The sequence below is a fragment of the Arachis stenosperma genome, chromosome 6, assembly GCF_014773155.1.
Source record: "Arachis stenosperma cultivar V10309 chromosome 6, arast.V10309.gnm1.PFL2, whole genome shotgun sequence".
NCBI classification, from domain to species: domain Eukaryota; kingdom Viridiplantae; phylum Streptophyta; class Magnoliopsida; order Fabales; family Fabaceae; genus Arachis; species Arachis stenosperma.
The window spans coordinates 13284731-13354687 of NC_080382.1; the positions used below are offsets into that span (position 1 = coordinate 13284731).

A 69957-nucleotide genomic window follows, 5' to 3' on the forward strand; every position below is an offset into this window, starting at 1 on the left:
TTCTGTAATTATTATACTAAAAAAAAGGAGGTAGTAATTAAAAAGTAGTTGTTATTAGCGATATTGATTAAGAATGAATTTTCTTTATATTTTTTGCTTAATAAAATAATGAAGAATTCAAACATAAAAAGTTATTGTATTATTGTGAGAGAGTAGATTTATGTCGAGTTAAGTCCACTTTATATTTTGAAATTGACGAATTGTATTGATTTAATTTTTAAGATCTTAATTATTATAAAATGCACTATATTAATTTTATACTAATTTTTCATCTCCGAAATTTAATGCTGTGAATAACGTGGTCTAATTTTTTATCACGTTAGATATTTTAGTGACTGGCTGAGTTAGCAAATAATTGCAATTACACCGATTTAGTTCTTTTTTCTTCTTTAATAGCCTAAACTTGAGTTTTTCCTTTTTTTTGTACATCGTTGCAGTTCTCGAATCATCATTACAAATGGAAGCTAAAGTTCTATATGATCAACCACTAGGACTCCAAATTGAAGCAGAGCTTCGAGAGTATTAGAATAATGTGGTTGTGGCTGTCGTCTTGTTCTTCGTTGGTCAACGATAAAGTAAAATTCTAACAAGCTATTTTTTGGATGTACAAATTATAATGTAAAAAAATGTACTTAATTATTTCAGTTTTGTTCAAACTAACAAATCATTCTCAGCAGCATATATCATAATCTCATTCCTCTAAAAAATTTCTAGTGATGACATTTTATACTAAAAAAATATAAATATCAATGAAGTAATCATTATTTTAAATCATAAAGTACGTCTCACTTAAATCATTGTCAAAATTCATAACCCCTTAAACTAATATCGATCTAAACTCTATACAGAAACATAACACCAGCATTCTTCAATCTTATCATACTCAAATTCTTTATAATAATTTGACATAAAATACATTCAATGTATTCTCATCAAGGTCATCATCACATATCTTATTATCAAGTGAATAAATTATAGTCTAATTCTCATCTTTTTAAAATTTTTTCGCGTGATGGAACATAATGTGCATCAACGAACACAGAGACAATCATACACACACAATTCATAGCATATTTGCAATAAACTAACAACCCAAACAAACAAAAAGACATAAAGCTCTGTTCATTATTAGGCTATCCATAAACCTCCAAGAAATATTCCATTCATCAAGTGTTGAAAATAGATGATAAATAAAAATTCTTGTTCTAGTAATATAAGAAACAAAACAAATCATAAAAGAGAGTCAAAGTAAACAAAATAAAGAAAGATCATCTAAGAACATATATATATTGTCAAAAATTATAATTTTTTTCGTCACTAACCTCTAACCTCTGTGAACAAACACAAAATTCTTATGCCTATTTTTAACATCTATGCCTATACACATTTTGTAATAATCAAAATGTAACCACAAACCCTTTTTTTTACAACAACTTCTAATTTGTTTTACTAAGAAAGAGAGAATTTTTGTTTGTTTAAAATTTAGTGAAAAAAAAGAAGACAAAGAATAATTAAAATAGGGGAAAAGTAACATTTTATTATCCTAAAATTCTCAAATCATGTCGTTTCAAGTCTTATTTTAGCACCAAAATACATATGACCTTATTTTGTTACCTCTAGTGTAGCAAGAATTTAGTAATGTCACTCGTGGTACTGAGTTCTAATGATGAAAAATACTATACTGAGTTCTAATGATGAAAAATACGATTTTGTTAGATAAATAATGATTTTTGTAAACGATGTGAATAATGAGTTTTAGAATTGATTTAATAAAATAAAAAAATATTCCATCTCTAAATTACTTCATAAATCTTAACATTAGGATAACCATCTGCACATTTAGTGAATTGAATATCTAACTATTGTCAACTGTGTATGAACAAATCGAATAAAAAAAATAACTATCCAATTAAAAATAATGAACATAATCATCTGTATACCTATTAATTGAACATCTGATATATTTATTGTTCACATTATTTAATATTTTTATTATCTACCTATAATTTTCTAAAAGAGTAACGTGGGTAGAATTAAAGTGATATACTTTTTTAAATTTAAAAAACTAATTAAATTATAGCAATTAATATTTTAAAAACTCAATTAGTATAATTTACCAATTTTAAAAACTAAAGTGAGGGTTATCTCGAATTATGTCATATACTGAATTGAAAGAATTGGAGTATGTTAGTGGAAAGCGTGACTTTTACTGTTGAAAATAATTATGAAAAGGAAAAAGCCACTAATAATATATATGTAAATAAATAATGAGCGTATATATCCAAAATACAATGTAGAAAAAGAGGAGGTACATACGTAGTAGGAGTGCAACATTGAAGACATGAGGTCCCAAAGAGCCCGTATTGAATTATTTATGGAATTTTGTCTCTATTTGTAAACACTTGATTTCAATAATTGATTAACAAGTATGTAACGAATAAAGTCTAAAATCTCTGGTTCTTTATCCACAAATCATTTTCAAACTCTTTTTAACGCCATATACTTACTCCTCTCTTTCTCTTCGTCTCCGTCTAACTACTACGACTCTGTATACGTATCCGTAGACAACAAACCGTATAAAAATTTATCTAATTTAATTTTAAGAATATTTTATAAGCTCCGTTCTTTAACCCTTGAGCCGCCCAGAATAGCCACCCAAATTGCGATCTCTCTCTTCTCTCTCTCTCTCTCTCTCTCTCTCGTCAAAAAATATCTACGGAAACACCAACACAAAAACTTTCTATAATCTCCAACAACACCAGCCATCATGCCCCTCCATTCATCACTATTCCCATAAACACCAGCAACCTTACCTTCTTCCTCCTCAAGCTTCCGATCATCAACCCTAAAGAAAGCAGCAAAAGAAAGCTAAGCATGTCTTCTACACTTGAGGAATCTCTAAGATCTCTATCGTTGGATTACCTCAACCTGCTCATCAACGGTCAGGCCTTCAGCGACGTCACCTTCAGCGTCGAGGGGCGTCTAGTACACGCGCACCGCTGTATCCTGGCGGCAAGAAGTCTATTCTTCAGGAAATTCTTCTGCGGGCCCGACCCTCCTTCGCCATCTGGCCTGGATCCTCCAGGGCAGAGGATGAACTCGGGGTCGGGCTGCAGAACCCCTACAGGGGTAATACCCGTGAACTCCGTGGGGTACGAGGTGTTCCTGCTCATGCTGCAGTTTCTGTACAGCGGGCAGGTATCCATCGTCCCCCAGAAGCACGAGCCACGGCCCAATTGCGGCGAGAGGGGCTGCTGGCACACGCATTGCTCCTCCGCCGTCGATCTTGCTCTAGACACACTCGCCGCCGCTAGATACTTCGGCGTTGAGCAGCTCGCATTGCTAACTCAGGTGCTCTTTTAATTTCTTGGTAGCTGCTACTGCTACTACTATTCACTCACTATCATAATTCACAACCGCTACTACCACTGTTGTTTTTCCCTTTTTTTTTCTTTTCTTTTGTGTATGTTTTGTGATTAGTGTGACCAGTCGTATGTTTCTGTGTGTCTTGGGAATTTGGACAAATTACTGTAACCGGCCTAGTCTAGTCTCGTTTTTGGGAACTGCGAACAGCTTCTATTTAAAAAATATAATTATTTTTATTTTGAAAAAAAAAGGGGATTTTGGAGTGGTTTGTTTCTTGTTTTGGGCAATTGTAGTGCGGTGGATGGTGATGGCGAGTAGTGTGGAGTGGGAAGTTGGGAGTTCCAAAATTGTGGTGTGAATCAAATTCCACGAGAGAGGAGTAGAAAGCTGTTGGTTCTATTTCTATGATTTCATGAGACAAACACGATTCATAGTGGTGAATCAATGAGTGCCTCTACTCTCTCTACTCCTCACTTTGTTGCTTCAATTCTAGCTTTCCTCTTAACTCTTCAATCAACCTATTTCTTTCTCCTTTTCTTACATTTCATGTTGTATCTACACCTTTTTGGTTCTCTTTTCTCGATTTGGCGTTCCTATCAGCTATCACCATACACATACCAGTTTTCTAAATTTAGATGCTTCCACTCGGGTCTTGTCTCCCATTAACATTCACTTTCCCCATTTGTGTTCCCAAATCCAAAAAAGTATTCTTATCACTTATCATAATCATCATCTTCTACTCTTTCGTTTCAATTCTCTGACTTGCCTTACATGGAACTCTATGTCCACCGGTTATGTCTGCTTTTTTTTTTTTAAATTTAATTTCCAACTTATCCAAATTATGCGTCTACTTTAATTATTTCACTGTGATGAATGATATAGAAATAGTAAGACATAATTATTGATGTACAAACACTATTTGAACTCATGTAGTTTAGCTTATTTGTATTGAACAACAGAAACAACTAGCAAGCATGGTGGAGAAAGCTTCCATTGAAGATGTGATGAAGGTCTTGGTAGCTTCAAGAAAGCAAGACATGCACCAACTGTGGACCACATGCTCCCACCTTGTAGCCAAGTCCGGTCTCCCACCGGAGGTTCTCGCCAAGCACCTCCCCATCGACATCGTCGCCAAAATCGAAGACCTCCGTCTAAAATCCTCCCTCGCCCGCCGTACCGCCGCCTTCCTCCCCCACCACCACCACCCGGACCTCTCAGCCGCGGCAGACCTCGAGGACCAAAAGATCCGCCGGATGAGGCGAGCGCTAGACTCATCCGACGTGGAGCTCGTAAAGCTAATGGTAATGGGAGAAGGGCTCAATCTCGACGACGCATTAGCTTTGCATTACGCGGTCGAGAATTGTAGCCGCGAGGTGGTGAAAGCCCTGCTGGAACTCGGGGCAGCCGATGTCAACTACCCCGCAGGTCCAGCAGGAAAAACACCACTTCATATCGCGGCGGAAATGGTTTCGCCCGATATGGTGGCGGTCCTGCTGGACCACCACGCTGACCCAAACGTGAGAACCATCGATAACGTGACGCCATTGGACACACTAAGAACCCTAACCTCCGATTTTCTGTTCAAAGGCGCAGTCCCTGGCCTCACTCACATTGAACCAAACAAATTAAGGCTGTGTTTGGAGCTTGTTCAATCGGCGGCACTTGTTTTGTCTCGTGAAGAAGGTAACGCCAATAACAACAATGTTGCTTCTTCTACAACTCCACATCATCATCATATTTATCCTCCTTCCATGAACGAAGATCATCATAGCAGTTCAAGCAGTGGCGGCAATAATAACAATAACACCAACATTAACTTGGATTCCAGGTTGGTGTATCTTAACCTTGGTGCCACCTTAGGTGGTGGTGGTGGTGGTGGCGGCGCCTCCGGTCAAATGAGTTCAAGGTTGGATGGTGATGATGATAACCGTCATGGTGAAGCAGCAATGTACCATCATCACCACCACCATCATCACCATTCTCATCATGACTTCTAGAACCTCTCTTTCTCTACCTAGCTATAGCTATAGGTGCAGTAATTTATTTCTCTTCTTCTTCATTATATAAATTAATTACTGATTTTATTTATAATTTTAGTGGGTTGATTTTTAATTTAGTGTTTTAATTCTAATTGAATTGGCATGGAAAAAAATGGGGGAAATTAAAAGGAACGGGAGATCGAGGAGAGAAGACTTTGTTTCTTGCTGTGTCAGATGGAATAGACTAGTAATAGTGTTTACTAATTAGTTAGTTAATTAATTAATTAATTCATCACTAGCCTTCTATTTATTTTTTTTAAAAATTGTATATTTGGTTTGAAGGAAAGAGGGGGCATGGAAGAGACGCAGGTCAATCTTTTCAAACCTCTCTTGATGTGTCAACTCCTCCTTAATTTGTTGTATTCACTCATCCGCAGCTAATTTCACGGCATATTAAATTAGATAGTTTCATCATCATCATCATCATCACTTTCTATAATCCCAATACATTTCTTCTTCTTCCACTCTTGGAGAATTCAACTTCCTTATTGGGATTTTCAATTTCTTAATTACTCTAAAGTACTATGTTTTCTACATTGTAAATAGGAATAGTAATAGTAATACTATGTTACTCTTACTACTATGTAAATTAAGTTTTAAAATCTATTACAACATAAACAATGTTAGACCATGCTGCAAAAATTAAAATAGTACTATTTGTTTGCTCACCTTTTTCACGTAATTTACTGGGTTATTAATATATGGGTTACATTCAATGTATGTATTTTAGAAAATGAATCATCTTAATTTATTTTAAAGTAATATTGTCAATTTGATTTTTTTTATTGTATGATGTTTCTAATATATTTTATTTTATTTCATTTCATTTATGCCTTAATATATTGTGTACTTTTCCTTCTAACGTTATGTAGAGGATTAATTGGCTATTTGCATTGAGATTTATTATTTAAAATTAAAAAAAAAACCATGTGAATGTGGATAAATTGATTGGTTGTCTTGCATGAATGCAACAACGAGTGTGACCACACATGTGAAGTTAAAAAATTGGCACCATCATCTTCCATGTAATCCTCTTCCTGTCCCCCTTGCTTTTTTTTTTTTGACCTCTTCAGACCAGCAAAACAAAACAAAAGCTAAATTATTAATACTAACTTATAGCTAAAACTCTAATATTTTTAATCATTAATCATTCTTGTCTAAATTCATCGGATGTTGGTTAGAGAAGATTCTTGTATATTACTCACTAATAATTTCCTCCTATCTGTGGTCTTAATTAGCTGCGGCTGCATGTTACTTAATAACAATAAAAAAATACCATTTTTATGCTAAAATCAAACATTAAAATAAATTATTATATATTTTTATATAAATATATATAATTTAATTTATTTTTTAATATATATTTTATATTTTAATATATATTTTACATTAGTATTTAATTTTAATAGTTGTATTTTATATTTTGCATGGTTAATAATAATAATAATAATAATAATAACCCAATTGAGAAATCCCCCCTATTTATAATTATTGGAATAGTCAAAACATATCAAGACCTATATATATATAATATGCATTCCATAACCTTACAAATTACATTACACATCCAGTTTTATTTTTCTTAATTATAAACGAATTGTCTGGCTATATGTAGTAAAAATGGTTCTTAAAATACTTATTTTATTATGCATTTATTATTGGGTTAATACTTAACATAGTTTCTAAAAAAATCAGGTATGCTTCAATTTATTCTCTCAAAAATAGGTAGGACTTAGCTTGTTTTAGTTTTGTCCCTAAAAAACAAGTGTAAATTACATTATTATTTTTTTCTGTTATTTCCTCTATGTAGCACATAGATTAAACTTAGAATAAATAATTTATTTATAAAGAAAAATTTGATTATTTAACTGCGAGCTTGTACAAGTCCCTTCTCTTCCAAAAGATGCACCATATTAAATGCTATATATATATAGCTTTTAAGTTCCTACTCCCTCTATGTTTCGTTCTATTATCGTTGGTCAAATTTATACAAGTTATCTTCTTTGCAAATTTCTTCCACTATGTATCAACCCAGTGATATTTTCGTGCAACGTACACTAATAAATGACTTGTACAACAACCCTCTACCAATTAATAATAAAACGTTTTGTATTTTATTTGTAGGAAAAGTAATACTAGAAAAATAATAATTAAAATAAAATTATTTTATTTAACTTAATATTTATAATTACATACTTGTTATATCTAATATTATGTATTTATTCTAACGATAATTAATGAATACAAAATATGATAACTTTAGATTAATTTAAATTGGTTTCTATTGTTTTTCAAATATATTTTTTTTTAAGAATATGTACATAGAGAGCTGTTCATAAATAATTAATTACCTTATCATTATTACATGTACGTTTCTAACCAAGAAAATGATTAAATTCAGCAAGATAAACACGGTGCATGTATCATGCAATTATAATCAAGATAATAACAGTTAATTACATCGTTGATATATGCAAATATATCTTAAAATCTATATTAATTTTATTAGATTATCTTAGTAACATGGTACACTAAATTTATGTTGGTAGACACAATAACATTGTTGTTCTAACCAAAACCAAGTTGGGCCTATTTAGCATTAAATTTGTTTCTCATATAAACAGTACTCTTAATAAGGAGTTAACTATTCATTCATAAATGTAGTGTGCCATTGCTATATTAAGAGTAGTGAATGAGCCCAAGTGTGAGATCCAAAATGTAAAGAAATTAACCCCATTTGATATGTATTGTGAAATAATTTTGAAGAACACTTTTATACCGTGTGATGAAACTCATGGATCAATGGTATAGGAAGAGATTCTAAATTATATTGTTGCTCTTCATTCTAAGATATGCATGTCTTTTTCACCCTTTTATTTTATTTATACATATAGTGCATTGTAATAATGTCCAGTGTGTCCATACAAATTGTGAACTGCACCTGGCCTCTCTCTGTATATATATATATACACATTTGTTCTTGTATACTTGATTGGAAACTTGACCCTTTTTTCTTTGAGAGGGACTTCATATATATTATCCCCATATTCAACCAAGTCATGATTCACTTTAACCATCTACATCTCTATTAGGGTGCATTTGATTTAGGGTTTCATTTTTAGTATTATATTTTTAAAATTTGAAAAGTTTGGAACAATGATTAAGTTATTTTTGTGACTTTAACTTATGAGTTCAAGTCGTGTAATTAGTTACTGGTTAAGTTACTTTCATTAACTATTTGGTTGCAGCCATTTTTTCCATTTTTTTTCATTTTTAAAATTTCGTAAAGAAAAGAGAGAAAATATGAGATGAAAATAAAAAAATATTAGTTTTACTTTTTTTCTTTTCACTTTTTAAAATTCTAAAAATAAAAAATTAAAACGCAAAGTAAATTCATTCTTAACTTGCTAGGTTGCATAATTAGCATTACTATTGATCCATATTCAAACCGTGCAGTCTAACGTTATACCTCGAAACTACTAGGTCAAAGTCGGTTTAATCAGACTAAAAAAAATATCCGTGATCAATTTCGGATAAATACCAAACGCAAACGACCTATATGAACACAACATACAAGTCACTAAATAGATCCCTTCGAATTTAAATTTTATAATTTCGAGATCGTAAATTGAGTTAAGCATCGGAGTCATTTTTTTGTAGGGTTTTTAAATTATTCGGACAAAAAAGAAACGCGTTGTGCTGCACATAAGATGACGACGTTATTAGTGCTCTTTCTTCTGCGGACGACATATACCTCGGAGTTCACTTCTAGACGGAACAACTATATTTAAATTTCATTTTCTTTTTTGGTACGCATAATATTAGATAATTACTCAATGACCTAAAATCATATTGACTTTTAATGTAAATACAATTCAAATAGTGGCTCCATGTTGTATTCAATAAAATATAAGTTGATTTAATTTCATGGTGGATCTTTAATTTGGTTTAGCGACAAGTTGTTGTGGATGGTTACCCAAAGTAGAAGCACACAAGTTGAAAGCATATAATCAAAATGTCTTGAAATACAAAGTATGATATACATCCTCTCTTTTTTTCCAACTCGGCAAAGCAAAATATGTGGTTTTGGCACTTCCACAACATCTCTTTTTAAATAATAATCTTTTGGTAGAAAAATATTTGGACATTTTAATTTTAATTGGGATCATCAATCCATTCACGTATGTTGACGTGTAAATGCAACCAATGCCATGGTGGTGCATAATTCTAATTCTCATTGGTAATATATTATTATCGTGTTAGCATTAGCCTTGCCCTAAATTGGTGGTGTATATGGAAGTTACTTTTAATTTCCTTTTCGATCCTACGCATATATTTATGTATCTTGACGAAATTTAGCTTATTTTATTCATTGATGGGTTTTTTCTAGGGCACATTATTAGGAAAATGATGTATCTATATAAAGTCACTTACAATGTTATTATTGCATCGTTTAAAATGGAAGTTACAATTTATGTGTGTGTTTCATTTTCACATACATTATTCTTGTTTCAATGTATCTTCTTTTTAAATTATTAACATTTGAGAATCAATTTTATAATATTTTGGTTTCTACCTTGTGCATGCAGTAATTCATTGACCAGCGGTAAATTTTTAAATAGAGTTCAGTATCGCGACGAATTAGCCATTGACCTGCCGGGTTGGAGGATACCGTGGGAAAAAAAAAAGTTTTCTTCTTGTACCGTTATATCGGTTTCTAAACGTGAAATAATGATGAGTTAGAAGCTTGTAGGGGCCGGGGCATATATATAATTTGTAATTATAAAGATTATATTACTTAATGAATAACCATTAACTAACACATGCACATGGCCACACACAAGTATATATAATTGTTATGCATTCATGTAACAATAATAATAGAAAAATTATTTATTTTAATTTCATAAGTGATCAAATTTGTTTTTGTTATTATCACTCAAATTTTAAGGAAAATAAATAATGATTTATTCATTGAGTGATGTTATGTTACTTAATTTTTCATTTTGTCTCATTTAAAAATTAAACCAAAAATTAAGCAAATATACTACCTATGAAGCATGGACATTTTGCTAAGTTGCAGTGTCTGTGTGTTAGACACATTTCGGACACAACATTCACCGACACTCGTCTGACACGCATGTCTCCTATGTCTAACTGTGTCTTAATAAAAAATAAAATTTTCTCCGAATACGCCTGGACACACCTAAATACCATCACGTGTCAATGTGTCAAATATTATTCATAACATATATTCTTAAATAAATTTAGATATAATATATATTATTATTTATTAAAACAAAAAATATTTTAAATACTTGATATAAGTAAAATAAGACATTAAAAATAATTAAAAATTTTAATTTATATTTTAATATCAATAAAATATCATCACGATTTATCTAAAAAATACTTTATATTTTATATATATGTGCATGTTCCGTGTCATGTAAAATTTTAAAATTCGCGTGTCGGCAAATTCTAGATCGTGTCGTATTTCATGTCCATGTAAATGTCCGTGCATCTCATAGTATACTACTATTGTTCTTTAATTTATATATGAATGGGGGGCGGATCTTCCTATACACAAACAACTTTTTGAACCAATTACGAATTATTTTTGCATAGTACTTTATTGATTAAGCAATTTGCATCTAGCTAGCCTTGCACTTGGAGATAAGATTTTACAGAAATGGTAAAGGTGTTATATGGAGATAGACAATTTCATGTTTTTAGTTAGGGATTGATGGAATATTGATCCATGCGTGCGGGAAAAAGAAGGGCAATTGTGAGTGTGACTCAATTATTGTAATGTGTCTGTTTCTCAAAAACAAAATGTTATATAGTAGGATTGAGTTTGTTTAGTTTGAGTTCTTTGATATGACTATTCATATGAATATGAATGTACGATTGAAATTAAAAAAATTTTGAATGATCATATAATTATTTTAAAACTTCATATAATTTTAATTTTAACATTCATATAAGAACCATTTTTAAGTGTTCCGAGAGTAAGGTAGTACTTTTGTTGTGATAAATTAATTATTTTTTACATCAACATTACAGGTCTACTATTATTTTTAATTTAGATTTTGAAACATGAATAAAATAGAAATTAACTTCAAATTGACAACATAAAGAAAACTAAGCAAAACAAAATATTTTTTTCTAAAAATTTATATATACTTATTGAAGTAGATTAGTGAAGTAACCGCTAAACTATTCTAAGTTTTTTTTTTCACGGTATTCTTTAGTCCTATAGGCTAAGGGTTTGTCGCTGATCAATGAATTTCTACATGGACAAGACGGGATTCAAACACCAATATTTATTTAAGCGGACTAGTGAATTAACCACTAAACTAACCCAAATTGATTAAACTATTCTAAGTTGGTTTGCATATATTTTACTTTTTTTTTATTATCAATTACTGTTTAGTTTATTTGGGCCCAACTCAAAGGATGGTATAGATCTGGATCATTTGAAAAGAAACTGAATCCAACCAAATCGAGTCCAAATCCAAATCAAAAGACGAACCTCAAATTGACAACAACAAAAAAACAAACACTAAAAAAAAGAAGTTTGAATAAAGTTTGTTGGAGTTGGTTTTATGCAAACGTGTGCTTCTTAGATTTTCCCTAATCCCTATAGATGATGTTACATCATCCTAATCCAAAAATCCATTCAATTCCATAACACACTTGTACCAATTAAATCTAAACACCATGCCTCAACTATTAATCTTAATTTCCCCACATAGAAACTAATTAATCACTCTTAGTCTTCGGATTTATAAAGAATATATTCCCATACACGCTTTCATAATATTGTTATATTAAAAATATTATATTGACACTAAAAATCATCTAATTTGTTGTCACGAATAAACTTTATATTATTCTTGCAACATGGTAGTCTTCGTTGTTTTTTTTTTTTTTTCTTAATACCCTCCGAACTAAGGAAAGGATCCAAATAAAAGGAATAAAAGAATAAAGCTTTGTGTAGTTAAGTTAAAATCTTGGTTGGCTATCAATTTAATATGAACAACAATATGCTTCCACACTTTGTTTATAACACAAGGAATCAGGAAAGATGTGGAAAAGTTTGAATAGAAAAGCTCAAACCGGGTAAGACTTAAGAGTATAATTTGAAATTGGCATTTAAAAAATTGATAAAGTAAAAAGAATAATAATTCATCAAAAGTAATTATGAATAATTTGTATTATTCGAGTGGTTAATTTATTTATTTTTTAAATAAATATCGATAATTTAAATTCTATTTTGTGTATGTAACAATCAATTAACTAACGATAAATTTTTAAATAGAGTTCAAATTCACGACAAATTAATCATTAATATATTAAGTCAAAAAATACCGTGAATAATAAAAAAAATAATTCATCAAAGGTAAGTTCACAAGAAGCCGTGTGGATGGATTAGCAAAACCGACCTCCCAAAAAAGGATGAAGGCATATCCTTAAGCCAACAATGATATTTCAAACAGAGTGTCAGAAAATTATTATTTTAACTGTCAGGTAATACGTGTGATGTTATCTTATGTATATATATACACACAGACAAAGTAGAAGATCAACATTACAGTATATATATCATAGGTTATACAGACACATACTCTTTCTTGCACAGAAGAAAGTTCAATAAGGTATTTTACATCGACACTTGCTTATTGAGAATCTAAAACTGTTGGATTTTTTCATTCATCAAGATGCAGAAGCCAGAGACACAGGGAAACCAAGCTCCTCCACCACCAGGTTCATCTCTTTTTTTTTTTTTTTTCTTTCAAACAAAACCTATTTGATTATTTGAAGACCCTGATAACAAAAATAATTTTTTTGCATGATTTTCAGGATACCCAACTGATCAGGATCCTCCCACCAAGAAAGGGTTTATGTCTAGGACTAAGAAGAAAGGAGAGAGGGGCTTCATTGAGGGATGGTAAGCATTAAGTAAATTAAAGTTTTTCTTTTTTATAGTCCTCCTCCTCCTAACTATAATAAAATTTCTAGTTTAAGTTATGTAATGAAATTGAAAAAAAAAAAATAGTTAATTTCTGATACAACTGTTATGATTGATGCAGCCTCTTTGCTCTGTGCTGCTGTTGGATCTGCGAGATGTGTTGCTGAGCTAATCAAATTCAGAAAGGATTGTACAATATTTGCATATTATTGATATTAGCAACGATTGCATAAGTTTGAGAATTTTATGTTCAGTAGTTTTAACATGCATACGTTTGTTTTGTTTTTGTGTTTCTATTTTGTAATTTTATCTCTGTTGTAACTAATTAGTTTATATTCAGCTTTCATTGTACTTACTGCTTAACGCATTATTGCTTTATTACCAATAAAATTACATTTCTCGTGTTTTTACTATTTTATTTTATTTTCCGATTGGATATTTTTTTCTTTATATTGATGTTGTCCTCCTATCCATATTTTTGCCACTTGGAGTAAGAAAGATCGAAATATACTAGAGACTTGAATGCCATACATAAATTGAGAATGCAGTATGTTCACTAAAGACACATAGAATACTAACCACTTCTAACAACTTATAATTTGATGGATGAATTGTCTCTCATTAGAAGTTCATGCTAATGCTGTTTAATCTGCAGATCAGGATGTAAAATGTATGATTGTAATATAAAAGTCTCTTAAAAGATGGCTTAAGAAAGTGAATTTTACATATCCAGCTAGTCTAAAATTTTCAACATGATACCATGATAAAAATAATGCACGAAATAAAAACGAAACTTTATAAACTGATTCGTGAGGTTGGTAACTTATTTTCCTCAAAAGGGGCTAGCTAAAAGCAATGTCTTTCAGCTTGTAGGTGATCGGTGTTGTCATATTTTAAAGATCTTTAGGCTTTAGAAACATGCTTATAAAGATCTAATTTTGGGGATAAGGCATAGTAATGAACTAATGATTCAAACAAAGGCCCAAACCTAATGTATGTGCTCCAGGTATTTATATAAACTCAAATAATTATACCTAAAAGTGGAAGTAATTGATTCTAGTATATCAACCTGACCAAAACACTAGTGAATCATCATCATCCAAAAACGCACATTTTGTAATTCGGTGTATTAATAATTTAATATACTGTAAGTTTCTATTCATATGCAGAACATATAGTCATATTAGGGTTTGACACAGCAAATACCCAAAATCACATTTAAGTAACAACTACATGAGCACAAAATCACCAGAGCTACGCTGTACAAAGTTTGATGATTAAGCAATAACCATGCCAGGTTTGAAACCCTTCCCTTCCATATCTTGGTTTCTTGAAGTCCAAACTCGCAAGCAAGCCCTAAGACACATAGTCCCTTCCTGCCCATCTCTCCTCATACTTGCCGAATGAAAAGCTGGAAGAAGGAATCCCAGTGAGTTGAAAAGGATCAGGCTCAATGCCGTAATCTGTGAGTGGTCTATGCTCCAGAACATCATCATGGCTCTTTACAAATTCCGGAATCTCAATCTCTCCTTTCTTAATATCATCCCAAAGATATTGAAGCCGGCTTACATACTTGATCTTCCAATACAATCTGAACAGAACCAAAATATATTCTTCAGGTTTCATAGCATGTGTTTTTCAACGTTAATTTGATGTTAAGAAACACATAAATGGCTTACCCTCCACTCAAGAAAAACCGGCCAAATGTAGCAATGACTATCCTAGAACGAAGCCCGGGGTGGATAAAATACACGGTTTGAAGCCTATCCTTAAAATCAGCAGGAAGTTCTTCGTAAATCCACCTCAAGATGGTTATGCCAGGGGAGTTGTCCTCCTGTTGAACAGTGCTATTCATGTATACAACACAGAAGGGCCCTTCTTGCATCTCGCTGCAAATTTTGTGGAGAACATACCTCTTCAGTCGCTCTGGGCTCACAACCGTGGCTGCATACAATTTGAGAGCAGGAATCTCACTTAACTGCCATATTAATCAAATAATACAGAAACCGGTTCTCTATCTTTTATGCTGTCTATTATTATTCGAGACATTAAGAATTTCATATAAAGTTGTTTGGAGCTAGTTGGGAAGACTGAGATTCATAAATGGTGACTTGAAAAGATATCTCAAGTGAAATTCAACTACACAGGATAAAGAAGAGGTGCTTGTTGAAATTTATGCTAAAAAGATTAGATGTTTAAACTTGGTAAAGTAATGGAATTTAATCTAACAAGATCATGAAACATTCCACGATAATCATACATATAGCGGTTCAGTACTTTAGTCTAAGAGAACTGTTGAATAATGATTGAACAATAAATACATACGTATATTCAAAACTAACAGCTAAAGTTAAGTAATTTAATTTCAACGTTGCCTGAATTTCATTTAGTTCATCACAGTGAATGAATATTGTTTCAGCTGTTAATAAAAACCCTAAAAAGATGCAAAATCAAACAGAGAGAGAGAGAGAGAGAGAGAGAGAGAGCACGCACCAGGGTAGTACTTGCCGACGATACGGAGGATGGGATGTCCGTTCTTGTCGGAGCCCTGACGGCGGAGAAACTGCAACTGATCGAGATCGGAGAAGTCTTCGTCGGGGGAGAGGTATTGGGAACAATCGTGCCAGCTGTCCTCTTCTTCTTCATGGTCTTTATGGGACAAGAAGGGTCTGGCGTCAACGGCGAGATCCGACGCCAGAACCACCACCGAGAAATCGTCGCCAGGCATCGCCGCCTTCGTGGGATTGGAGTGTTTGTTGAAGGTTTTGATACGATTTCAATGGACCAAACTGAGTCCGTATAAAATTACACTTTTATCCTCGTAATTTCTCTTCACTACTACTAATGTCATCACAAAAAGATTAAATTAATTAATTTTTTTTATAGATAACGTGATATTAAGCCCAGGAAAAAAAAAAGAAAATTAGATAAAAATTATTTAGGGTGGTATTGCAAAAATCTTTTATGCTTAAGTTAGCAAGAGTTTTAAGCAGATTTTCAGTATATTAGAATGTGAATATATCTAAAGATTGTCAATATATTTATAGTAGAGTCAATAACTATTTTTTTGGAATAGTTTCACCTTTGTTGTTTGTGGATGACCATTCCTTTTATCTTAAAAATTTGTTAGAATCTATTTTTAAGTGGAGATAGAAATAGTAAAAGAGATTCAGGAACGTAGTTAGTTATTTGAGATAAGTAAAACTAAACTTTTTTGTTGTATCCGACCTTTTAAGTTTGAAGAGATCAGGTAAGTTTGGAAAGGCCATCATTTTTTTCCACGAATCTTTTATTCTTATTGAGTTTGACTTTATTTTTGGGTCAGGATATAAATAAAAATTATCTTAAAAAAATATAATTTCAATAAAATTTGCATGAATCTTTAAACAATATATTTTTATATAAATAATATATTGTCAATAAATCTCTTTTGTTTAGAAAATAATAAATAAATCACTAATCTTTTTTTAAAAACTAATTAAATCATTTTATCAAATTTAATTATAATAAACCTCAAACTTTTATAAATGGATAACATATTGGTTTCTCTCATATATAGTTGTTAGAAATTTATTCGGTGATCAAATCGGTCAAGCTATTAGATCATTTAGTCTTTTGTTCAATTAGTAGGTTACTGATTGATTCGGTCTTATTTAAATAAAAATATAAAATAGTCAAAAATCTAAAATTAAAATTTAAAATACATGTCTTCACTAATATTTTAACAACAAATAAGTCTCAAATTTAAAAAATAGCTAATACAAAAATAAACATAAAATTAGTTAGTACTACTACAATAGTATCTTCATTTTACACGTTAAAAATAATAATCTATAAACTATGTCCAACGAGATTACACACAATAGTATCTTAATTCTAAAAATAATTATGTTTCAGATGGTGTTTATGATGAAGTCGTCTTAAAATCCCATAAAAAAATTTTCAATCAACTAAATAACTAACAGCAAAATTAGTTAGAATCGACACAGTAGCAATAATCAACAATCAATAAAAAATCACTGCATATTCATTATCAGCATATACATATTCATAAATTGATTCAGCAATCAATAAAACCTTAGCATATTCATAATTAGCAAAATAACTGCATATTCATATTTATAAACCAATTCAATATTTTCACCACTGTCATATTCTAATTAGCATAATAAATCAATCAACAGTAAAATTAATAGCAATAACATCAATGAATCAACCACTAACAAACAATATATAGCATATAAAATATTAAAATAATTAAAAAAATAAAATGGTTACCTGTTATTGCTGTTGTTGCAGAGGCAGAATCGATTTCGAAGGTGGACGATGCACGACAGTGTACAGGTAGCAACAACCACAGACGACGAGGGACGAGCAACAACAACTACCCACAGAGACAGAAGAGAGGCGAAGGGAGATGTGGTGAGACGCGAGCAAGAAACAATGTCGAGCATAGACGCGAGGAAGGGCGACGAGATGGAGGCTCAGTGATGACATAATAGTAGGAAGCAGAACTTTTTGTTTTTGATATTAGAGTGACAATGGTGTTTTTTTTAAATGTGAATTGTTAGGGCGCTATTATCAAATGTGGAATTGTTTAATTAGAGAAGTAGAAATCGGACCGTCTGATTTGTTAGAGGTACAGAAATCGGACTGTCCGATTTGTAGAGGTACAAAAATCGGACCGACAAAGTTGTGTTAAAAAAAGATTAAAAATTTTGAGATACAAAAATCGAACCCTCCGATTTGTGTACTTTTCACAATTTTAAAAAATACCAGAATTACAATATTAGGGTATATCACTCCTTTTACTTTCATATCAAAAAAAAAGAGCTGTAGGAAGCGCAGCTTAAGCAGACGCGGAGGCGAAAGACGCGTAAATAGCCGAACTCAGGTGGAGAAAATAGGCCAGACGCAAACACACGACGTAGAGGATCCGACTAGAGGCGCGGCAAAAAGCATGTAGTGACGGTGAATCGAGATGAGCTGCCAGCTCTACTTCTATATCGGGTGTGTGCTGTTAGAGACTAAAAAGAGCTGGAGTTGGGTTGGGGCTCGAGATTCAGCTAGTTTTTTTCCTAAATTAAAATGTCAAAACAACGCCGTTTGGCCTAGAAAGAGAAGACTGAATTGGTTCAAATTTTTCAAATCTACTACAAGTTCACTAGTTTTTGAAAAGTTTGTCTGAATTAAACATATTTTCATATGCTTTATTCTTGGAAATGTCTTTGGTGGGAAAAGTATAATCAAGACCTTGATGGACCAGATAAGAAGATGCCAATTCAATGGCCAGGATTTCATCCATACAAAAGTTCCTGGAAATTATTTTTTGACCCAAAGCTTGATGAAATTGCATATCGATTCAGCTTGGTTTGGTTCGATTTCAGTTATAAGACCCAGTTTTTACGTTTTTTGGACGAAATGGGCCACCTTTTTTTGCTCATTATAATCTTTGGAACGTGGGCTACCCTCTTCCCCCCCCCCCCCAAAATGTGTAAAACAAAGCCCGAACCCCCCCCCCCCCAAAAAAACACCCATAATTGTGATTGATGTTCTAATGGTCGTCATTCTCAATGCGGCGATGAAATAGAGCCGAGATTTGGCGAGCCTTCGGGGCAACAGGAAGCCACTTTGGGAGAGTTCCATATGTTCAGCAAAGAAATTCATTGCCAACGTGAGGGTTCGAGGATGTATGAATGAATGGCGGAGGAGTCTGACAGTCTTCAATAGCGGCGACGACACTTAGTGAACGTTGTAGATCTTCGAAGGATCCATAAATGGGTATGTGATGGGAGTTAGGAAACAGGATACATCCATTTCGAAGACACAGCAACAGGATGATGCTACCATTGCGCGAAATGGTGTTGCCAAGAAGAGGTCCGTAAGACAGCGGTAATAGATAGTAGCAATTGAGGCAAAAAGGGAGATACAACACTCACGTGGATGAGTGGAAATTGGTTGGGGATGGTGGAGATGTTGGTTTCGGGTCGGGTTCTCGTAATGGGCCCAAATTCCTCTAGGAAAAAAAAGTCTTGATACAATTCCATATTTTGATAATGTTACCAAGACCCTCCTCTACAACTAGTCAAGTAGCACGTCTACATGGACATGTATTTGGAAAAGGGTATTGTAGATTGAAATGATTTTATACACAACCGCAACTGATTTTAAGATTAACATTAATGTGACACTTGGTATAATGAGTAATATGAATGTCATCCCAAGACCTCGTGGACCTACTTATTGGAGCTGCTTGCACTCAAGACCTCGTGGACACAATCGCAGCTCCGACAGTGCTCAGTTTGGTCCCTATTTATGATATTTTCGGTAATGTCTCTCAACTCTGTGTGTCTCATGTCATGCGTTGTTTTCGGTGACGTTTTCAACCGCTTTATGACCGAAACCTCTTATATGCATAGGAATTTGTTCCGTTTGAGGACATAGACAACGTATAGCTGATGGACTACTTTCGCGGGACATGGCTACCAAGGTCGGACGCCCTGAAATACGTAGGTATTAATACAGCGCACAAAGAAAAAAAATGAAAAAATGAAAAAAAAAACAAAAAATAAAAAATAAAAATTTTACTATTGCCACTCATCCCTGAGCTGAAATGCTAACTCCTGTCCCCCATTCCAAATATATGTCCAAATGAAGGACGTCATCCAGGTCACAAAGAAGGATCACTATTACCTGATGGCCATGGAGGTCTCCAGTCGCCAGATTTGGATATTCGATAGCTTCCCAATGATGGACACTCACATGGTGAAGAAAGTATGCGGTTAAATCCGTGGTACGTAAACCTTCATCATGTTTTCCTGTGTAGTATTCATTGTCACCATAATACCCTGAGAACTCTAATACTCAGCTTGTGGTGTATGTGTGTTGGCATAGTCCGGTTTTCTGGCGGCGAAGTATTGCATTGGTGGGCCTGATATCTGCTATGATGACTTTGACCTGTGCTCTGAATATGCTTAGTAGTGACTGTCGCTAAAGGTCATTGACCCAGCATAATTCAGTCACACAAAAAATTTAGTGATTATCTTTGCCTCCGTTGGGCTTAGGCCACGTCACGTTTAGTTCAAAAAATAGAAGAAAAAAAAATCCACAACGGGACCGATTCTCGGTCGGGCTGGTGGGGTGATCGGGTAGGGTTTTGGCAATAGGGGAGACCCATACCCCTTAAAAAAAGGAAAAAATTCATCATTTTCTCTCGTGTTATCTTCGTCCATTTTGCAGGCCGAGGTTTTGGACAGGATCTTCACCACCATGATCCCGGGCATCGACGTCCTAGGAAAAAATCTCCCATGTTTGAGTGGAATCTGGACTTCGTCCTGGGGGTCCCAAATCAGAACAATTGGTACGAATTCATTTGTAAGGCATTGACCATAAGTTGATATAGTAATATTTCCGAGTATTGACAAACAGTTACCCTTTCTGTTTTCGGTTTTGGCTGCTGGAAAAAGCTACAAGGACAGGCTGTGGATGCTACTGTGGCTTCAAATGGAGTAGTTATTCACAACCAACCCTATTCCACAGAGGAAGGTAATTACTAATCTTCCGCCGCGCTATTTGCATGTCAGAACGATTCTCGTTGTGCAAATATTTCTTACTAAATCGATCAATGTTTATGATCTTTTCTCGTGTTGCAGAGCATAGACCAGTTATTCGACAAGATCCGGATTGACACTGCATTGGCCATTATGAACGAGCATTTCAATCTTCTCTGGGATGATATCAGGCAGTGTGCTGAGGTGGATTGGAATAGTCATAAGGCGATGGCCGCCGTGCTGCCATGACTGTGTTAATTTGTGCACTTCGTTTTGAACAAGTTGGGTTGTTCATGCACCTTTTTTGTCGAGGCAAGGATCCGCCGTCACTTTGAAGTGGTAACAAAGCATCGTTGAACAAGACTTCACTTCGATGTTATAACTACTCGGCTAACCTTTTTAAATGTTTTTGATGTCCTGACAATGAACTAAACATTATTTTGTTTGCATGCATATGACCCTATTAATTTGTAAACTTCGTTTTGAACATGTTGGGCTGTTCATGCCCCCATTTTGTCGCGGTAAGGGCCTGCTGTCACTTTGGAGTGGTAACAGAGCATCACTGAACAAGACTCCACTTCGACGTTATAGCTACCCGGTCAACCTTTTTAAATGTTTTTGACGTCTTCACAATGAACTATTATGTATTTTGTTGCACACATATGCACACTTCATACCATGAGCTGACCTTGTTGAAAATATAATGACTGTGATAGGGATGCTAAACTGGCGTGGGTTATCTTTTATTTTCTTATTCATGTGTCTGGCAATGGATTCCGTAATAAACATCACTAGTTTACTGGTCAAGGCGACTTCGTAGCCAATTTCACACAATTCAATTGTTTTGTTTTTTGATTGTGATACAACACCTTAGCGAAACCCAAATGGTGCCATAATCTTCAAATCGAACGACCTACGACGGTACAGAGAAAACAAAAAGGGTCATGCACTTACGCACCCGTTTTTGTTTAGTGACCCCTATACCCCCGCACGGCCCCGCATGAAAACGAAACAACCTAGAAACTTACGCACATTACACGCTAACTGACGTTCCCCATCCCAATGTCCTCCCTTACCGTGCAATTGAATCGCGTAGTGTGCCACTTTATAGGGGTTGCACGGCAATCGTGCAGTGTGCCACAATACAGTTGTTAAACGCACTCGCTAGATAATGTAAAATGACCCGATACTGTGTAATGCCCGACAATATTCGGCATACATAGACGGAGATCACCTGTGTATATGAATGTCATCACAGAGGCCATTTCGTCATCAACATCAAGCAACCAACTAACTCACAACCATATATGTTTCTAGTTTTTATAAAGCAACAATTTATAGGAATAAGGCTTGCTTCGCAATTGCTTAACCACTTGACTCATTTTACATCAACATCACGTTTTTAAGTATTCTAACACAACAGCAACTAGTCTTTACAACCCTAAACTCACACATATAGAAGGCACACAACACAAGCTGCGTTACCTCAGCAACCTCTAGCCTTTGGCGGTGTTTGTCTCGCAGGGATTGGTGCTCCCTTGCCAACCTTGTTTTCACGTTCAAGTAGTCCTCGAAAAACCGGCAAGACAAGTTCACCAGCTCCCTACTATCGTCCAGCATCGCCGCGTGCATGCTCATGTATGCTACATCTGAAATCTTCCCAACACGTACTTCGTCGCTTGCCGCACTCGGCTGCTTTGCCCTCTTTATCTACTGATCAAGTATGACACTTATGGGGATAGCTGTCATGTTCAAATAAAACAAAACCCTAACCATGTGGACGCAAGGAAGTCCAAACGACTCCATGCGCTGGCATGAACAGCTGAATTCGTCATCTTCCTCAGCCCATGACACATCCCATGATATCTGCTTGCAGTACATTGCAACCTCGAACAAAACACAAGCGCCCGTCCTCTTGGTGGACACAACTCTCACATTGTTGGCACCACCCGAAACAGTTCGAAAACCTCTCTTGTATAAACCGTCGTTGCGAACTGCTCAATGGCTTTGAGTTTTGTTTTTACTATAGGTTCGCCGTATGCAGACCTGTAGTCTGCCACCAATAAGTGCTCCACAAACTCCCTTAGATTGTGCCCGTTGTGTATAAATTTCCCAATCTGCATATTCAAAGCCTCGCACCTCGACGTTGTCTTCAATCCTGCGAAGAATTTTCCCCATCTGTGCGCATTGGACCATGAATGCTTCCTTTCATACATGTCAACTATCCACAGGTGGTTCTCTAACCTGAACTCTACCACGCTATCCGTCCATATTCTCTCAAATTCGTCAACCTCTAGATCGCCCATTAAGCATAAACGAAATTTTCAAAAAAAAAAAAACCGGGCCGTGTAACTCTAGCAGTTGCGTTCCTTAAGAAGTGCCAGCTACACAACCTGTGATGTGCACCGGGGAAAACTGTACTAATCGCACTCTTCATGGCAAAATTCCTGTCCGTCATGACAGATTTCGGTTGTTTTCCTTTCATTGCCTCAAGAAAAATGACCGCAACAACCACACATAGCTTTCTTCACTCTCATTGCTCAAGATGGTGCAACCAAACACTACCGTCCTCATATGATAGTCCACCCCTGAGAATATTACCAACGGGCACTTGTATTTTTTACGACCGTACGTTGTGTCAAATCCCAGGACATCCCCGAACACACTGTAGTCATAAGGACTAGTACCATCGCACCAAAAGAGATTTTCCAGCCTTTTCTCACCATCTAGAGAGTACTTCCAGAATATTCCACAATCGGTAGTCCTTGAAGGTTCCAAGAACTTCAACGTGGCCTCAATATCTGTCACGCTTGCCCGCCTTTGCTTTTCTATTGCATTATAGATGTCCTTTATCTCAAACCCAACAGTCTCGAATCTCCCTGACTGATTGGCAAAGGCTCGGAATATCGTTGGCACTCGTAACCTAGCTTTCTTCATTGAATTGATTTGGTGCAAATCACCTTCCTTGACTGCTCTGTGTGATCGCATAAACCCCTAAACCTCGCATCCAGCATGGGATGATTATGGTTATCACAGAATTGTTCAACAAACCATCACCCACTGGTATCATCAACGTGCACCTTAATCCGAGCTTCACACCCGCACCGTGTGATCAGTCGAGGATCCATTTTCCTCTCTCCCTGCTGCATGTGTTCCTATCTCGCTCTCCTTCCCTTGAGCACACGAATATCTGCCAAATGATTTCACCCTCTGTCCCCTATTTTGTTCTGTGACCCACATTCAACCTCCTCACCGAGAATCCCTTAATGCAACCGTATTCGTTGTAGTAGTCATAAGCTACTTGCAAGTTTATGAACTCCGTCGTTAGGATGTCCTTCGCTGTGAGGGATGAAAATTCAATTGCGCCAAACGACCCTATCCCGTCAACAATCCTCACTTATGCTTTTACATCTATGTCCTCATCTGTGGCGAACAAATCCATCGCTTCTGCTTCCTCCACCGGCACGGTTTCGCTACTCATCCCATCCCCCGCATCCTGCAACAAACAACATACGGCATGGGTGACAATAAGCGGTGGGTCACATTAACAAAAACCGGTCAACAGAAAAATTCATCAAATGAGTAACACACAACCTGCGGTGCATGAACTCGATCAAAATTAGATGAAAACTCGTAGTCTCGCTTCACAAACCCATTCGCCTGTCATAGTTCAAATATCGCACTGAGTGAAAATTGGCATTATCAATCATAGCTACGAACACACAGCTATATCCCACACCCCCTAAAATAATCCCGTACATATGCCGGATCTAACTAAAATTCAATCAAGTATAGCGACCAACTCCAATTTCAACAAACATTTTAATAAGTAACAATTCAAATTCGTTCGTGTGCCGCTCTAAACGGCAACCTTCAAATATAAAAAACTTATAACTGTTGGAGACATGGCGGAGGCACGGGCTCCCAATTGAAACCCAATTTTGGAGCATACCTCCACCAACCTCCCCCCGACATTATCGAAGGATAAATAACTCAGTAACATCGACAGAACGTACCTGCAAATCTGGTTATCCTGTGTGGTCCATTACCTTCCTTTATGGTAAACCTCAAGTCGGTCAGATCTCGATCTATACTTTCGTACCGTTCAATCAAGCGTTCTCCTCTGCCTTGAAGGGCGGTCTCCGTCCACGTAGTCCAAATGAAGCTTCACAGTAAGCCCAACGCAGCTTACACCTACCTATTAATGGAGTTTAGAGCTTTCATTTAATAAAGGATTCTCATCTCCTCCTTCTATTTTTTTTTGAAATTCATTCATAACCGCTATTTTTACCTATTTGTGAACCGATTTTTTTTTTATTAATTCACTTTATTACCTGACCAATCAAAGACTAAAAAATACTTTCCTCACAAAAAAAGCTCTTTTGTTCTTTGTATGGTCCAATTTTTTCAAATATGCTCTCATATAAGTTTATATCCAATATGAAAATCCTTTATGAAAATGAAAAATCAAAGAAATATTTGTAATCAAGAGACTAACTTAATTTTTTTAACAATAAAATATTAGTGAAACAGTCACATATTCGTCTTTTTCTCTCATCCTATCTCTTTATCTCTTTCTTGCACAGACACTAGAGTGATAGAAGAAAAACAAATAAATGATAAATTTGTAAATTTACGTTTCTGTAAAAATTGAATTATTAGAAAAATTTAATCCTAACAATTGAATTGAATCTAGAGTCTAGAGTCTAGACTGTTGAAAATTATTGATCAATAAAGTTCTTAAACTACTACTCCTTCTAATGTAAATTAAGTATTTTTTTTGTTTTTATTTATTATATCCTTTACTATTAAATACAAGAGAAAATTAGTAAAATAAAAATTATAAATAATAATAATATTTTTGCCTTTTTATTTTAATTATTTATATTTTTAATAAATTTTAATAAATATTTTAATAACTGTATATAACTAAAAAATAAAGTTAATTTAAAACAAAAGGAATTTGTCACATTCTAAAATGATCTTTTGTCGGGTTTTTTTTATAGTAGCTTAGATGTTGGTATTTTATATCATAAATAGAAATAAACCTTGTGCTGTGTTTTTTTTTATATATCCTTTTTGCTCATGACATGCATAAAAAAAAAAGATGCAATTCTTCTATATATTAATAATTATATTTTGATACTTTAATAATCATTCTACGTACACAATTAAAAGAAATAGTAAATTACCAATATATTAAAGACATACGCAGTCTATTTATAAAACTGAAACTAAAGCAGTATTATATTAAGAAATTATATATAATATTTTAAAAAGTTATCATATTTTTTAATCATGTAGTTTGCATATTTTTTTTCCATTCACTTTTATTGCATATAAATACATAGTGATGCTAGCATTCTTTTTTCTTCTTTTATTTTGTCTAAAGTAATTAAATGATGATAAATTATGCGAAAATAAATAATATTAACAATATTTATTAAAATTTAATTTAAAAAAATCATAAAATTTACAGGAAGAGATGTTATATGTGCTAATTTATTGCTTTGAGAAGAATTGCTATTATTTTTAAAAATTTTTAATTCAATTTAGCATGAGAAGATAGAAGAAAAATTCAAACAAGAGAATAACAATTTAACATATTTATGATTTTAAAAAATTCTCAAAATTTTTTTTTTTTACATTATGTCCATTTTCTAAAATTTACCATTTATATTATTAAAATTTTAACCAAATCATCAAGATAAGAGAAAAGAAATTTTAATAAGAGAATATCAATTTAGAAGTCTTTTGAAAAAGTGTATACTTTTTATTAAGCGTTTAAGTTTGTAATTCAAAGTGCGTATTATTTTTTTGAAAATTATATTACACTTAGGTATTTATTATTTGAAATTAAATCATATTAAATTCTTGGAACAGAACTTTTGGTTTTTTAAATGGAGAAGAGAGGGGCGACTGTGTCAGGAGATGAATTATGTTCATATTTTTTATTCGGATCTCAGGATCTTGGACCTTTGGTCATCTGGACAGTGGAACCATGAGAATATCTATTCTCCTCTGAATCAGTCTCTACAGAGCAACATTAACTCTTACAACTCAGATGTTCAAGCTGGTTCAGAGGTTGGTTGGTGTTAGACTGGTGCGGTTTCAAAGGTTTATGATGCTCATAGTGATTATTTGTGGCTCAGTAAGAAGATGTTTAGTTGGGAGAATAGGGGTAATTGGCTTTGGCTTTGGCGTCAACATGTTCCGAAAAAGCACAAATTTTTGGCCTGGCTATGTCTTCAGGAGGCTCTTCCTACTGCTGCATTTCGTTTTAGGAGGGGCATTTCGCACACGGATAGCTGTCCACGATGTTTCTTAGGTCAGGAATCGGTATTACATTGTATTCGGGATTGTCCAAAAGCCCAACTTGTTTGGCAAGCTTTAGGGATCTCCGATCAACCAGTGGATTTGATGAGTTGGTTCTTACATAATAGCAAATAACGCCCCTTTAGATTCTTTTTTGGTCTCTGGTGGATTTGGTGTTCGAGGAATAACGAGATCTTTCATCCTCACGACCATTGGACCACAAACAAGGTGATTGGTATGGTTTTGTCCTTGGAAAAGGAGCTCCGAAATATTTTTGAGTTGCAACGACTGTCTATCCCCTCAACCATTAGTGGCTCTTGGATTCCCCCCTCAGTGAGTACCTTTAAGATTAATTGTGATGCTAGCTATCTTGGTAGTGGTGCTTGAGTTGGTTTTGCTTGTGTTAGCAGAGATTGGAAGGGAAGGTGGCAACGAGGCTGTCTGGGAACAATTGAGAGTCGTAGCATTTTGCAAGGAGAGTTGTTTGCTATTTGGAGAGGCTTTCTTTTAGCATGGGACTCGGGACAAAGAGACATTATATGTGAGATAGATTGTGTGGAGGCTTTTACTATTGTCAATAATTTACAAGATTGCTCTGGGTTTATTGATCCTTTGGTGTTAAAAATTCGAGATATCATGTCTTGGAAATGGCGTATTGATCTTCGGTTGATCTTGAGAGATGCAAATACAATAGCAGACATCATGGCAAAGACCGCAATGAGGACCCTTTCTCCCCAAGTGGAGCTTCCGTTGCCTTGGAAAGAATTTGAAAGTAGTATTCAGCGGGATTGCCTTTTTTAAACAGTTTCTTATTTTTTTTTCTCGTTCTTAGTTTTTGTTTATTTTCTTTTAAGTCACCAAAAAAATCATATTAAATTCAGAAATCATGAGTTGTTCGTACAATAATTTTATACTTGATGCATCCGGTTTTGAATCTATAGTCTTTTATAAATATGAGACTTTCTTTTCTTGATTGCATTCATCATATTATTCTTAGTTTATCTATGTATATAAATAATAAACATTGATAAGAATTATCTAATATTGTTGTGAGCAATAATAGTTCCTGATTGCATTATTTCATATTATTCTTTGGCTTCAATATGGAATTTAGACTTGTACAATTCAATGGAGTAGTTGTGAGCAGTAGTGGAATATAAGTATTATATATATAAAAAAATGACTTTAATTTTAGGGTTAAGTATGATTTTGGTCCCTAATGTAGGGGCTGAAAATTTCTTTCGTCCCTCGGCTTTTTTTTGCTCGAAAATGGTCCCCAAAGTTTCAGTTTGTTTTAAAATCGTCCTTTTTACCAATTATATTTTTTTTATTACCAAATTACCCTTTATTAAAAAAATTATAAAATAAAATAAATATAAAATAAATAAATAAATAAAGAAAAAAAAAGAAAGAAAGGGGGGATAACAGAAGCGGGGGTGGGTGGGGAGAAAAGGGAGGGAGGGGGTGGAGAGGGAGAAAAGGGGGGGGGGGGAGGGGGGGAGACCCATGCCGCTGCACCGTCGCTGCCCGCCGCCTCCGCCCGGCGCTGCACCGCCGCCCATGCCCGCCGTCACACCGCTTTCTTCTTCTTCTTCTTCTCCCGCCGCCATACCCACCGCCGCCCCCCTTCTTCTTCTTCTTCTTCTTCTTCTCCTCCCACCGCCACACCCACCGCTGCCCCCCACTTCTTCCCGCCGCCGCACCCACCGCCGCACCCACCGCCGTCCCCCGCTTCTTCTTCTTCTTCTGTGATGAATTGAATTTTTTTGTGAAATTTCTGGATCTGAATTTTTGTTTATCTGAATTGAGTTCTGGATCTTTTATGATGATTTTATGAGTTGAGTTTTTGTTTGTCTGAATTTGAATTATGGATCTGAGTTCTGATGAGGATGACGATGATGATGTTGATTTTCTGAGTTTGGCAGTGGATGGGGGTGGTGGTGGTGGTTCTGGTTCTGGTGGTGGTGGTGGTGGCATGATTTTGGGGAAGAAGGGGTAGGGGCATTTTGGTCCGAAGGACCATTTTAAAACAAACTGAAACTTTGGGGACCATTTTAAAACGAAAAAAAGCCGAGGGACGAAAGAAATTTTCAGCCCCTACATTAGGGACCAAAATCATACTTAACCCTTAATTTTAACAATATTTACATAATATAATATATCTTGTATTAATGGTTATCCATGAAAACGACAAATTGAGGTGGTCATCGAAATTATGCAGCAAGCACTATACACACATGAATTCAACACCAACAATAACGGTGCATCACCACAATGACACCAAAGAGAATGGTGCAATATCTTCTCTTTTTTTATTGTAATTATTGATGGGTAGGAATGCTAGGCAAATTAATTAGTCCTGCAAAATATAAAATTTCTTTGTGAAAATATTATGAATTCTAATTTTTAATCTTTATTAAAAACGCTTTTTAAGTTTAGGTCTAGACTTGACTTTTGAAGATGTTTTAATTTATTTCAAAAATCTCTCAAAATTATAATAATTTAGCCTAAACTATTCAAGGATTGAACTTATTTATTTATGGAAACATTTTGGTCTCGGTTGAAACAAACTTTTTATAGGAAATAAAACCAAGTATTATGAAATAACATATTTTAGATTTGTTAATATTAGGGCGTTGAAATTTAAACCGAATTAAATTAAATCGTTTATTCAATCCAATTCAAACTAAAAATCGATTAAAACCGTATTAATTCGGATTTGATTAGATTCTGTTTTTTGCAAACCGTTAGATCGGATTGGATTTCGAATATAATTTTTATAACTGATCCAATCCAATCAAAACCGCACTATGTACTATAATATTATTATTTTATTATTATATTTATAATTATTTCGAATATAATTTTTATAACCGATCCAATTCAATCAAAACCGCACTATGTACTATAATATTATTATTTTATTATTATATTTATAAGTATACTTATAATTTGTTCATTTTTTTTATACATTTTTATATTATTCATGTATTATTATTGCTTAATAAATATTTTATATTTAAAATGTTATTTATTTATTTATTTTAACTAATCTATAATTTTATTTCTATTGTTATGTTATTATTGGCTTTTCAAGATATTGTTAAAACTTGTTATGTCATTGTTGATTATTTAAAATTTAATGTTGAGACTTGTTATATGTATTTAATTTTTTTAATTTATAAAACCGTAAATCCAATCTAATCAAAACCGCTTAAAATTGGATTGGATTTTTTTTAAAAAAACAGCTTCCAATTCAAACCACACAGCAAGTAAAATTAGTGTTCGGATCGAATGAGTTTTTTACTCAAAACCGGTCAAAACCGCACCGCAAACACCCCTAATTAATATTAATATCATATACATTTATCAACGAATTATAACTCAAATAACATAATCTTTTTATATTCACCTAAAAATCACAGATTTAAATATCACTCCTAACTTTAAAAAAAAAAATATCATATACATTTGATAAATAAAAATATAAATGAACGTCTATTGATAAAGTAAGAGTTATATATACTTGTATTCGACTATAACAGTAACAAAATAAAAAATCTTAATATTAATTTGTTTGGATTTATTTTTAAAACAAAAATACAGATATAATAGTCACACAGATTACGTTTGGTCGTAAAAATAGGAATAAAACCGCAAATTTTTTCTAAAAGAAAAATATTCATCTCTATTCTTTATCTCTATCCTTCACCTCCATAATTTCTGCAATCAATTATTTTTATATAAAATTATTCTAAAAAAAAAGAAAATTAGGTATAGATGCACGATGGTTTGTCGTGGACAAGTGGTGTCTGTTAGCCACACGAGGTCTACCATTACCAAAGCCACTCTCTTTCTTCTTCGTTCGTGGTGTTCCTTTTCCTCTTCTCTCTCTCCTCTCCTCTCCATGCCTATGGTAACTCTTCAACTCTACCTTCTTCCTTATAACCCCATTCTCTCACACTGCCCCAACTACTAAACTTTCTTCTTTTGCTCCAACATATTCACTATTCAAACTTCCATTGTTTCTGCTGTGTTTACTTTGGTCTTGTAACTCTGTCAATTTCAACACTTTTTAGGATCATTCTTCTTGTTTTTCTGCTATTAGTGAAACCCAGATGGTGTTTTGAGTAATTTTGTCTTTTTTGGAGAATAACTAAGGATAGACATTGAGAGATTTATGTGATAAATAGTAAACTATGGATACTTTGCTCAAAACACCTAACAAGCTTGAATTCTTGCACCCACTACACGGTTATTCTGAAAAGCTGGGAACTTTAGCCCCTTCTAAGTTGCAATTCGGATTTGGTTCTAAGAAGCAGCCACTTGTGAAGTGGGGTAAGTGCGGTGGTGGTGGTGGTTTGAGGGCTAGTAGCAGTGCCCTTCTTGAACTTGTTCCTGAGATCAAGAAAGAGAATCTTGATTTTGAGCTTCCTTTGTATGATTCCTCAAAGGGTGCTGTGGTGGACCTTGCTGTTGTGGGAGGAGGACCGGCAGGGCTCGCCGTGGCGCAGCAGGTTTCTGAGGCAGGGCTCTCTGTTTGTGCCATTGACCCTAACCCTAGGTTGATTTGGCCCAACAATTACGGCGTTTGGGTCGATGAATTCGAGGCCATGGACTTGCTTGATTGCCTTGACACCACTTGGTCTGGTGCTGTTGTCTACATTGATGACAACAAGAAGAAGGATCTTGATAGGCCTTATGGCAGGGTCAATAGGAAGCAATTGAAGTCAAAGATGATGCAGAAATGCATATCAAATGGTGTTAAGTTCCACCAAGCTAAAGTCATCAAGGTTATTCATGAGGATGCCAAATCTTTGTTGATTTGTAATGATGGTGTCACGGTTCGGGCTACCGTGGTTCTTGATGCAACTGGCTTTTCCAGATGCCTTGTTCAGTATGATAAACCTTATAATCCCGGTTACCAGGTTGCTTATGGAATCTTGGCTGAGGTTGATGAACATCCATTTGATGTGGATAAAATGCTTTTCATGGATTGGAGAGATTCCCATCTGGATGGGGACATGGTGCTGAAGGAAAGGAATAGCAGAATTCCCACCTTCCTATATGCCATGCCCTTTTCATCCAATCGGATATTTCTTGAAGAAACCTCTCTTGTTGCACGGCCAGGGTTACGTATGGATGATATACAGGAAAGAATGGTTGCAAGGTTGAAACACTTGGGAATTAGAGTGAAGAGCATTGAAGAAGATGAGCACTGTGTCATTCCCATGGGTGGTCCCCTCCCAGTTCTCCCCCAAAGAGTTGTTGGAATCGGCGGGACTGCAGGGATGGTGCATCCTTCAACTGGGTATATGGTAGCAAGGACTCTCGCCGCAGCTCCCATTGTTGCTAATGCCATTGTGCAAAGTCTTGGTTCCGACAGAGGTCTTTTGGGAGCCGATATATCCTCCCGAGTGTGGAAAGATTTATGGCCAATCCAGAGGCGGCGGCAGAGGGAGTTCTTCTGCTTTGGTATGGACATCTTGCTCAAGCTTGATTTACCAGGAACAAGGAGATTTTTCGATGCATTTTTCGATCTAGAACCTCGTTACTGGCATGGATTCTTGTCATCGAGATTGTTTCTCCCTGAACTCTTTTTTTTTGGGCTCTCCCTATTTTCCTATGCTTCCAATACATCTAGATTAGAGATTATGGCAAAGGGGACTCTTCCTTTGGCAAACATGATCAACAACTTGTTAAAAGATACAGAATAAGATGACTTTCTACTAATCTGTTGTATCCTGCAGATGTTGTATACTACTTCCGCCTATAGTTTACGTCTGATTTTATAAATTTATAATAATATTGGTTTGATTCGTGTTACTAAAACAGGAGTGCTCAATATGGAACCCTGATGTTAGTCCTACTAATTCAATTTCATGGCATTTTTTCAATTAGTGGTTTTGGTCTGACTTATAAACCTCACTTATGCAAGTTAAGCCACCATCTGAAGGGTACAAGGATTTTACTTCTCAATTCTCAACTTGGCCCCTCTTCCTTTATTTCTCATCAACCGTGATTAGAAACTATGATAAGTAAAAATGTCCGTTATAACACTCAATGTAATTCAAGAGTGGTAACTAATCGTCCACTAAGATTAAAGTAATTTTCTCGAAGAATGAAGCTCATAGCAAAGGGTACGTTAACATTTACATAATAATGAAACAAATTTATTTCCACTGAAAAATACTTCAAAACTGAGTTTGGCATATGGTTTGATATGTATCTGCTTTACGGACCTATTGAACCATATCAATTTGGTGGTACAGTTCAAATATAAAAGGATGTCAAGTTTGGCTTCGGAATGCTTATGGTCGCAACTCATTGATTCAATGGCAAAAGCTATTCTACTCCTCTTATTGTAATGTATCATTGTAGCAACATAAATATTCATAATACTGAAAGGAAATGATGAGGATGCTATGCTAATTGGCCAAATCCTTTCATAACTTGCACCATTCTAGAAAGTGGCAAAGAACATAATAATTTGTTTCTTGGCCAATATACCGGAAAGCTTACTCATATGTCGTATCTCAAAAAGTCCTAACTATGTCAAACCCCTCGTACCTACGATTTAGGCAAGCTCTCGGCTGCGCTTAGCAGCAGCAACAACAGCATTCATTAGTGTTCCACGGAAACCACCTTTTTCCAACTCATGAACGCCAGAAATTGTTGTCCCAGCAGGCGAAGTGACATCATCTTTGAGCTGTCCTGGGTGCTTCCCAGTACCAGTGACCATTGATGCTGCTCCCAATACCTGGAAAACACATGCACACAATGATGGAAACAAACTACCGGAATATGCCTTTCAAACTAGTTTGGCTTCCTATGGTCGTCTGAATGATGCTAATATAAACTAGAAGGTTGCAGTTGATTTGACAGTTTACAAGCCCAAACTGACCAGTAACAACGGTAGCATAGATGACACATTACATTATGTGAATCAAACTCCTGATTCATTGTTAGAGACCCTTTATCTATATAACAGACTAAGTTCAGTTGACTCTGCATATATACAATACAACTAACAATAATAGTAACCCAGAAAATGTTACACTAAACCATCATGAATCCCAATCCTAGCAAACTGGAAATACCTTGTTATAGAAAAGTGAAATATTTTATTCCTCATCCAACATAGTGGGTTAAGACCAAGTGAGAGTAAAATATCAAGTATATTCTAAAAACTTGGAAGAGCTAAATTATGAATTCCATTATTTAGGGGTCAAACTGTCAAAGGATAGTAATTCACTTTACTTACAGTCTGTGAAGCTAGTTTCAATGCAAGATCACGTGGTAGACCAGCTGCTACTCCTCCGTCAGCCAAAGCCTCTATTGCTAAATAAACATAAGCAGGACCGCTGCCACTGAAAAAATTAAGGGAGGATATTCAATAAAGAAATCAAAATTGCTTTCCGAATTGACATATTGGCAGAGTCGCAGAGACAATATATATGCTTGTCTGGCTTAGTAGTTAGATAAGTGTTGGATAGGGAATCAATTAACAATTGTTGTTATTTGGATTAAAATTAAAGTATTATATAGAGAAGATAAGGAGCCATGGTCTTAGGATAAAGGCCTGAATTCAATTGCTACACACATCCCTAAAAACTGAATAGTGATCACCAAACAGAGTATTCAGGTTCCAGACACTAAGAAAATCTATTCTTTCAAAGATAACATGAAATTTCTTGTAGATTTCTAGTAAGATAATATCCAAATCTTATATCATACAAGAAAATGGGATGTACATACCTCAGACCAGTTACAGCATCAAAATACTTTTCATCAGCTTTCCATATTTTGCCAATTGATCCAAATAATTTGGCTATGAGATTTGCATCTTCTTCTGTTGCTGCTCCCCCCAAGCTCATAACTGTCAAAGTTTAACTTGTAGTTCAGTAAGTCAAAGAAGGTAAGAAAAAGAAAAGAGGAAATGGTGTTAATAGAAAGAAGGGAATACCTGATGCTGCTTCGCCAACAGCAGCAGGTGTATTAGGCATTACCCTAATGAATCTGTTGTGGCCAGCCCATTCCTACATTTCATGAATTATGCAACCTTATTTATTAGATCAGCAATAAAACTTTGAAAGTAAAATCAAAGAAGAGATGAAAGCATTGGGAAACCTGAAGATCATGGAGCTTGACTCCAGCAGCAACGGAAACCAATAGCTTGTTCTTTGTGAGAAGCGGGTTCAATTTCAAGACCACATCCTTGACTGCAGCAACAGGAGGAGAAAATGGAGTGAAAATGCAGTTGAAGGCGGCGGTAATTAGAAAGAGAGAGTGTGAATGATTGATGACAATACCTACTTGAGGTTTGACCGAGAAAATGACGACGTTGCTCTCTCTCACGACCTGCAGCAGCGACGAATTAGGAAAGCAGAAAGAATGAAATACGGAAAGAAGAAGAAGGAGTACGAACATCGTCGTTGGAGGAGAGAAGGGAGACGCCGAAGGATTGGAAGGCGTCGCCGCGAGAGGAGTTGGAGTGAGAGGCGGTTAAGATGCGGGAAGCGGGGATGACGCCGGAGCGGACGGCGCCTCTGGCGATGCTCTCGGCCATTTTGCCGGCGCCGATGAATCCGAGCTTATAGGTGTCCGCGGGGATCGGAACGATATCCATTCTCTGGGTGTGTGTGTGACGCGTTTGAGGCAGTGAGTGAGTATTAAAAATTTAAAATAGAGTTCGGCCACTCTTCTTCTTCCAGTTGGTTCATGCACTCCCTCCCCCTTTTTTTGTCTTTTAATTACGTTGGCAGAAGGATACGGAATCAAAATAATATTTGTTAGAAGACTATTATAATTAATTACTTATTATTATTATTTTTAATTTTTTTTTGGTTTATTAATTGAATAATATATTTTAATTTATATTTTTAAATATTAATAGTTAAGTAATGATTAAAAATAATATATTTTAATAATTCTTTAGTACTTCTATTTAAGAAATTTATCAATACTTTAATTAAAGTAATAAATAATTATGGACTGGAAACTGGATTAGTATTTAATTTATTAATATGCTTAAATAAGTTGGTTCAAATCTAACAAAAAAAAATTTTTAGTTTAAGTTGCGTGTAAACACCTGCTTTTTTAATTTTTGAATAGTACAAATAGTTCTTTTTCTTCTATCAAAATCGTGCTTTTTCAACTTTTGAATAGTACAAATGGTTCTTTTTTTCGATCAAAATCGCAACGCTCAAAATTCAAACAATGATCAAAATCTCTAAAAAACTCTCAAAATCGTCGCAAAAAATGAAGGAAGTTTTAAAGCTGAATTCAAAAAGAATTACGAGAAAATGAAATAAGAAGATGAAGAAGAAGAAGCAGCAGAAAATGAGGAGGAAGAGGAAAAGTTCTAAATTATGTATAATTTATCAGTAAAAATTCACTCAAAATTCTTAAACAATACGGATAAATGTTTTAGTTTTATATCAAAATTTGCTGCAACTATATAAATATATTTTTTTTAATGTAGTATTTTTCTTCTTCTTTTTTTTTCATACAATATTTAGAATAAAAAATAAAATGATAAAAAATATAATTATAAAATTTTGATAATAAAAATAAAAAAATAAATTGTTTCTCTTGTTAAAAAAGATATAAAATATTTTAATTCAATGTTCCAAAACTCTTAATTTATGTCTCATCACCAAATATAATTTTGTATCTCTTTGTTAATCTCTCAACGTCGTGTCCTTATAAACAAATAAAATTTTAGTTAATGACAAATTCTTAAATAATGTTAGATTTGCAACTGATTAGTTATTATCCTAAAACATATAGTGAAAATCAATTAAAAGTAGTGAATTTAAAATGAAAAAAAATAAATGCGCTTTTCTTTCTAAATATACTTAAAGCAATAGAAATATTATTTTTGCAGCGATGTTATTAGGGGAGACACAAATAAACCAATAAAAATGCCATTTTCTCTTTTTGAGGGGTGAAGGATTATTGATTAGCATAAAGAAGTTTTATACTACATGCAAGTTTATATAATGAAATTTCGTACTCTTCCTGCATTACTTTACTTGATCGAGAGTCAAGAATCCGTGATCACTATCACACACACATGGACAATTTAATGACTCAGCAATTAATATAGTATTTTAGAAGTGATGAAAGTTGAAGGGATCTGAAGAAGAAGAAGACAACCGCACAACCCACCTCACCGTTGCTATATATTATTATTGTGGACTTGTCTTCATTCTGTGGTGGTGAACATGTGAATGATGGTAATTGGTTAATGTGTAAAACTAATACAAGAAATCGTTACATGTCATAGGAAGAGAAATTACTCCTACTTTCTATTACATCACAAAATGTTGAACTCCATGCATGTGGCTCTCTCTTCATGTCTTGGAGGCTATCCATCACTTTTTCCTCTTCTATGGAATCTAACTTTTAAGAGATTTAATCTAACACTTTAATTTCTAATAAATTTTAATTATCAAATTAATTATTAATTTTTTAAAATTTTGTTAGATAAAGTAATTCTTCTTTTAAGTTGCAAATTAATTAGTTTGTATTTCTGTTGCATACGAGTTTATTATGGAAGGTAAAAATTGAAGTTGATAGCTGAGAGCCATTAGATGAAAATTTAGTCAAATAAGTCAAATCATCTAACGGTCTCAGTTATCAACTTTACGTGAAGTCGACTGGACCTAAGTTTTCACCATTATGAAAATACTTTTCAGCATAACACTTTAACTTGGACAAACATAGTGCCTTTTAATTATATAATGTGCGGGTCATCCAAGATAAGTTGAATTTTCCACTCCAATTTGATTGGTGGTGTATATTTTACAAGCTATGATTGATTGACATATAGGAATCCAAATTGGTGTTGCATATCACACAAGACATTAATTAACTGAGGGAGGCCTATCTAACTATAGTGATATATAAATACATATCATGATGAGGAGATTGATGAAGATACAAGAAATTTTGAGAGAAAACAGAACATATAAGTAAGAGATGGCAGATCTATTTTTGAAACAGGCAAAGGAATATGCAAAGGCAAGGCCAAGCTATCCCACAGAGCTCTTCCAATTCATAGCTTCAAAAACTCCCTCTCATGAACTAGCTTGGGATGTTGGTACCGGAAGTGGCCAGGCTGCTAAACATGTACATACCCTCCTCTCTTTTCTCTTCTATCTCTCTTTGTGTAGTATTGAATTCATAAAGTTTGAAATTCAGTTAGTTCTCTAGTGGTTGAGTGAGAATCAGTTATCTTAATTCCACTAATTTAAACCTGTGACTTTGAGATCACACAGAGACAACTCAACCGTTGGTCTAAAATTCTCTTTCATAATATGAAAATGAATACAAATAATATACATGATGTATTAGTGATTTTGTTATGTTTTGTTACAGTTAGCTGCTATATACAAGAATGTGATAGGGACAGACACTAGTGAAAAGCAGCTTGAATTTGCAATCAAGCTACCCAATGTGAAATACCAACATACCCCACCAATAATGTCCATGGAAGAGGTTGAACAAAAGGTAGCAGCTCAAGGAAGTGTGGACCTTGTGACCATTGCACAATCCCTACACTGGTTTGACCTGCCATCATTCTACAAACAAGTGAATTGGGTTCTCAAGAAGCCTCATGGGGTCATTGCTGCTATATGTTACAATGTACCAAGAGTTAGTGAGGAAGTGGACAAGGTGTTTGATCAATACTATGTAGATGTTTTGAGTCCCTATTGGGACCCTGCTCGGAAATTAGTTGAAGATAATTATAGGAGCATTGATTTTCCATTTGAGCCTGTTGATGGTGCTGATCACACTGGACCCTTTGAGTTTGTGTCAGAGGTTACTATGGATTTGGACAATTATTTGACTTTCATAAGATCTAGTTCAGCATATCAAACGGCTAAGGACAAAGGAGTGGAACTTCTTGGACAGGATCTTGTTCAAAAGTTTAAGGTTGCTTGGGGTCATAACGGTCCAAGGGTTGCCAAGTTTCCGGTTTTTGTCAAAATTGGAAAAGTTGGAGACGCTTGAAACTATTTAATTTACTTAGTTTTGCGCGAAAATTCTAAATTTCTTGTGTGAGAATGATAGTTAAAAATTATTAGATAACTTTATGCGAGTAATGATGTATCAAAGTTAATTACTTATTAAGTAGCAAGTTTTATATAATGAATCCATTATTGATCTTTGATTACATGAGCGAAGAATTACAAAGCAAGGTTGAATTGTTGGATGTGAAAACCATTCATAATGTATCTGAAAAGATTTGATCTTCAATAACTCGTCTATATGTGTGTTTTATTGTTGGAATAAATAGAAAAAAGGATCAAAATAAGATATATAAAAATTCTTTTGTTAGATAATAAAAATTAGTGTGACTTGTTTTTTTTAACGGTCGAGTGTTCAGCTCATTCGTCCGCTTAAGTAAGTGTCAGAGTTGGAATCCCGCTTTGTGCATGCAGCAATTCGCAATTCATTGACCAGCAACAGACCCTTAAATGGAACCCGTAACAGATTAGTTCTTGATCTGTCGGATTGAAAAATACCGTAGGTAAAAAAAATTAGTCAAATACTTACTATATTTTCTGTTTTTACCAAAGATAGAGACTATGTCATTTGAGCTATAACTCATTGGTTTCAAATACTTACTGTTATATTAGTATAAATATTTTATTTAAGTAACCATTAATTTAAAAATTTTATAAATAATAATAAAAATATAAAATAAAATTCTGTTATATAACAACTAAGGTTTATTAATTTTTTAAGTGAAAAAAAAAGAGAAGAGATTAGGCCAAAGCTATAATAAGGAATTGTGTAGAAGAGAATTTACGAAGGCAAAAGTGTGAAAACCGCCGAGAGAGATTGATAACGCAGATCAATGGATTCCAAGGTCGGAGGCATATTTGAATCCATCGGAAACTTCTTCGGCGGCGGCGACCAGATCCCTTGGTGTGACCGTGACGTCATCGCTGTAAGCCCTCCCTTCCCTCTATCAAATATTCCAATATTTCCTTCTTTTTTTTTTTCAATCAGAAAAAAAATCTTTTTGTTTTCCGTGTTTTTTAAAGCTGTAGAATCATAACTATTCTTGTTGGCTAGTGTGATATGGAATTCAAACATTGACGATCACGAAGCAATTAATTCGATTTATTGGCTCAATTCCTTTGCGTTAAGTCTGTGTATGTATCATCATGATTGTAGAATTTCCCTAAATGATGTTGGGATTCTTTTTCTCCCCTTTTAAATGGAATCATTTGGATAGTAGGAACCATTTTGTAATCTTTATTGAAAAACAAAAATGAAAATTGAGGGGAAGAATATATGCATTTTCCAGCGAGCAATGCTACATGACAAGCAAATATTATCATTTTTGGCACCTATATTTACATACGTTCATGTAGTTTGCAATTTTTGCACATATGAATCAATACAGTTTCCACCTATATTTTTTAGAGTTTGCATACATGAATTAGTAAAATTTATTTGTTAAACACAATTTAGTATTTGTGCTGGCCAAAAATACTAAAAATTTCTGCTCTAAGAGTTTCTCTTTCCCCCCTGGTGATGATCAATTACGGTGAGTTGGTGACTGCAGAAGTTTCAATGTTCCTTGTTTGTTAACTTGAGGAGGTTATTTTTGTTTGATGTAATGTACCGGCACGCAGCGAATGTGGTCTCTTGCTGCTATTTGCTTTTAATTACTTTCAGTCTAAAACTATATTGATTGTTTTGGAGGGATGCGAGCGAGAAGTCGCAGAGGCTAGCAACGGGGACAATGAGGAGAGGAAGAATGAAAGCATAATGAGGTTGTCGTGGGCTCTTGTTCATTCAAGGCAAAAAGAAGATGTTCAACGCGGGATAGCCATGCTTGAAAGTAACATCACTTACTGAATCATTTTCAGTTCTTCAAGTTGCTTTTCCATTGTTTTTAAATATTTCTTCTTGTTTATATGGCACCTTGATCTGCTTTTAGTAAATTGTTTCTTTGTATAGTGTTAATGTTTATGTTGCTTCCTTTTGCCACTAGCCTTTAATGGTTATTAGAAAACAATTGTGTTCTCCTTTTCTTCTGAAAACATTTGCGTTTGTTATATGACCTTCAAACTCATGGCTGATCATTTACATCCTTAATTGTGATCTACAGCTTCTTTGGGCAATACTAAAAGTCCTTTGCATCAAAGAGAGAAGCTTTATCTTCTGGCTGTTGGATATTACAGGAGTAACGATTATGGTAGGAGTCGGCAACTTTTGGGGCAATGCCTAGAGGTTTGTCTTTCTCACTTATAGATAAGACAATGCCTAAAAAGTAAAAACCTCCATTTTGCTTGATATCCCATTGTGTAATCTTTGATGCCATGTCTTTGCTGATATTGCTGCTCAAAAGCTCTATATTCGGAATATGGTTTATCTTCGTCTGCCAGGAGCATGGCTTTAAAACTAAAACCCTTTATTTTCCTTATCCTCTAGTTTCTTTCCATTTGGTTGATATACAACTATCTATGTTATGATATCACAACGCATGGAAATCCATCATAGTAGAGTCTAATTCTATTTAACTATTAACATCTATTTATCTATCTATATATTGCTAATTAGTGAGGTTAGATGAGTCCATTATTTAGATTGTTCATTATGGCCTATCTATGACTGTTTACAACAATTGTTTAACATTAACATTGAGTAATTCTGTCTCAACATTTTCTCTCCCTTAATTGTTGTTGCAGATTGCACCTGATTGGAGGCAGGCACTGTCCCTCAAGAAAGTAGTTGAAGATCGAATTGCTAAAGGTGATAGCTGACCTGTTTCTTACTCAAGCTTTTCTTATCATGCATTGGAACATTAACTGAACTTAAATTTCAATGTGTTACACGATGCAGATGGTGTTATAGGAATTGGCATCACTGCAACTGCTGTGGGACTCATAGTTGGTGGCCTTGCTGCAGCATTGGCCCGGAAGAATTGAGCATAGTGTGGCTTCTTTGTTCATTTTATGTGCTGCAGAACGTGTTCAAAGTCAATGACAAACAAGCGTCTACTATGTACTGACAAATACCACTTTTTAACATTTTAGTTTGTCAAAAGGAGCATTTTAACATAAAGCTTATTTCAAATTTCCCTGGTCAAAATTCAAATGCAAAATATTATTATTATTATTATTATTATTATTATTATTATTATTATTATTATTATTATTATTATGTTCATAATTTAAATCACTGGATGCGGGAACTAGATGAAGAGAAACGTCACATGGAGTGGCCTACTCGGCTACTCCTGATACAAGCAAGTACAAAAGTACAATATAAACCAAGCGGGATTTTGTTTCCCCAAACTTCAACCCCAATCGTTTGGTTGTAAGTATTCATTGTAGGCCCTTTTTAAGGTTGAAATATAATCACGACCAAATAAAAAAGGTTAAAATATAATGAATGTGTAGGTTGTACTAGGTACGTGTCTGATCTCTATTAGTCATACATTTTATTTATTATTATTTTTGGTTTAGCACAAGTATCTTCCAAATATCAGGTGTTCAAAGAATTAGAAAATAGAAAAAAAAATTAGAGATTAAATGAGTTATTATATATTTAAATATATGGTAAAATATTAAATTGGTCTCCTAAGTTTGGACGTAATCATGTTTTGGTCCTTAAGGTTTAAAGTGCTCTATTTGAATACAACAAAATTTTCATTTAGTTTTAATGTAGTTCCACTATGAGATCAAAGTTAAATAATTAACGGAATCTCCTACAATACGAGAACAAAGTCGATAATCTGGAGAACAAGTACAAGCTCTAGAGGTACAAAATCAACCGTGAATGCATCAATACATTTATTTATCATTTTTCTTATAATTTAAATGAAATATTTTCTATAAAACTAAGGAGAATGATAAATAAATGTATTGATGCATCCACGATTGATTTTGTACCTATGCAGTTTGTACTTCGACCACACGGCGGGACTATATTAAAACTAAATAAAACTTTTTTGGATTCAAATAGGACATAGGATTACGCCGGATCAATTTAGTACTTTACCCTTAAATATATTTATACATTTTTCAATTTAATTACTAAAATAAATAAATGTCGTAGTAAAGTAATAAAATGTCATATCCAAATAATTAAATTTTTTTTCTAATAGTATAATCAATACCAAATATATATTTTCATACGATTATTAATTGGTAATTGATTTTTTGGATATATATAATATGATTGTCCAATTAAAAACAATTATGTTGCGTTGTATTAAGCACTAAAAAATGTAAAAAAATCTGGGTGTACACTCTACAGTTGGGGAGACTGAATTTGACAAGATAATTTCCCTCCCGACTATTTTATTGATGAAAGCATGCATTAATATCCAAGCTGCCAGCACAGTTATCATTCTTAATCCAAGTTTATGCTACAAGTTTTTGTTTCTTTGGGGGTTGACTATAGTATAGCCGAAGTGTCCATAAAGACATAAACATTACTTAATTTGTGTTCACGTCTTTTGACAAATTATCTTTGCGAGCAATTAGATCACACCAAACTTTATTGAATCAAATATATATCAGAATTTGAAGCAACCTAAAAGAGCTATTGAATGATAAGCACCATAATTACACAAGGAGAATAATTTCTAACTTAAAACACAACATAAAAATTCCAGCAACTAACTATAATTATCTTTTTAAGACTAATGCATGTTTGGATGGGGAGATTAAAAAGTTAACATAGGGTGAATATTTGATGTGTAAAATGACATGTCCATGAAAATATCTCTTTACTTTTACTTCCACATGAAACATACCCTTGGTAAGCCAAAAGTTAACATAGTGCAGTTTGTGATTTCCAAACTAGTCATACAAAGAAACTGTTCAATGTGGATTTGTTCATCTGCTGGAGTGAAATTCACACAAACCGCATGCAAGTTACTGCATAAGCTTATAATTATACAATGATATACTAACTAGTTCTTAAGCATTTCTACGAATTCTACCAGCAGCATACAAGAAAGAAGCATCACCAAACGCATCGATAGGCGACATGCATCTGAGTGATATCACCACTGTAAGTTATCTTAACTACTTGCCCTTTCTCTAGTCCATAGTATCTTGCAATTGCATCTGTTTGTAGAATGCGGGGTAGCTGACAACAACAGCTTTAAATCAGAATAATGTGAACAATAATTCTGACTCTAAGATGGTCACAATCAAATTTTATGCACAAAAAACATGTAATGCATGAGAACCATACATAAACTGACCTGCTTTTCTTCTAAATTGTACTTCTTTAGGAGGTTCTTTTTCTGTTTGTCAGTTAGAATTTCATGCTTTGGCTTCAATACATGCTTTGTAATATTAATAAGCAAGTCTGTGATCTGAACCATAAGGAGAAAAGGTTGCATGACATTATTAACTTTGGTAAGCAGAGATAAGAACAAGTATCATAGATTTGCATATCCTGATACCTGAAAGATTTCAACTTTGAATGAGAAAAGATTGACAGCTTTCAAGGCCTGGCTAGTAATAGTACTTTGAACAATCAAAATGAGGCCAGTTAAAGTTTCTCTATTGACAATCTGCGCTGCAATGCTGCGGATGGAAGTAACTTTCACAATGTGTTGGCCACAGAAGATAACTAAAATCTGCAATCAATTTCAGCAAGCAAGAGAATCAATCCTCTTTTTACTTATAAACCCTAAAGGCAGCAACTTTTTGAAATAAGAGCGTACCCTCTTGGAAGGATCAGAGAGGTGAGTGGCGGAGAAGCGGAGGCGGTCGACGTCAGGGGAATCACCGTGAATGGCTCTGAATTGGGAGAGAGAGAGGTCGATTTCAGAAGCAGGGATGGAGTAGCCTCTGTCCTTGAGCATCTCTAGGGTGGTTCTTCGGGAGAGGTAGTACCTGTGGGACTCATGGCTACCTTCCTCGAAGTATCCGATCAAGCACTCACCGTAGTCCTCCTTGCCCTTGCCGTTGCCGTTGCCGTTGCCGTTCTCCACCATCATCGCTTCCGCCATCTTCTTCTTTCTTCCCACTCTGCTCTGCTCTGCGCTGCTTTATTTATGTATTTATTACTTTTGACCTAATGCTTATTTATATGAAACATCTTTTTAATACAAAAGCTAGAAGGTAATTAAAGTGATGAACCACTATTTTTTCTTCTTAAAGGTTGCAGAATCTGTCACATTATTATTCCTAATTATGTTGGATTAATAGGCTGATAGCGGTGATGATTAATTTGTTGGGCTCTTTTGGTATGTGATGCCCCATTTTTGTCAAATATTATGGGTTAAGGTTTAGTCTTCATATTATTTGGCCCATGAGTAGGTTTGGGTTTAGTGTGAATAATTTTTGGTCCATTTGCTCTATGCAATAATATATATATATATATATATAAATTTAACCAACTTGAGTTGGTTGAGTAGTCAGTTCACTGGTCTACTTAATCAAGTGTTGGTGGTTTGAATTTCGCACCATGTGCACGCAGCAATCCAATGGCCAAACACTTATCTATGACAGATTAATCTTTAACCTGTAGGATTGAGGGATACCGTGAACAACTAATTTATATATATATATATATATATATATATATATATATATAAAATATTTTGTGAACTTTTTTACTTTAAAAAAACTTGATCTAAAAATAATAATTAAAGTATATATATATATATATATATATATATATATATATATATATTAAATGTTTTAATAAAATATATTAAAATATTTAATGGTTTTTAGTTGTTAGTACAAATATTTTTTAATAACATTTTTGTTGTACTAAACTTAATTATCAAATTTAATTTAAATTTAACTAGTCATGAATTTTACATTTTTCAAGTATTCTTTACTTGTATAAGTATATAACTAATTTTTTATTAGTTAATATTAGTTAATTTTTTTATATTTTTATTTTTTGAAGAGTTTAAAACTTATAATTAGTATTTAAAGTTTAAGATAAAAAAATAATGTTTTCAAAATTAATTAATATAAACTAAACAATAATTGATACACTAATTGAATTCTTTTGACTTTATATCTTAATGTTAAGACTTTTGTACTATCTTCTCTCTTTGTTCTTCTTTTATAAGTCACTTTAATGTATGTTAATTTCATATTTTGATGACATTTATTATTAATCTATAAAGATATTTAACTTATAAGTGTCGTATAAATATGGTGATAAATATAAAAATATGTGTTTATGGGTAGAATTTGATTAAGCATTGACTCAATTTAATTGAGGTACCATAAAGTGAAAAGAGTAGAGGTTTTTTAACAAGCCTCTTTTTTCTTTAATATGCAAACATAAAGCCTTTTTCAGTTTGGATAATGTTTTTAATTGAAAATATAAATTTAAATATATGAGAGTAGAAAAAAGTTTTTTTTTTTATTTAAGGTAATATTAAATACAGTTAACTGAAACTGAATCCTATTTTTGATTGAACAAATTTGCATTCAAAAACTAGAACTAGTACTGTACTAGTAAAAATCTGGAAGTGACAGAGAGACTCTCTACTTTGTGGTTTCAACTTTGAGGGTGGGATGCTGCTTTGGTTACCCGGCTGTGACCACTTATCTTACTCACTGTTCACTGTTTGAGTCAAGTGAGTGAGTGATCATAGCAAATTCAACCTCAACTACAACTTTCTCGGAGACAGTTCTAGTTTTAGATTCCCACATTTTAAGATCCATAAAAATGTACTATTTTAAGGTTACTTACTTGTCATGAAAAAAAAAAAATTGTTAATCTCTCTTTTTATTTTTATTATAAATTTAATTTTAATACACTATTAATATAAAATAATTTTATACTGTATCTAATTATATAATATTACGTTATACTATAACAATTTTTTATATTGACCGCATGAATAGCCATTAAAAAAAAACGAATGTAATCACACAATGATATAAAACACTTTATATCATCAGTACACCAAAATTAAACTTTTTTGTTATTGCATTCAAATTGCCTCAAAAAGATTAAATTCAAAACATAGTTCTTAAGTGATTTAAGAAACGACCACTTCCTATATTTAATACCTCCATAAGTATCCTAAGAATAAGAACACTTGATATATAGTTGTTATCTAAATCAAATTTTAATTAGTTCTCTTTTTAGTTTTTAATTTATTTTCCATGATTATTTTACTGTTCTAGGCTTTTGGGACCACCGCTTCTGACTTTCTGGGCTGGGCTCGTAGGCCCAAATCCATTAACTATTCAATGCTTTGAAAAGAGGACTTTATAGTTTATAGTAGTAGACTATAATAAAATACAAGAAGTATCTGTATGACTGTATTAGTATCATTTAAATAAAGAGATTATGGAAGAATAGAAGATTAGGAATTCATACATAGAACTAATGACTTTGTCATATTTGTCATTTATTTAATTAAATCACTTCCCAGTTCCCAATGTTTTCCAGCTTCAGGTGTATTCTACTATCAATACCACCTTATTAATTAACTTACTCAAATTAGTGCTAGCAGTCTTCTTTTAATAATGTTAATTGCATGGCATTTAAACATTGCTTATTTAAATGGATGAAATGCTAATTGGGTAGTACATAGAGGAGGGCAGAGTAGCAGGTAGACACACACAATAATGGTCTGAACGTGAAGACTGAACCATACGGATCCATGTTTTAATGACATTGACCCTCTCAGTAAACAGTGTCATCCTATATTGGCTGAAACTGACAAAGCTTTAAAACTCAGAAAATCATAACCAATCCCACTAAATTCCACATATTATTACTTCTGTTTGTATATGGGGGAAGACTAGTGTACAGATGTAAATTGAGAAAAGCGTACAGAGAATTTGTTTTTTGTGGCTGGAAGTGGACACGTGTGACGTTTAATTTATAACGGAGAAGGCTTTGAGGGTGTGAGATTTGATGTAAGCTCAGAAGGCTTACTAGTGGTGAGCCGAGTCGAAGAGGTATGGAATGAGGACTGGATTTGATGGTGGGTCATTGTGGCTGTGGGCTTTGAAAAAAACACTTGCGGGTCAATTTCCAAAAAAAATATTTCTGAGTTACGGGGGGAAAAGGAAAAAGTTGGCAGCACTAGGATCGCAACGAAAGCCCTACCCACTTTGGCCGTAGCAAACGGGGCTCTCGCGTCTCCTTCCGTGAATCTCGTTGCCGGCGTCAGTTGCGTAGGTCTGGGCGCCGTAGCACGGACGCAGCGGAGGTCTGAGGTGGTGTTGCAGCCGTGGTGTCCAGCGGGGGACGTGGGTGCGTGTGATCTGAGGCCGAGGGGTAGGACGACTTCCTTGCGCGAGGTCCCGACGCTGAAGGATGCAGTGAGCCGTACGTGCCGTCTGATGCGGAGATCCGGCCGCCGTTCCACGGAAAAGAAGGCTGTGGAAGGTCCAAGGAAACAAAACTCTGCCGCTGAAACAACGCATTTCCTGTCAGATCTCAGTTTTTATCTGAAGATTGTCACTTCTCCCCCGATTTGGGTTCTCGCGGTTGGTGGACACTGATACAGTTCAAAGTCAGGTGTGTTGTATTTTCATTCCTTTATTTGAATTTATTTGTAAATTTGTGCATAATGTGATAGGTTTTACTGCTGTGGGTTTTGTACTTTAATTGTAGCCTAAGGATATAGATGGGGCCATGTTCGCATGGAGAGAACACCGAAAAGGGAATTAGGAGTTTAAATTTTGTGATTTAGATTCGAAATGTATTAGGCTAGGGACAGATATCTGCGCCGTGGATTATCAATTTTTATTGAAAACAAATGATAGTATAGGTTCATACATAAGTAGAATGTCTATCGTTGTGATGTGTTGATGTTAGATGAATCCGGCTCACCAATCAGGATCGGAAAATAGTTGAAGGTGTCTGATTTTCGTCTACTGGACCAATAGTCCAATAGGGGTTAGACATGGATATTGTTCCAGGCATGTGATTGGGGATTGGGAAACATCCTATGGAATCAAATGAAGCTTTGCTCCTTTCCGGAGTAAGCCGAACATCCTACTTGCTACACGATTATGACTACTCTGGCAGGGGACCTGCAGAAAGCTCCCACGCCAATGCAATTCTTTCAATTTAGGATTTTTAACTTAAATAAATTTTATAGAACCCAAATTCACTGATATCCAATGAGATCTACAACATGATAACCCTTTTCCTATTATTATATAAATCGTCCTAGTCTGTGTAGGATTAAATAAAACGTAAACCATTTCAGGCTGGAACTGGGAAGGGAAACAAAGGGTAAATGGTGCCAGGGTCCCTAGAGTTAAAAGGAGAACGTAAATCGTTCGAGGCTAACATGTTGTTGGCTTAAACCTCATTGCTCTGCCACGATTTACACACAAAGGAGACCCTACATACCCTGGCGCGATTCACGTGTTACTGACTTACTGGGTTGGGAAGATTTATGCTTGTAATGTTGTTGAGTTGATTGCATGGCAAACTTAACTACCTTAGTATGTTAGATCATATAGTGTGTTGGATCATATAGTATATGCTTAATATGCAATATAGAATAATTTTGAAAGAAGACCTTGTTCCACGGTGGGTTTAATGAGTTAGGGTATATGTAGTTTAGGGTAAGACGTAAGAAATTAGGCATCTTAGCAGCTTCGTTAACACTCTTACTATAGAGTGATGGTTGTATAATAGGGTATTTTAACTTATAATATTTTAATTTTAATTATATTTATTCAAATTTTAACTTAAGATATAAAAATATACTTTTTATAATTTCAATGATTGATTTTACTGAGAAGATTAAATTAAATTAAAAGAAATACTGATAAATTATAATAAAAGAGCACTAAAGTTTAATAGATAAATTTAAGTTTTTTCTTTTAAAAAAATGTCAGAGGGTGTTAAAAAATGTAATTTTGCATAAGTTAAATTTATGTGGACTTGAGTAACATAAATTAAAGTTTTTACAGAATGACAAACAAAATTTTATAAAAAATATGTATGAACAAAATTGATTAAAAAAAATCATATCAACAATGAATACTAGAAATTTCATAGAAACTTAAATTTATGTTATTCAAAGCATTATGAATTTATTTTATTTTAAATTATATTTTTTAACACCTTTTGACATAATTTTTAAAAAAATAACCTTAAATGTATACATTAAAACTTAGTACTCTTTTTATTATAGGTTGCTAGTATGCCTTTTTTTTTAATATAATTTAATCTTAATAATGAAATTATAAGTTTTTTTTTAAGTTAATATTTAACCGGATTTAATTTAAATTAAAATATTAAAAGTAAAAGTAGCCTATTATACATAAATTGTGCCAGGGTGAGAAGGGTCCATTTGTGTGTAAATCGTGGCAGCCCAATGAGGTTTAGCCCGACAACATGTTAAACCTATCAGTCCGGACGATTTACGTTTTCCTTTTAACTCTAGGGACCCTGGCACGATTTACCCTTTCTTTCCCTTACCAGATCATGCATTAATCGTTCCAGGCTGAAATGGTGTACGTTTTATTTAATCCCACACAGTCTAGGACGAATTATATAATCATAGGAAGAGGGTAATGACGTTGCATATCTCATTTCAGGGGAACCCATTAAATTTGGGTTCTACAAAATTTATTTAAGTAAGAAACCCTTCAATTTATGTCTATCATACGTCTTCACTGATGGGATTTTGGAGGTGTCCCTTTTATTTCTATTGCTGCCACCATCCCTTTATTGTTCGTAGCCCCTAAGGGAACCCGTAGCTGTTGTAGGTGCAAGCTGTTAAATGCATCAACATTTTCATTAAGATGTCCTTGGCTGTTTATAGTTAGATAGTGGTATTGTTATACGGAAGAGGTTCTGAAATTCTCTGCAGCTAATGGATTTTTCTGTCACACTGATTCATAACTCAGCAATAAATATTATTGAATTTTCCTAAATACTTTCAGAATATGAAGTCATCTAAAACCCAAACTTGTGTGTATGTTGAAACAGAATATCCTGTGTTGTAACTTTGAGACGAGTTATGCCATTGGCAATGTTCTTAAAATTTAGCAGTCGAGAAACTATGTAACCCTTGCGGATTGGTGTTAGTAATCATTGGCTGCTGTAGTGATTAGGAGTGCAATTGCAAAGTTCATCTGTAACAGGGCTGTTATGATAGGGTTATGAACGTATTTCAGGTTGAGGTGTTGTGTTTGTAATATTTCATGGAAAATATAATAGGATTAGAACTCAACATGAGATTTCCTTGTCGTGATCGAAATAATTTTCATTCATATGTGAGAACTTGAATCTGAAGCTCCTTTTTTCGCATTTGTTACTCATGATAGAGGAAGATCTTTGAGGACATTTCTTGAAGGGAATATCTATTCGTGAGGGAAACGGATGTCCCGGGCTTATGATGTAGTTGATTTTGCATAAGACGTTAGGGTGTTGTCCGTTACAGTGGTGTGTGTTCATGGTTGTTTGGCTTTTTAGAATCTGCAGTATAATTTGTGAAGAAGTTTCATGGGCGGAGTGGTTGACTGTAACCTGTTGCACACTTTCATGTTTTCAGGCTAGAACTGTGAACCGATAAGTCCGATGGATTTCAATGGGATTTTTGGAGCTGAATTGGAAGAGTCGGATGACAACAGCTCCGATGGAGACCGTGGCTGTTATTATGCGAGTGACGAAGAAGGGGACGAGGATGAAGGTGACCCAACAGGATGCAGAGAAGATGAAAATGGTAACCTCTCAGGTGGTGCCAGTCATGCCGGGGATGATGGGAAAAGTCGTCCAGTTGTCGCAGAGGATTTTATGGGCAGAGAGTTTGTCGGGGAGGAGGATGCCTATCTTGCTTACAAGGAGTTTGCTAGAATGAGGGGTTTCGGGGTCCGCAAGGGCGATGTGGGGCGTGTCGACGGGGTTTTGGTCAGGAGAGACTTTTTCTGCCATCGACAGGGCACAAGACATGCTAAGCACTATGATCGTCCTGAGCGAGTTAGGGAGGAGAGGTTGGAGAGTCGAACCGACTGCAAGGCGAAGTTGAAGATTTTCTATGATGTGCAACGCAGTGTGTGGAAGGTCAGGAGCATCTTCGATGAGCACAACCACGAGCTTGCTCCGGCCATGTTTTCACACCTCGTACCTAGCCATCGCTCGATGAGTGATGGTGACAAAGCACAAGTTGATAGCATGAAGCAATTTGGTATACCAACTGCGAAGATAATGGCTTACATGGCTGGTCAATCTGGAGGGTATGGAATGCTGCGATTTACAAAGCGTGATTTGTATAATTATATACATGGTCAAAGGCTGGCCCGAATCAGTGATGGCGATGCTGCAGCAACGATCAGTTACTTGGAGGGCAAGGCGAATGCCGACATGACGACTGTAGCACATTACACGCGAACTGCCGATGATCGGCTGGGGAGCCTTTTCTGGGTCGACGGTGAAATGATGACCGACTATCAGTTATTTGGTGATGTTATGGCCTTTGATTCGACGTATCGGTCTAATAAGTACAAGAAACCGCTTGTAGTGTTCTCTGGGTCAAATCACCATAAACAGACAACCATTTTTGGATTTGCGCTCCTGGAGGATGAGGAAGTTCGTACTTACCGGTGGCTGCTGTTAAATCTTGTAGATGTAATGGGAGAGAAGACTCCGTGTGTTGTTGTCACGGATGGGGACAAAGCGATGCGCGCAGCCATCGCGGAGGTGTTCCCGGCAGCAAGGCACCGGCTGTGTGGGTGGCACTTGGAGAAAAACTGTGTTCAACGGGTTAAGGATACGGAGTTCCGAAAGGTTTTTAAGAAGGCTATGTATGCGAACTTCGAGGTGGAGGACTTCGAGGAATATTGGAAGACGGCGGTGGAGTCACTTGGCCTACAAAATAATAGTTGGGTTCAACAAACATACGAGGTTAAAGAAAGTTGGGCAACAGCATATCTCCGGGGCACTTTCTGTGCGGGATACCGAACAACCTCAAGGTGTGAGGGGATTAATGCATACATAAAGGGGTTCCTGAAATCCACTGATAGCATTTTGGAGCTGGTGCACAGCTTAGATCGCGTTGTAAAGGTTTATCGAAACAACGAAGTCACGGCGCAGTTCTATTCTACGTACTACAGCCCCGTGTTAACAACCGGGCTTGACTCTATCGAGCTTTTTGCATCGAAGCTGTACACTCGAGCAGTTTTTAGAGAGGTCAAGAAACAAATCAGGGGTGTTGCAACCTTGCTGTTTCGTGGGAGAGACAGCATCAGCACCACGGTTGTCTACAAGTTTTCAAGGATGGGCGCGCCTGGTAGGATTCACAAGGTTTTATTCGACCCAGATGACAAGAAAATTCAGTGCGACTGTTCGATGTGGAATAGTGAGGGTATTCCATGTAGTCACATATTCTGCCTGATGAAGTACGAGGGTTTGGAACAAATACCGGACAGCCTTATTGTGAGAAGATGGTGCAAGGATGCAAAGGATTCCAGACGGATGCCGGTGACAATGAGACCTGGAGATGAAGGTCGCATGCTTAGGTATGCCGCACTTTCTTCGGCCACAAGCTTGGTCGCAACACTTGGTTCGGATGAGCGTGAAGACTTCGAATTCGCTAAGGAGAGCATCGCGAGTCTAATAGATAAGCTACGTCACAGAGTTTATGAAAGGGCAGGTGGTCAGCCAGGTATGTCGGGGTGGAAAGCGATGAAGGACCCGGTTGTGGCAAGAACAAAAGGTGCCCCTAAGAGGAAGAAGGAGTTCGACCAATGTAGTCAACCCGACGTGCGAGGGAAGAGGCGTTGCTGCACCAAATGTGGCACACCCGGGCATACCAAGAGGACATGCAGCGGGTACTGTGCACGAGGGGTGTCCGGGATTGGTAATGGGGTCTCCCCCACGGATGGCAACGGTTCGCATGACGGCCCTGCAGCCGCTTCAGCGTCTCTTCCGACCGAGCTCGGTCATGCGTATGAGGTAATATAAGGAAACATCATTAGGCCCAAATGAATGTGTTGCTTCTCAGGTTTCACCTCTGTGTGAAATTGTGGAATTAGTTTCCTGGATCAGATCACACCGCAAACCTTAGTGTTGTTTTACACTGAAATATTTAGGTAGATGCCTTATTTTTGAGTATATTGCATGTTATTCCCTGAGTTAAAGGACCATCTGTGATGTTATTTGTGGGTAGGAATTGCCTTATTTTTTAGTATATTGCATGTCATTTGAGTAATATGTATCCTGATTGGAACGGTGGTATATCTTGAGATAAGTAAAGAAATTAAGGTAGAAATGTTAACTCGTTCTAAGTGAACATGAAAATGGGAGATTTTGCTGTATCCTACTTGTTGAACTTAATTACATGTATTATTTTTGGGCCTAGCGGATTATATTTTTCACAGAATCTAAAATAGCATACATGCTTGCAGGATCAAACCTCGGGTCACGGCGAAGCTGGTCTGAATAACGTGTCTACCTCAGCGGCAAATACATCCTCCATGGTGAGTCGGAGAGGTAGTCCATGTTGGCGTCCTCCGTTTTCTGGCGGGGAAGTGGGGGGAACTTCTTCCTTGGGGGCCAACACATCCACCAATTCTATGCATCCCAACCTTGCTCCGGGCACCAAAGCGATCCGCCGCCGCACGCCGGGCACGGGAGTATGTCAACTCCGATGAGGGCTATGAATGAGGACTTGTTTGAACGGTGGCTGCTCCAGGTACGGGGTTCTCCTGAGATGTACTCCAATATTTTGTCTTTGGATGTATTAGCAGCTCGGACCTGTCCACTAAACCATGTGCCTTTTCATGTTGAACAGAATGTGATGGGTCGTCGCTCGTCGAGCAATATGCAGGGGGATTTCCCACGCGTGGAACTTGATGTTAAGCTGGGGGATAACACATACCGAATACTTTGTGTCTTGCAAAAAGTTATTATTTTCGGTAAGGTCTGTCTTGCTAAGTGGAAGCTGCAGATTTCACTAGTGTGTGCTCTGTTTTTCTGATTTATTGTAACTACATTTCTAGTGTCTTGCTGGTGACAAATTGAAGCATTATTTGAGGTTTTAGTTGGGTTTGTTTAATTTTGTCTCCGGAATAGCTTGGCCTATACTCAGTTTCTCACTATGTTCGTAGCTCCCATTGTCTGCATAATTATGGCCAGATGATGTTATTTGCTTCGTTGATGAAGATGGAGAATCTGCTTTCTTAGTAGAAGGACTGGCTGCTGAAGGCTTTGTCTGAGTTCCTGTAGGCTTTGAAGTTGAACTTGTTTGAGTAAATTTAGGCTCTGAACTTGAATGAATTTCTTGGTGTTGCTATTTGGAATATCTTAGCTGTAGGTTGCATAGATGTCTTTTTTTTTGGTAAAATGCATCGATGTCCTTTTTGTGCTGACATTATTGGGTATTAATGTTTGGGCTTCCATGGAACAAATCCATTTAGCATGTACTGTTGCAAACGGGCCATGAGCAAACGCTAGGTCGGATGGGCCACGTATAAGGTTCATTTTATTTTGGGGCTTTTTTGGCGGGTCCCATAATGTCAAAGCAAGGGTCCGAGGATGCGATCTCAGAATAAGGAATGCTCGTCACAACCCCTGGGCTAACTTCGTTGTTAGCATTGTTTGTGCAAAATAAAATATCTGTAAAAACCTTGCACCCATTAAGTAACTCGTATTTAATTTATTTTTTTTTGGTGTGAATCCAGCCATGGTCCACTTCAGTATACATTTCTTTAAAAAACAACTATAGAGTTACATAATTTTTCTTTCCGTAAGGGTATGTTTGGATTTTTGCAAGAAAATGGAAGGAAATAAAATAAGATAACAGTAAATGGAAGCAAAATTTGAGTTCTTTGTGTGTTGTTTTGATGAATAGAAACTAAAAGGAAAGATAATAGAGGAAGTTTTTTCTTTTGTTTAGAAGAAAAGAAAAGTGAGATGAGATAAAATCACATTAGTATAATTTTACAAAGACACCTTTATCATAAAATAAAAAACAAATGTTTTTATTTATTCCTGTTTTATAGGCTTTTATAAATAGTATAAAACATTATAATTTTATATATTTGACTAAATTTAATTATCTAATACGTATCATATTTAAATTTAAATTTTTAATCCAATAACATGTTAACACTAAATTTATATTAATGTCTGTTAATTGGATTTGGATCTATAATTTTTTTTTAACACCAAAAATGGTCAATTCTCGATCTAGTAAACATCACTTAATTTCTTAGAAATTTTGTATCAAAAGAAACATAATGTGTTGTGTTATATAAGAGAATCCCCCTAAATTGAAACCGTTTGTAATTTCATATAGAATTACAGGTCGAACCAAAACAAAATACTTTTTCTTGATAATTGTGATCCATAATATGACTAAGGAAAGTATTGGACATAGAACTATATAGCAATTTTGTTTAAAATTTCTTGCTTGTGATTGAAAGAAAATCTTTTCCACACATTTTCCTTCTATTCTCTTGTAATCCATTGTCCCCTTCTTATTTTCTATCAAACCAAACATCGTGTAAGCGTATATCATCTATTCATATAAAGTTCCGATAAAATGCGTATGGTATTTACTAATAGAATAGATATGAACATTACTTGACCATTCTTTGGTCCTGGGCAATATGATCTTAAGAAGACTGTCGCAGTTACATAAGGTACTTATACAAAATGGTTAGAGTTGCAGAACGTCTTCCTACAAAATGGTGCTGTAGGTCCTGCACGTTTTCAAAGGCACATGAGCTATTGGCCAAGACACATTATAGAATTCCGAAGTGGAAGAACGTTACCTATGCAAGCTCAACAGCTGTGAACAACAAATTGGTTGTGTTACTCCAAAAGTGTTGTATGCAACCCAGGGTTTAATCTAACGTGGGGCTGCGGGTAGTTCCAAAATGGCCACACGGTTCTTGGATATGCACCAAAAAAGGGTTCGCAAAAAGTATAGGACCGGAATTTCTTCAAGGGCGATGGCTACTCGGCCTCCACCTGCCAGTGAGCAACGGCTTTGGCAACGATGTCCCTAGCCATTTCGTTGTGCGACTTCATCACCAGATCTACCGCCAACCGCATACGCGTTGCGCTGCTGACGTTCTATAACACAGGAAAAACCAAACCCGACAAACATAGCCAGTCAAGAAGACACATATCTATCATGACATGAACAAGTGACGGAATAAAATACCTGCACACTATAATTCTGCCACAGATGGTCCCTAATCATCCACTGTGCCACCCACACGCCGCAGTCCATTCTGTTGGACAGCCAAAAAAAAACAAGTGAGTTTACATTCTAAAGGAGATGCCACTTTTAGCATGAGTTGCCACACTATTAAGTTTGCTGAGTCATGCATGCATGTGCGAGCCTTGTTGACGGGATCTTAGTAGCTCACGATTTGGGATCCTGCTGGGGCAGTTCAGGTTCTTCGAATTCAAATGTGGAAAACCTGGGTCGAACGGAACAGTTGCCAGCGAGCCAAGATTGTCCCAACGTCAGCCCTTCAAGGTACAACGCCTACATAAGGAGGAAGAATATATGACGACGATTACGAACCCAGCCTCAACAGTTATAAATAAAAGTGATACGATCCAATAGTATGGCATTAAACCCGGATACTCACCACGCGCGTCATGCCGATCTTCCTTGCTTCTGCTTGGGCAGGATCTCGAAGGGAGTCCAGGTAAATGAGTTTCATGCGGGGTACATCAATTATCATGAGATACCAGTGACCATCACACCACATGGGTTGATGTATCTACACAAAAATTGAACAAGATATCAGACTTGAGGCGTAGAATGAAATCATAATGTCGAAATTAATTGGGTAAGGTAGCTAACATACCCTCGTGACCCTGTCCACCTTGCACCGCATGTAGTTGTTACGAACCGAGGTGGCAGTTCCTGAGGTAAGCGTTCGGCCTTCGAGTGCGGCCTGCTGAGATACGTCAAGAAGGGAAACAAATCAACATTGTCTTCCGAACAAGTCAATTACTTTTCAACAAATTCGAAAACGAATATAGCTAACATACCATGATGCTTGTGGGGAGGAACCATTGAGTTTGTTTCGAAGTCCGTGTGAGCATCCGTACGACCACATTTAGAACCTAATGTGAAAAAAAAGATATTAATGAAGAACAGGGTCTCTGTGTCATACTCAGTTCTCGTATAAAGGCATGCCATTTAGCTCATCAAAACAATGATAATCGCTACAGGGACGTACATCGTCCACAACTTCCGCTCTCGGAACAAGGGTCATCAGGGCTGCCCTGTTAGCTATGCAGTCGCCGACATCTACCAGTATTTCGCTGTCAAGAAACCATGCGATCATGTCAGACAGGGATTATCGTACAAGATTCCAACCGCCAAGCACCTATTGCAACAACGACCGCATGTTACTAACCTCTGGGAAAGATCCCTGCAGAAGACATAAGACGCCACGGCCAGCTCAACTGGAGAAAGATTCATCTCGTTCTGCGGCTGAAATGCAAGGTTCATGGCCTGCGAAATCCAAGCAAAGTGTCACGATTGAATAACTACCAGCAACCTGATTTTGCATGCTAGAGTGGAGGTTGTAATAGGTATTTTGTAAACAGATTGAACACTCACTCGGGGAATTTGCGGGCGTTTCATCGCCATCCCCTGCCAACCATCGAGCAGGTCCTCGTTCGCAGCGGGATTGTAATCGCTATGATTCCTAGTGGACCAAGGAATGCATCTATTGCCTTCTTTAGGTGTATTCATGCATTTTGGGCTATCCCAGACATCCTCGGTAGTCAAATCGACCTGCAAGAATCAAGTGCCTTATTATGCTATCTAGAACGGACATTTCATGGAATAAGCATATGCATGATATGAATAAACCCCTTTATCCTATAAGACCGAACCACTTCCGGCGAGGGGCTTGGTTGGGATTTTTTCCGGGGCCGGACATTCTTTCTTGCGGGTTTCTCCTTCCGCGAAGATCTGAAAGGCATATGGTCAACCGTGAACTTTGTGTCGATAGTAGGACGGGATGACGGACCCTTGCCCTCTCCAGGAGTTCGAACGTGGCTGTCGATGGTCCTCTTCTTTGAAGTCGGCGTGGCCTCCCCCGTGCAGCACCGGCAAGTGGCGCAGTGCCCAAATGAAACCGGATTCAGGGAAATAGCAGAATTGGCTCTTTGCAGTAGTTTGATGGCATCCCTCACTTCTTGTACAAGGGCATCATGCCGGGACAGCGTTGCCGAAAGTTTTCTCATCTCCGTTTGCATCCCGGATACACTTGTCACCATGCTCATCGCGAGGGCTTCGCAGTCCTGCATCAACACGTACCACATCACAAAATCATGCACTTCGAAATACGTGACATTTTACTGCTAAGGAAAACTACCCAACTAAGACATACCTGGGTTTTGGGAGCATGGGAGGATTGGCAACTTCCACATGACGCGACTTCATCCGCATCTGCTCCTACAAAGCCCCTGTAAACGTCAAGCGAGAATAACACTTTAGCAAATTATCCATGTATATTCCATGCATTGTATATGTGGTAGCAAAAATAAATAAAAGAATATCCTTTCTTACCAGCCATTGGCAGGAGACGACCTCTTCCTGGCACACGACGAGGAACATTTCGAACTCGAACCAGGCACCGGTTCCGGTACGGGAAGCGATTTGACCTGAGCATTTCCGATCGACTTCTCACCGAAGGACAATCGACGTGAGCGCCTGCCAAACCCACGAATTTCACCAGTTAGCATTCAACAAGGGCATAAACGCCGCAGCAATACAAAAAAACCTCCGTCGAAGGCTCCCCAGTGCACCCCCTTCTCTTTTCAGCTTTTCAGGGCCAGGAATCGCCTTGACAGGCCCAGTTAGATAAAGGGGACATGGTTGTGTGCACAACAACCCGCAAGGCCACACATTTTCTTGCGAACACAGCCCAGATAGGTTGTTGTCTGAATATGACTTTTTTGTTTCGGCCACCCACTCGTGGGCCTGCAAAAACGACCAACCATACGGGGCCAACTAGATTCAAGATATCTACACGGAACCCTAATGCTACAAGGGTGACAGAAAGATATTTTCAAAAGAACAGGTTTTCCGACACCGGGGAGATAGTGACTACGGGTAGCTTGTGAATGGAAGGACGTGGGAATGGACCACGAGTACCCTGACAGTGTTGAAATAGTAACGGTACGGTTTAAACAGAACATAGCTAAGTGTGGATGGCATCAACTCACATGGGTTCGAGCTACGAACGAATCTTGATGTGGTCTCTGCAAACGGATAACGAACGTGTCCACCACTCAGGACTCCATTCACGGACCCCCAACGAGGCGACACTGCTCTGTTTTGTCCTCTTTCAAGGAAAGAATCTTGCGTGCCGAGAAACAGTGCCGAGGGAATATTATAGTCAGACTCGGACACTGCGATGCGCCAGCATGGAGGCGAGTTTCGTGGAGGAGGTTAACAGGCGCAACGTCTTCTTCGTTTGTGCAATGCCTTTGGTTTAGTGTTGTGATCTTCCTGCACCACTCGAGCTGCTTTACCCCGTCCTCATAGTCATTACATGAGGATCGCTTTGACAGAACTACCCTTTCATTTTGGAGACATTCGTTCCCGATAAATCAGTATGACCATGAGGTCTTCATATTCTTGGCGGGAAATCACAATTGCGGGGGGCAAAGTAGTCCTTCTAAAGGGATCACAACCCCATGCGGGCTACATTGAGTTGTCCATCAAGATATCGCATCATAGCTGCTATAGCAAAACTCACAACGGACAAAACAAGGACTATTAGGACCTACTGGGCCCCGCTACATATTGGTATGATGGGGACAAATATGTCCATTCCATACCACTTCGTAGTATAAGTATCCCCTACCACTACCACCCCATAATGTAGTACACCAATCCCTTCAGGGTTATACTAGAAAATAATCTTAGCGACCTCCAAAACCATGGCACTCCATCTTGGGGAGAGCATCAGCCCACTAAACAAACACCGAACACGTTACAAAAACCCGTTTGGAAGCAACATGAACACCTTCCATGTTCTCTTCGGATTGGGTGGCATTGGGAGCAAAGGCATGACTCAGTTACCTTCCTAGTTACCTCGGTTCTTTTAACGGGTGCGCTCCTCGGCCAATTTCACATTTAAAAAGGCTGGGGTGAGTTGCAAGACTGCCGCTCTACCAGTGTGTTTAGCGACAGTTAATGCAACTTTGACGACTCCCTGTTATAAGTTGGCATCTCGAGTGAGCAATCTTGGAGAAGGGCAACTGCTGCCTATCTTAATCTTTTGGTATACCTCGAGTTGACACCGATTATTTTTATAGGTGATTAGTAGTATATTATTCACTATTAAGCTGGTAAAAAAATTTTTATAATTTATTTTCCTGTATGCTGAATCATGGCTGTGGCCGTATGTATGTGCAAATTATTAATCCTTACTGGTTGCATGTACGTGTCCCATGATGCATTGACCCTTTGTTTCGTAGTAATGTTTGAACTCAAACATTATTTATCGTGGTCGGACCTTTTTTTGAACTGTGAGGATGTTGCCTCTGCTCGATATTCGCCGGTCATTCTTCGTCTATCGCACATGCTTCATACGTATTTTTTTCGCTACGTTCAAGGTGTTGCTCGTGACAATAGACACGTATTATACGGCTTTACATGGAACGAGCAAGAGATCGCTGAGAATGAACACTTGCCGTGGACGTGCTCACTGTTGCACGGACGTTAAGGCTGATGAGGAGAACACTTACCCCACGCACGAGGGTGATAACGTGTCTGACGGTGCCATTATTAAAATGTGTTCTAGAAGGGTCGGGGGGCCCGGAAGCTTTCCATCACAACCGGCTACACCAGCTAAGGGAGGCTCATCATGGGGCTCCAGTGCATACATCCTTTAAACGTGTGCATGCCGGGCCAGGTCAAAATCTAACTTTCCATCTCTTGCTGCATGCCTTCCCAATGCGAGGCACCTGCAAGTGTAGCGGAAGCATATGCCGCGGGCAACCCGAGAGGCATCAGAATTGGCATATGCATGGCGCGATCCAACCGTCCGCGAGCCAACCCCGGTCGAAGCCTAATTTGAAGAAGACCTGGTTATGCATGCAACGACGTCATCCGAAGCCACATACCAGGACGTTGTTGTTTGACTGTGGACGTACTGGCGTTAATATGTGGTGGAGAATTTTGTTCACCCAAGTATAAGAGCTTTATTTTCATGGAAGAAACGTAAGCGATTAACGGCCACACGATTCCATATTGGGACTAGGCTTTCGAGCTTGTAAAATAGAAAACAATAACATTCTCGTGGAGAGAAATATAACACATAATTACAGGAAATCAGTTTTGAAAATTTAATTTGAGTTAAGAACAATAGCCACCTTCTTTTAAGAGGTTAGGTATAAAATATATAACAAATTTGGTAGGCTTTACGTTCCAATTTTCGCGTTACAATCATCACGCTATTAAAAAAGAGAAAAGCTAAATTAGAAATAAATAAATTTTTAATATAAGCATTATAAATAAATAAGTTTTTAATTACAACATGTGATATATGACAAAATATATATAATATTAATTAGTTTATAAAAACTTCTAAAAAAATGGTTTTTTTAATAAAGTGTCATTAAAAAAATAACATTATAAAAACTAATGTCAACCAATATGCTGTAAGAGTTTATTAAATATATTTAATAGGAAAATCATTGAATATAAATTTTTATTGAGTTTAAGTTTTAAATAATTTTTAATTGAATTTCGAATATTTTTATTTTTAAGAATTAGATTATTTTAATATTATTTTTTTCTTATCTTTTTAACTGAGTCTTTGATTATTTAAATTATATACCTCGTTTATAATTAAGAGTAATATTTTAACACAATCAATTAGTCACACATATAAAAATACAAGAACAATTCTATTGTCATATTTATAATCTAACTTTATAAGCAATACAATACAATAAAACTATATATAAGTAATATAACTAAATTTTATCTACATCTATAGTCACAATTCATAAATAATATAATTAAATTATATTTATGTTTATAGTTAAAATATGAATAAAATACAAAAAATGATCACGATGGTTAATTTTTTTTATTATAATTTTTTTATTGTTTTTGTTGTGACAAGTTTAATTATTTTAATAATTAATTAATTTTTAAAAAAGATAATTGAATAATACAAAAAAGTCTTATTAAGAGTAATTTATTTATATATGATTAAAAATAATTGAATAATTATATACAGTAAAAATTAATATTACTAAAAAATACAATTAAAATTTATTTTAAAATTAAAAAATATAGGTTACGTAAAAGTAAAATTAAAATGAATGATTTTTATTATCAAATTTATCTATGAGTAATTATAAAAGTATTTTATGATGAATAAAAATATTAAAATCGTACTAAAAGGTCAATGAATTTTTTGTTTACTTTTTTAAACATATTTAATTCTATCTGATTAGAGTGTCGATCCGATTCGATCCAATCCGATCATCTTACGGATCAGATCATATCCTCAATTACAGGTCAGATACGGATAAACATGTGGATTCATATGGATATGATCTACTCTATAAACACCCCTAACTACTACTATAGGTTCATTGTTGCAAGGAATGCTTCTTTTATTATAACCATTATTAGATCTTAATTTCCGTTAAAAGAACGTACTGTCAACAAAGAGATAATACTAATTGGTCTCTGAAATTATGTTCGTACTTCAATCGATAGTTGTAAACACGGAACTGCATTCGCTGGTTCGCACAGAAATCTAGAGAACCAGACTAGAACTGAACCCTAGTTTGGTTCGGTTTACTCCTTAGACCGTTTAAGAAATAAACCGATGTGAACCGGTGCAAACTGGTCTAACCGAACTGGTCTGCTTGAAAAAATCTTTAAAATGTCTCCACAAGGTCTCGAACCAAGAACCTTGGAGCAAAAGCACCTCTACTTTCTACTTAGCCATTGCACTTCTAAATATTATATTTGACAAATACTAATTATATACCATCAATAGTAATTTAATTTAATTTTTGTTTTTTCTATTTTAAAATTGATTACATTTTAATTATATACTGTTATTAATATAGATATAAATTTCACTAAAAATTTATTCATTTACTTGATCTATGTTATTGCTAGTATTGTGATTAAGGTTATTTGTTTTGATGTTAGTGTTAAAATCTATTGATATTATAGTTTAGATGATAGGCTTTGTGAATTAATCATTTTGTTATTGTGTCAAAATAAGATACTATTGTAGTATTAAAATTTTATAATTTTTTTATATTAGTTATTTTTAGAAGTTGAGTCTTGATTCTTCGTAAAATGTTAGTGAAGATATGTTTTCTAATTTTTATTTTAGTTTTTAACTATTTTATATTTTATATTTACGTGAGACTGATTTTATCGGTTCAACCAGTGATATATCGGTTGAACCAATAAACCAGTGAACCAATAGCTTGACCGGATCGATCACTGGTTCGGTTCTAACAACTATGTTTCAATCTAATTTCATAAATTTCCATTACTCAATTGAGTCTCCCAACTTATAGTTATGACTCACATTGGTTTCTAATATTATTTTTGTCACTGTCTCACATAATCGTTAACGACATACTGAGATGGACTAAAGACTGCTACATTATACATTCTAGCGACTATTTGATGTGACAATTTAAATTTTTTTGACGTTATTTTTTTCAACTAAACACTTAAACCCTAATATGAGTCACAGATACCTATTTTAAAAGTTTTTTCCTGTTAAATATAAAATTCTTAGGAATGAGACATATGAAAAACAAGATATCGGTGTTTATTTTGGATGAAAGTCAAAGCATAGTCGCTTCAGAACCGAATCCGTGATCGAATCCGCCAAGCGGTTGGTTTATTGGTTTATTGGTTCAACATATTAACCATTGGTTAAACCGATAAAATCGGTCTCACGTAAATAACATATATAAAATAATTAAGAACTTAAAATTCAATTGGTTCGATTAGACCAGTCTATATCAGGCATAGTTGTCAGAACCGAACCGGTGATCGAACCGGTGAGGTTACTGAGTCACTGGGTCACTGGTTCAACCGTTGGGTCACTGGTCGAACCGGTTAACTCGGTATAATTAATAATTCTATAAAATTTAATTATTTCTTTATTATTAGTATTGTTATTTTTTCTTTATAAAAATATTACCATTTTTAAATTTTAATACTTTATTAATTAGTTTATATTTATTCTATTGTTATATTATTATTGGTGAAAAGTCACATGCAATTATTTTTTGGTGAAGTTGATATTGAAGGACCGTTAGATGGTTTGACTAGTTTAACTAAATATCATCTAGCGATTTTCAACTATCAACCTCATGAAGATAAAACATAAATAATATATTAAAAAATAAATTGTGGTTAATTAAATTTTTTGTTTATATTTTTAATTTGTATATATTTAATAAATTTATAGTTAATAAAATGTAATTGATTTAAGAATGAGTGACTTTGAAATTAAAATAAATTGACTAGAAGTAAAAAGAAAGAATGCTATATGTACTATAAATTGTCTATTATTTAACGAGAATCACTCTAGCCTGCTGGAAGAAGCTTGTTGGCCTTATGCTGGAGGAATGGGTTCGAGCCCCATTGGAAGCATTTTGGAAAATTTTCCAAAAATCATCACAAGCGACACTTGGCAGCGCTGGAGGGTGTAGAGCAGGAATTGCATATCGCTAGTCCATTGTAGATTCACCTTCAACGTTGACTAAATCACTCGAACCGTCCGGTTTTCACCGAATTTGACCGGTTTTCACACGGTTCACACCGGTTTGACCGTCTGTGCCGGTTCTCAACCTTACACGGTCTAAATATCGGACCGGACCGGTTTACCGGTTTTCCGGTCGAACCGCCGGTCCGGTCCGTTCTGACAACTATGATATCAGGTTTCATTGGTTGTAATCGGTTTTTTGTGACCATCACCGATTTTAACTAAGTCTCTTCTTTAAACGGTCTAAAAGTTAACTTAACTGGTCTAGAATCTGATTCACCGATTTTTTCATCTAACCAGTCGGTACGGTTCAATTTTTAGAACACTAAGACAAAGCATTCCATATAAAGTATTTTAGAAAAAATTTGATAATTAGGGTGTGTGCCATGTTTAACTGTCAAAGTAGGTTTATAGGGCAACAACGCTATAGCTTGACATTAACTGGATGGACGTTGAGGGTAATTTCGTGCCTTGTTATTAAGGTGCGAGCCTAAGACGCCTTCGAAGAATTGATGTCGGTGACCTGACGGTTATCATTAGCAGTGTTGTAATAATCGACCGGACCTGCCGGTTCGACTGAAAAACCGGTGAACCGAATCATAGGCCGGTCCGATATAGTTGCGCAGGAGGGTGTGAACAACTAACGGTGCCAATATTAAAACTGTGACCTAGAAGAGGCGGGGGGCCGGAAGCACTCAGTCACAACCGCTTTCGGCCGCTACGGTCGGCTCCACATGGCTGTACAGTGCACGCATCCTTTAAACCTGTAGATGCCCGGCCAGGTCAGACGCTAACTTCCCTGTCTTGGTGACTGGCTACCCAATTCAAGGCTCGTGTTCCTGTAGAAGAATGAGAATGATAGAGAAGGGAAGAGATTAGAGGACAGAATTTATCATTTCGGAGGAAAAATTTGACTTCAATTGCAATTAGGAAGTGACATGTTGTTACCGAGAAAAGACGGGATCGGGCATCGGCCAGGAAGGATATCTTCCTTGGTACAGAATTCTTGCTCAATTTGTTCGCCCAACAAGAAGATAGCCTCTGCGTCTCAGGCTTTGAAGAAGATGGATGAAACAATTATAGAGAGATGCACGCAACAGAATCGGGGTATCTCACTCTCTCATCCGATGAAGCTGCCGCTAATTTGATGTTGGAGAACACGATAGTGCTAGGGTTGAACATCATTCAACCTTGAAAGCTTCACTCTTCTACATTAAAGGTGAATGGCTAAGGGGGGTTGAAGGTAAAGAGTAAGAGCCATGGTTCCGAAAATCGGATCGGACCGTTCGGTCAAATCGATTCAACCGGATACCGACGATGCAAGCGATCAGGTTCTCCTCCCATATTCGGTTGACGGAAACTGCTACAAACAGCCGATCTGGCCGATAAAAGACCGGTTTGGCATAATCCGTAGCCTGCCAGTTAGGATAAAACGACGTCGTTTTTTAGTTTGTAGGGAAAAAAGGGAAAGGTATCCACTCCTGAACCAACCCCCCTCTTCCCCTCTAGCCCTTCAACCGCTGCCGCTTCTTCCTTTTCCCCATGTCGTTTTCATCTTCAATGGCATGTTGTTTTCATCTTCCTCTTCCCCAGTATCTCGCCACGTCGTTCTCTTTTTCGCTGCCTTCTCAGCACGGAACCCTGGTTAGTGGCCCTGCTTTCATTCTTCGCCTCCGCTTCTTCCTTTTACTTTCTGATGCTCCATCTTCTTCCTCATTTGAAGTTCTGAAATTGTTGTTCAATTTTTGTTCCAATTCTCTTGTTATGTTTTTTGTTCGGCTATTTTCTTCTTTGCAAATGCAAAAGTGATTTTGTTCGTAACACCACGTTCATAAAACAATAATTTCTAGCTCCTCGATTGCACTAACCTGCTTCTAGCCACTATCTTCAGCATTTATTTTTTCCCCTACTTTATCCTTTATACATGTTTTGCATTATTTATAGAATTCTTATTGTTTTTCTCTAAATGCACTCTTTATTTATTATTTATATTTATATTTTTTATTAATTTTTTTATTTGACATTATACATTTCTATACTTATAATCTTTGTGTATTATATTTATTATTATCTTTTATAATAAAATTTATTGATCCTATTTGGTAAAACAAATTAAACAAAATAATTAATCATAAATAATAATTATAGTTACGTATTAATGTACTTAAAAAGAGTACTAGAAGTCTTAAAATATATTTCATAAAAAAACATAAAGCGAAAACTATAAAAAGAAAATTAAACATGTATAAAAAATAACATCATAACTTAACGCCATGTCTTTTTAACGTAATTATCTAGCAAAAACTGATTTAACTAATATATATCCAAATAATATTTATTTCGTCAAAATCAATTTTAGTAAAAAATTGCCAAACATAAATCATATTAACCGAACTTACTTCTACCATAACTTAATTCTATAAAATCACTTTTATTCAAATTTCAGTTTGACTAACTACACCTCAAGCACACACTAAGAGCTTGTTTGAGTGAGCTTTCAATAAATGATTTTTTCCAATTTATCTTTTTTTAAAAGATCTTATAGAAAAGTTAAAGTAATTTTATGTTTCGATGTCTCATGTAAAAAATCTTCTTATCTATCATTAGTTTGGGTATAACAATATAAAAGTACTTTTCTGTTTATTTTTACATGAAAAACTTTTTTTTCTGAAAAAAAAGATCTTTTAAAAAAATATGTTATTTACAGCTTCTCAAAAGATTTTTTAATTTTTTTTATACTTTTATTTACTATTAGAAATTTACCAAACACGCTAATTTAGTCCTAGGCGCATTTTTTTTCCTCTTCATTAATTTTGTTCCCGTGCATTTGGGTCATACACCCTTTTTTTTTGGGTCAACGGTCATAATACACAGCCTTGCTTAATCTTGCAGTACACATTTGACGCATTCCACCCTTTCAAACATGATGGCCCCGCAGCCCACCCATATCCAAGGCCTCACATGAGTCCATCCAACCACGGCCCTTCCTGTACATCCAGCCGCAGCTAATTCTTTCCAAACGGAGCCAATTCCCTTCCCCACAGGAGCTACTCGGCTACATGGAGGCGTCATGTTACACCGTTCCCCAAACATTCACATGCGGCTCCCCTTGGACACATGTCAGCACGAGATAATTGCAGGAGGAATATCTGTACGCTCACCTCTGTACCCTATAAATTCCCATTTTATAATATCACTCTCCCCATGAGTTTTTTGGATCGTATGTATGTATGAATTTATATTAAAAAAGAATGATATTATCAAAATGGAAGTAACAATACCCATATCCATGTATATATATATATAGAGAGAGATCATGTTGATTTTCAACCACGGCATCAATGAAATTTGTATTGCATGTTTTAGCACAAAAGTTAACAAATATTTAATTTGGTCTTCAGTAGTCTACAGCTTTAATCAGTTATAAAACACTGAGTTAGTAGTTCTGATAAACATATACTACTCTTAACTGTGATTTGGGATAATTAGTTGATACTAATGTCTAAAGTCAAACAGCAAAGAAACAAGCTAATTTTGTTCAAACTTCACAGCATGGATGCTATAAGCCTTTAGAGGTGATTAAGTATATTAATCATCTGATATATTATGTTAACTCACAATTAAGAATATGAATGATACAATTAAGTAAATTCTGATGCAATATATACCTTGTGGGAAACTGCAAATGCAGCTTGCTCTGGTGTCATGTTTTCAAATGGTGTCTGTCCTGTTAAAATCTCCCATAGAACTATGCCAAAACTATAGACATCAACTTTCTTAGTGTGATGCTTTTCTTTGATCATTTCCGGAGCCATCCACCGGTAAGTTCCGGTGAATCCTTTCGCGCTACCACACTGAGATTCCAAGCAAGAGATACCAAAATCTGCTACTTTTACACACATATCTTCCCCCAGAAGCAGATTTTCTGATTTGAGATCCCTATGAAGTATCCCCTGAGAGTGAAGATATTGCATTCCCCGTGCAATGTCAAGGGCTAATTTCAG

General features: G+C 35.6%; 10 protein-coding genes across 11 annotated transcripts in view; 5 read left to right on the forward strand and 5 right to left on the reverse strand.

Moving 5' to 3' along the window:
- Positions 1–2660: 2660 nt before the first annotated feature.
- Positions 2661–5911, forward strand: LOC130933124 (BTB/POZ domain and ankyrin repeat-containing protein NOOT1-like). Its single transcript, XM_057862643.1, has 2 exons — positions 2661–3351; positions 4326–5911. The coding sequence occupies exons 1-2, from the start codon at positions 2875–2877 to the stop codon at positions 5361–5363; spliced, it is 1515 nt and encodes a 504-aa protein (XP_057718626.1). The 5' UTR covers positions 2661–2874; the 3' UTR covers positions 5364–5911.
- Positions 5912–14492: 8581 nt separating this feature from the next.
- On the reverse strand, positions 14493–16174 carry LOC130935551 (uncharacterized). The gene is made up of 3 exons (XM_057865343.1): positions 15874–16174; positions 15060–15324; positions 14493–14971 (listed from the first exon to the last, which is right to left on the reverse strand). Exons 1-3 carry the CDS (start codon positions 16106–16108, stop codon positions 14737–14739), a joined length of 735 nt encoding a protein of 244 aa, XP_057721326.1. The 5' UTR covers positions 16109–16174; the 3' UTR covers positions 14493–14736.
- A 7237-nt stretch (positions 16175–23411) lies between these two features.
- On the reverse strand, positions 23412–24170 carry LOC130933699 (protein FAR-RED ELONGATED HYPOCOTYL 3-like). Its single transcript, XM_057863319.1, has 2 exons — positions 24030–24170; positions 23412–23924 (listed from the first exon to the last, which is right to left on the reverse strand). The coding sequence occupies exons 1-2, from the start codon at positions 24168–24170 to the stop codon at positions 23412–23414; spliced, it is 654 nt and encodes a 217-aa protein (XP_057719302.1).
- A 6833-nt stretch (positions 24171–31003) lies between these two features.
- LOC130933453 (lycopene beta cyclase, chloroplastic/chromoplastic) lies at positions 31004–33025 on the forward strand. The gene has a single exon (XM_057863070.1). It carries the CDS (start codon positions 31445–31447, stop codon positions 32960–32962), a length of 1518 nt encoding a protein of 505 aa, XP_057719053.1. The 5' UTR covers positions 31004–31444; the 3' UTR covers positions 32963–33025.
- A 371-nt stretch (positions 33026–33396) lies between these two features.
- Positions 33397–35953, reverse strand: LOC130933454 (pyrroline-5-carboxylate reductase). Of its 2 annotated transcripts, XM_057863072.1 has the most exons (7): positions 35674–35947; positions 35558–35606; positions 35376–35467; positions 35212–35284; positions 35004–35124; positions 34510–34615; positions 33397–34005 (listed from the first exon to the last, which is right to left on the reverse strand). In XM_057863072.1, the coding sequence occupies exons 1-7, from the start codon at positions 35872–35874 to the stop codon at positions 33823–33825; spliced, it is 825 nt and encodes a 274-aa protein (XP_057719055.1). In that variant the 5' UTR covers positions 35875–35947; the 3' UTR covers positions 33397–33822. The 2 variants fall into 2 exon arrangements, with proteins under 2 accessions (XP_057719055.1, XP_057719054.1); XM_057863071.1 differs by having other exon boundaries at positions 35376–35606; positions 35674–35953.
- Positions 35954–38124: 2171 nt separating this feature from the next.
- Positions 38125–39429, forward strand: LOC130935274 (uncharacterized). Its single transcript, XM_057864960.1, has 2 exons — positions 38125–38381; positions 38631–39429. The coding sequence occupies exons 1-2, from the start codon at positions 38232–38234 to the stop codon at positions 39264–39266; spliced, it is 786 nt and encodes a 261-aa protein (XP_057720943.1). The 5' UTR covers positions 38125–38231; the 3' UTR covers positions 39267–39429.
- A 545-nt stretch (positions 39430–39974) lies between these two features.
- Positions 39975–42386, forward strand: LOC130935275 (mitochondrial fission 1 protein A). The gene is made up of 5 exons (XM_057864961.1): positions 39975–40209; positions 40974–41112; positions 41383–41504; positions 41963–42026; positions 42117–42386. Exons 1-5 carry the CDS (start codon positions 40117–40119, stop codon positions 42200–42202), a joined length of 504 nt encoding a protein of 167 aa, XP_057720944.1. The 5' UTR covers positions 39975–40116; the 3' UTR covers positions 42203–42386.
- A 1605-nt stretch (positions 42387–43991) lies between these two features.
- Positions 43992–45355, reverse strand: LOC130935630 (DNA-directed RNA polymerase V subunit 5A). Its single transcript, XM_057865461.1, has 4 exons — positions 44962–45355; positions 44698–44874; positions 44494–44607; positions 43992–44375 (listed from the first exon to the last, which is right to left on the reverse strand). Exons 1-4 carry the CDS (start codon positions 45247–45249, stop codon positions 44250–44252), a joined length of 705 nt encoding a protein of 234 aa, XP_057721444.1. The 5' UTR covers positions 45250–45355; the 3' UTR covers positions 43992–44249.
- Positions 45356–48022: 2667 nt separating this feature from the next.
- LOC130933700 (protein FAR1-RELATED SEQUENCE 5-like) lies at positions 48023–55411 on the forward strand. The gene is made up of 5 exons (XM_057863320.1): positions 48023–48749; positions 51751–54149; positions 54602–54829; positions 54889–55111; positions 55332–55411. Exons 2-5 carry the CDS (start codon positions 51777–51779, stop codon positions 55409–55411), a joined length of 2904 nt encoding a protein of 967 aa, XP_057719303.1. The 5' UTR covers positions 48023–48749; positions 51751–51776.
- A 13610-nt stretch (positions 55412–69021) lies between these two features.
- The window catches only part of LOC130933701 (serine/threonine/tyrosine-protein kinase HT1-like), a 2435-nt gene continuing 1499 nt past the window's right edge, over positions 69022–69957 (reverse strand). Inside the window, exons 2-3 of the mRNA XM_057863321.1 lie at positions 69622–69957; positions 69022–69123 (exon numbers count right to left, since the gene is read on the reverse strand). The exon at positions 69622–69957 is cut by the window's right edge and continues 120 nt beyond it. Of these exons, the coding sequence (XP_057719304.1) occupies positions 69022–69123; positions 69622–69957 (438 nt within the window). The remainder of the gene's footprint in view (positions 69124–69621) is intronic.

Excerpts from the sequence above, each read along its gene's own strand:
- LOC130935274 (XM_057864960.1), top strand. The coding sequence starts at position 38,232 with ATGGCAGATCTATTTTTGAAACAGGCAAAGGAATATGCAAAGGCAAGG. Across the intron at positions 38,382-38,630 it reads GTGGCCAGGCTGCTAAACAT|TTAGCTGCTATATACAAGAA; the intron begins GTACATACCCTC and ends GTTTTGTTACAG.
- LOC130933124 (XM_057862643.1), top strand. The coding sequence starts at position 2,875 with ATGTCTTCTACACTTGAGGAATCTCTAAGATCTCTATCGTTGGATTAC. Across the intron at positions 3,352-4,325 it reads AGCTCGCATTGCTAACTCAG|AAACAACTAGCAAGCATGGT; the intron begins GTGCTCTTTTAA and ends ATTGAACAACAG.
- LOC130933454 (XM_057863071.1), bottom strand. The coding sequence starts at position 35,874 with ATGGATATCGTTCCGATCCCCGCGGACACCTATAAGCTCGGATTCATC. Across the intron at positions 35,607-35,673 it reads TTCTCTCCTCCAACGACGAT|GTCGTGAGAGAGAGCAACGT; the intron begins GTTCGTACTCCT and ends TCGCTGCTGCAG. Across the intron at positions 35,125-35,211 it reads TGTTGGCGAAGCAGCATCAG|TTATGAGCTTGGGGGGAGCA; the intron begins GTATTCCCTTCT and ends AAACTTTGACAG.
- LOC130933453 (XM_057863070.1), top strand. The coding sequence starts at position 31,445 with ATGGATACTTTGCTCAAAACACCTAACAAGCTTGAATTCTTGCACCCA.
- LOC130933699 (XM_057863319.1), bottom strand. The coding sequence starts at position 24,170 with ATGTGGGTCACAGAACAAAATAGGGGACAGAGGGTGAAATCATTTGGC. Across the intron at positions 23,925-24,029 it reads CGACTGATCACACGGTGCGG|GGGTTTATGCGATCACACAG; the intron begins GTGTGAAGCTCG and ends TGCGAGGTTTAG.
- LOC130935630 (XM_057865461.1), bottom strand. The coding sequence starts at position 45,249 with ATGGCGGAAGCGATGATGGTGGAGAACGGCAACGGCAACGGCAACGGC. Across the intron at positions 44,875-44,961 it reads TCTCTGATCCTTCCAAGAGG|ATTTTAGTTATCTTCTGTGG; the intron begins GTACGCTCTTAT and ends AATTGATTGCAG. Across the intron at positions 44,376-44,493 it reads ACAATTTAGAAGAAAAGCAG|CTACCCCGCATTCTACAAAC; the intron begins GTCAGTTTATGT and ends TGTTGTTGTCAG.
- LOC130933700 (XM_057863320.1), top strand. The coding sequence starts at position 51,777 with ATGGATTTCAATGGGATTTTTGGAGCTGAATTGGAAGAGTCGGATGAC. Across the intron at positions 54,150-54,601 it reads AGCTCGGTCATGCGTATGAG|GATCAAACCTCGGGTCACGG; the intron begins GTAATATAAGGA and ends ACATGCTTGCAG. Across the intron at positions 54,830-54,888 it reads GCCGCACGCCGGGCACGGGA|GTACGGGGTTCTCCTGAGAT; the intron begins GTATGTCAACTC and ends TGGCTGCTCCAG.
- LOC130935551 (XM_057865343.1), bottom strand. The coding sequence starts at position 16,108 with ATGCCTGGCGACGATTTCTCGGTGGTGGTTCTGGCGTCGGATCTCGCC. Across the intron at positions 15,325-15,873 it reads CGTCGGCAAGTACTACCCTG|CCACGGTTGTGAGCCCAGAG; the intron begins GTGCGTGCTCTC and ends AATTGTATGCAG. Across the intron at positions 14,972-15,059 it reads CGGTTTTTCTTGAGTGGAGG|ATTGTATTGGAAGATCAAGT; the intron begins GTAAGCCATTTA and ends GGTTCTGTTCAG.
- LOC130935275 (XM_057864961.1), top strand. The coding sequence starts at position 40,117 with ATGGATTCCAAGGTCGGAGGCATATTTGAATCCATCGGAAACTTCTTC. Across the intron at positions 41,505-41,962 it reads TTTTGGGGCAATGCCTAGAG|ATTGCACCTGATTGGAGGCA; the intron begins GTTTGTCTTTCT and ends TTGTTGTTGCAG. Across the intron at positions 42,027-42,116 it reads TGAAGATCGAATTGCTAAAG|ATGGTGTTATAGGAATTGGC; the intron begins GTGATAGCTGAC and ends TACACGATGCAG.